At 43.1% G+C, this 52,100-nt stretch overlaps 1 protein-coding gene across 1 annotated transcript; it reads right to left on the bottom strand.

The window, feature by feature from the left end:
- Positions 1-304: 304 nt before the first annotated feature.
- On the bottom strand, positions 305-43,977 carry KLF13 (Kruppel like factor 13). Its single transcript, XM_024193119.2, has 2 exons — positions 42,969-43,977; positions 305-1,147 (listed from the first exon to the last, which is right to left on the bottom strand). Exons 1-2 carry the CDS (start codon positions 43,510-43,512, stop codon positions 855-857), a joined length of 837 nt encoding a protein of 278 aa, XP_024048887.1. The 5' UTR covers positions 43,513-43,977; the 3' UTR covers positions 305-854.
- Positions 43,978-52,100: the final 8,123 nt, after the last annotated feature.

Consider the following 52,100-nt stretch of genomic DNA (forward strand, 5'->3'; position numbering starts at 1 on the left):
TGTCAATGTGTTTCCTTGTGTTTAGATTCTTTGATTAAGGCATCTCATTTAGAAATCTTTCTTGGAAGTTAATCTAGCTTTAAAAAGAAAAGTTTATCCAACTCGGACAGGAAGATTTTTGCAACAGGAAGTTGGTTTTTGGAGCATCTGCGGTGAGAAATGAAAGGATTGCTTGCTCTCAAAAGCAAAGGGCAGCTGCATGAAAAAGTGGGCCCCCCAAAGGTAGGATGTAACTGAAATCAAACAATAAAAGAGCCTGGCACTAACTTCCAGTACTAGTTTGTTTGTTTTTTTCACACACGTGGAGAAAAAACAAACAAAATGTTTCTGAGTGCAAATATATTTACCGAGTAAGGTTGTGGCAAAGGTATGTCTTCATTGTACTTATTGTGTAATATAAATAGCCATCCCTGAGAAAGGAGAAGGGGGTGGGGGGAGAAAGCCCAACACAACTGAATTGTAACTGTATATATGCTTGTGTTGTGCAATCCCATCTCTCAAAACTGCTCGGACACCTGAGGTGAATTATAGATGGGTTTTTTAAGGTTTTATGGGGTTTTTTTTATTTATAAACAACAATCAAGAGCATCTGTTTATGGCTGTAAAACGTATGAAATATTGAGGCAGCAGGAGCCACTAAGTGGAACATTAAGATCCGTCTGTCCGTGAGGTTAGACCAGCCACCTGTTTGGCGAGGTGAAGAGTTGTTGTTTTGAAGTTGCAGTGAGAGGCAGCTACTTACTGATTTGAAAAAACAAAACAAAATAAGCGACGGTTTTAAAACTGTGTGCAACACAAATTCAACTCCACAATAAGTGTCAGAGGCAAAGTGCTGACATCCAGTGCAGGTAGGTTTATGGGGAGCTGGCGGGGCTGATGGTGGGGCTTGATGCATCCGAACGGCTATAGTCACTGACAGACCCCGTTCTGGAGCTGCTGCCGCTCCGCCTCTTGAGCATGCTGGGGTGGAAGTTGGCATGGCGACGGGCATGCTTCGTCAGGTGGTCGCTGCGCATGAAACGTTTCTCGCAGAGAGGGCAGCCGAACTTCTTCTCTCCAGTGTGAGTGCGGTAGTGCCGGGCCAGTTCGTCGGAGCGAGCAAATTTCTTGTTGCATTCTTGCCAGCTGCATTCAAAAGGCCTCTCTCCTGCGAAAAGAATGACATGGTCTTTGTAATTACAAGGGCCAGCAATGCAAGCACAGTGTTTCTCGCGTTTTCTGCAGGAAAGAGGAAAATTGTGGGAGGTGGGGATGGAGTGGATGTCATTCCTCCCAGAGGGAGGCAGATAAAAGGTCTGTTTGTTGTAGAGGAGGCTGTTGTTGTATTCCAAGCTATTGGGAGTTCCATATAACGAGTAACACTAGTGAATGGTTTGATCTTCAGAGGTACGGAGCACCTGCCACTCTCAGTGAAGGCAAGGACAGCCGTGGGAGCTCAGTGCCCTGAAAATCTGGCCCACCCTATGTAACTATGGACTTTATTGATCCTATCTGCACTGCCTGTGCATCTATGGAGCACTCTCTGAACCCCCAAAGTGATATATCAGCATCCACTTGGCTCACTGTAAAACCTGAGAAGATTTCACAAGGTCAGTTTCTGTGGCGGTTCACAAAGGTGATGATGAAGTATCTGGACTTGATACCACCAGGACCATACATAGATTATACAAAGAAGCAGTGTTGTCCAGTAGATAGGGCACTGGGCTGGGAATCAGAAGACCTGAGATACAGTCCCAGACCTACCTCTGGCCTGCTGCATGGCCTTGGGCAAGTTACATTGTCTCTCTGGGCCTCAATTTCCCCATTTGTAAAATGGGGATAATGGTACATACCCTCCTCTGTAAAGTCCTTTGATATCTATGCATAAAAGTCCTATCTGTTACATGTAACACACTTCTATAACCCCCACTTCTGTAGTAGCTGAGTGGCTCATAAAATTCATTAAAATATAACAAGTATATTTTATTAATCTGTATCTTCTAATTTTCTTGTGATAACCAACTTTTTAAAAACTTCCTAGTTATACTAATTTATGCTTCCTAAAATTGTGGATAAGTGTATAGTGTTATCTGTAATGCTTAGAGGACTGCAACTATTCTGTGCCAACAACAGAAGTAAAAATATTGCATAGAATAAACCAAATAGAAAAAATTGCTTTTTCTGAATATGGGCCTCCCAACTAGACCCTGTAGGTATCTTTGATTCAGCCAAATTTCTGGGCCTAATATACAAGCTGTTGGCTGGCTGAGGCTCCTTTACTCGGGATGCCTAGTGTGAGTATGTCTAACACGAGCTGGTAATTATACCCCTAGTTCCCAGTGTAGACATACCCTTAAAAAGACATGCAGTTTTGATGTACTGCATCTTTGATATTGCTGGGGCAAGCAGCACTGATAACAGGCCTGATAAAAGTACTGATAAATGCCCCCTCATGGGATTTTAAGAGGCATCTCTGATTAGCGAGAATAGGATTATGTCTCCCATGTACAGGAAGCGACGATTGTATTCTTGCTAATCAGGATGCATGCTTCATCTTCTGCAGACGGAGCTGAGAATTTGTTCCTGTAATGGGTGAGGGCAAAGGTGAGCTGAAATCATGGGGGTGCCTCCATGCAGCAGGAGATACCAAATGCTTCAGCATTTAAATAATAAACAAAGCACATACTCCATAAACAACAAGGAGTCTGGTGGCACCTTAAAGACTAACAGATTTATTTGGGCATAAGCTTTCGTGGGTAAAAACCTCACTTCTTCTGATGCATCTGAAGAAGTGAGGTTTTTACCCACGAAAGCTTATGCCCAAATAAATCTGTTAGTCTTTAAGGTGCCACCAGACTCCTTGTTGTTTTTGTAGATACAGACTAACACGGCTACCCCCTGATACTTGATACACATACTCCATGTTTCATGACCACCAGGTCTATGTTGTCTGGTAAGCATATAAGTTTTTCACCTTCTCAATTACATCAAGCTCACGTTTGTTCCTGTGACAGTATCTCTGGATTTTTAATCAACTCAGACTACAAAAGAAGGAGGTACATTCTAAGGGCCCCCCAATTTTTTTTTCACATAGTACTGAGCTGGGGAGATTTAGTATCGCCAGCAACCCCTGTGGGATCATGCCCACTGCAGCTCCGGATCCCAGCACCTCGCCTGCTGAGTCCGCGACATGCTCAGCCCCCACTGGGTTGCAGAGCTGAGGCCAGCTCCTTTCTTCAGGCATTGTGACCTGGCGCACAGGATCACAGTGCCACTGAGGTTTGGCTCATCCGCCCCTCCGTTGATGGAGACAGAGGAGCAGATTGGCAGTGAGTGAGTGGTGTTGCGACCTAGCACACAGGGATCACAGTACCACTCATGTTTGGCTGGCCCCCCTCTGGACAGGCCGAACCTGAGTGGCGCTGTGATGCCCAGGTGCCGGGTCCCAATACTATTCTGGGGACCCTCTCCAACAAGGGACTTGGGGGGAACTGCCCCTTTTTCCACCAACACTGTCACCCTCTGGCAACCCTGCTAGCAACGATACACACCATGTATAATGTGCATAAGGCTGTAGGCGCCACTGGTGCAGACACTGTGAAATGCTAATAAAACAAGATGTACAAGAACAGAAAAGTGTGAAACTCCGCCCTTTACATAAGTGGTTATGTTTAAAGGAGCACCCAGCCAGCACATTCATGTAGCTATGATGGCTAACAAAGCTTAGAAGATATTCAATCCCCAAACACACAGACTCTTTCTAATCCTCCTCTCCATATATCACAAGACTAGCCAGCTCTGCTGTATGACCCAGTTTCAGCAAATCCACAGGCAACATTATGACATCTGAGCATCACTTTATTTTCCATTTTGGGAGTGGGGAAGGAATCTTCTAGGGACCTCTCATTTTTCTCTTCATTCCACAACTCAAGGGCCCTGTGTGAGATTGACCAATGTTAGCTGATGAGTGCTAGATGCAAAGGCCATAAAACCCCCACTTCTTGGATCGGGCAAAAGTAGTACATTTCAGTGATGCAAGGTATGTATTATACCTTCCCTCCCTCTCCCCACCACCGTGCTCCTAGAAGCATGTTTTCCCAGCCACTGCCACATTGGGGAGCAAGGGACACATTCATTTTCTGTTTAATTCTTGCATGACCCTGTGAAATATTCTAAGTTGTCTCCTGTCTAATTTTTCTTTTTGCTTTCCCTCTGAGTACACTGCACATGTTTTACTATGATAGATACGCTTTAACGTTTCCATTAGCTCTGCCTTTCATGTGTGTGTAAGGGGAAGGGCGTGTTTTCTGTTTCAGTATTGCTCTTGCTGGGCCTGGAGGAAGCTTCTGATCTCTTTATCGCCCAGACTAGTTTTCTTAGTGTGTGTTTTCATAGCAACCAGAATCAGCAAATGCTGTTGGCAGGGAAGACTTTCTCCATTCAATGGCTGCTTTTAGATAGAGAAGGGAAATGTTAATTTGGAATACTTCTCTTCTTTTGTTAGCCTGACCATGAAGAAAAAACAAAATGGTATCTCACCTATTGGTCAACTAGCTCATGATCAGCTGCTATTTTCTATGTCCAGTGGTTAGTACCGTGCAGCAGGCACAATGCCTCTAGCAGCCCTGGGATGCTAGCATAGCTGCTCCTTCACATTTGGAAAGGATGCTGTGTTCACTCTTTGTTCCCTTCCTCCCCACCTCCCTTCAGCCAGCTGTGTTGACCAGCACGGAGTCCCTTAGGGTAGAAGAGACCCCAGGTCCTGGAGCTCAGAATTGGAATAGTACCTGGCCCATTGTGCACTCATAGAGAGCCAGTCATTATGGGCCAGAATGTGACATATGTCCACATGGCCATTCTGAGCTAATAGAGGGGTATGGCAATAATTATAGTGAGGATGATGGGCATTAGAGCAATAAAAACGGTGAAGCTTGAAAATTCCCAAGAGTATAGGAGGAGAGGATCTTCCTCCACCAACCGCTGTACTCTTCCTTTCCATGCTCTCTTTTTCCCCCTCCTTCCAGTTCAACCTTCCTCGCCCTCATTTCAGTCCTCCCTAGTCATGTCAAAGTTTGACTAATTTTCTTTCTGTAGTTGCCCCAAAGTTTCTTGGCCTGGTGGAGTCACCTTTCCCAACCATGACTGGCAGACAGGGTTGCTTCTAGGGGTTGTTAGTTTTCTAAAATGCTTCCCAACTCTGGGGTAAGTCCTCCTTAAAGAATAACTCCACAGTGAAGGAGCCCTGGATGCCTAATGTAAAGAAACCAAACTCATTACTCTTTATAAACATCAGCATGAGGGCAGGAGCAAAGCTGCCTTTGGGTATTAATTAAGGTGAGTCCTAGCTGCAGTATTTCCTCCAAAACCACATATGGAAATTCTCAGGCTGCCATCAGTCTCCTCCTCTCTCACACAAAAGAGAAGTGGTTTTCTGTGCAGGTAGGTTATATAAGTGGCCTTTTACTGGCAGTAAAGCAATCAACAGAACTGGAGATTATATGACTTGATTGCTTAATTGTATCAGGGAACATGCAGCCACAGTACATTTTTCTTGCATAAGCATTACCCCATGGACACGGTGTTCTCTCCAAACAGCTTTCAGTATTAAAGTAGCTCTCTCCTTTGTGTTCTGTGAAGCAAATCCTGCAGCCCTAGCTCACGCAACGCTGAAACTAATGAGAGTTTTGCCTTAGTAACAAACTGCAGGATTTGGCCCTAAAGGTTAGTGTAGAAATATTCCATGGTGACTGAAAACTAGTGTAACAAGTGAAGAATGTGTATATATTCTTCAAACTGTACCATGGCTACCTGAGAATCCCTTTGCTAAGAGGGAACATTATGGACATTGGTAGCAGATCTTGCCACACACGAAAAAGAAGTCAATCCCGAAAGATGAACTGCAAGGGCTTAAAAAAAAAAAAAAAAAAACTCGTATGCAGGCTTCTCAGAGAGGAAATAGGTGCCTGGCTATCTTACAAGGTATGGAATATTCAACAACAATTTAAATAAGTTGGATCCCAGAGATCCTAATAAATCTGAACTGCAACCTCTCTTGTTCCTCTGACAGAGCACATAACATCATCCAGCTTGTGTCTGGAGTTACAGCATTAAAGTATAGGACAGATGGAAAAATAACACATTGGAGAGCTAAATTCAACTGATCTTAATTCAAAATTACACAAGCAGGAACATTCTGACTTCTTCCTGAACTCCAAACAGGCCAAAGGGAAAAACTGTGCTAAGCCCTTGTGTGCCCTGTTGTGTTCTGGAAATCTGAAACACTCACTGTGTAAATGTGAGGTGCGGTGCTGGGTGTTATCTTGCTATAGATAGTGTGAGAAACTTGTCTCTGCTTCTGAAAAGGATTTAGAAGCAAGTAGGGTCAGTTTTAACAGGGGTTCATGTAAATTGTGTCTGAAACCACCCTTGTATGATGATTTCATTTGATAAATCTGTTATCTGTAATTACGCACGCTACACATCATCATGGGAGATGAGAAATACAGAAGTGGGCCAGATGTTGGCCTCTATTAAGTCTGATTTGTGCCACTCTGTAGTACATAGCTGACTTTAAACCTGGTCTATGTCCAGCTGAGGATTCTCCCTTGTGTGCCACTATCCTTTGTAGTCCTTAGTGCAGGGAGTATGAACAGATTCAGGCTGTGCTCCTAAATTGCTGGACTAGCGCTTAGGAGGTCATTGCAGTCAGTGTAACTCAGAGCGACTTGGAGGCTGTTCTAAGTTGTGCCAGGACCCGGCTGGCCCCCGGTTCAGGGGACAGGGGGGTACAAAACCACACCTGCCCCACTTCTCAAGTCCTTCATGGAGCGCTGCTCAGGCAGTCCCAAGTATCTAGTCCTAGTGTGCAAGTGTTTAAGGTTTGGCTAAAAGCCACTGTTCATACACTAAGGGTTACGGCTTTGAGTGTGCAGCTGACACGTTTACTCTTTCCTGAGAAGGCCAAGAGGAAATGGCAAAGCTATTTTGCTCTCAGTAACTTTCATCTGTTTAATTTTTGTTGCTAAAATAGTCAAAAATCCTTTAAAAAGAGATGATTAATGAAGAAAGACGGTGGTGTGAATAATGCATCCTTTGATCAACTTTCTAATGCCCCTGATGTTCACTGCCACATCCCTCTCTCTCAGTATCTAACAGCCTCGCTCTTTCTGCCTTATCCCTGCTCCTCAGAAAGACTCTTGATTTGTTCCCCTGTGACCTGCCACAAGCTGAGGAGTTGAGAAGGGCCAACTTGCATCATGTCATTAGCCATCTGCAGATGGTGACAGCACAACTGAGCTGCTTGCAGCCTGATTCCATGTGGATTGTTAGCTATATGCAGTGGAGTGATATCTTATTTGGCAATGTGCCACATGATAGGCATGGTGGAGGATGGTCTCTAAGGTGCATGTGTGCTCAGAGAAGCTGCTTTAAGTTTCACCAACTTAGCTGGACAGTTGCTTCTTCAAGTGCCCAGAATCTGCACAGAGGCTAGAAAAGAGACCAGTGAGTTTGTGCAAGCTTAAAAAAGAAAAAAAATCTACAACTAACTGAGCTGCCAGGACAGACTCTGAAATGTGGGACATTTTCAGTTTTATAGGACACATGGTCAAAGATTTGGCAATCAGAACTGCCCCATTAAAAATGGAACAGCTGTCCACCCTAAGGCTTAGAGCATTATTAAATCTAAACCTAATTACATGGAGGTTCACATGCTTATAACTTAATATCTTGACTTAGCTTATGACAGCTTCTACTGGTCATGTTTGCTGCTCAGAACACACAGAGCAAGTATGTGTTCTCCAAAGAAGTTCTATTTATCCTTGATTCCCTGAGACATCTCAGATGGAGGCTTGGTGACCACAAAGCCAGAAATTTTGGTTCCAAAATGAACTGTAATCTGGTCATTTAGTTCATGGAAGGGAATTGCATGTTGTCATCAAAACAGAGCTAGAAACCTGAACATGCCAACTAGCACCATCCTTGTATTAAAAATGTAGAAATTCATAATTTAGTGTTTGGGTTTTTTTGTTTTGTTTTGCAACAGGCTGAGTGGCTGCTGAGGACAGGAGGCAGAGGATCAGTAGAGAAGCAGCCGAAGTGTCCCTCCTCCAAAAGAGGAAATGCTATTCTAGGAAAGAACATTAGACCAATGCAGTCTAGTTTATTGGGATTGCACTCTGAGCGAACAAACTAATAGACTATTTTTAAAAATAGTCTTCAAATAACACTGGCATGCACTTGAGAATATTTCCATTGCCACTTCATGCCTGTTTGCATAAAGGCACTTCAAGCTGGTTGAGAAATGAAACCCGTAACCTCCTCAAGGCTACAGAGGTTTTAAAATGTAGCTTTGATGCTATATAATGGTGCTTTCTTTGCAGAGAATCTAAAGGGAAAAAAATAAACTCCCAAATTTCCATATTCCTGTAAGTGGAAACTCATGAATTTCTAAGTTGCAAAATTTATTTTTTCCCTTAGCATTTTCACTTTCTTTGGTTTTCACAATAATTTTGTCAAAACCCAAGATGTATGGGTTGGAGATTCTAAGCACACACCAACCCAACTGAGATATACCCACCAAATACCAGGCCTACCAAGATGTTGACAGGGTTACTTTGATCTTCAGCTTTCCCTATGCAAGAGCAACTACTCGAACTGGAACTGAGCAAGAACTGCAACCAGGACCGGCTCCAGGCACCAGCTGAGCAAGCTCGTGCTTGGGGCGGCAGATTGTACGAGGCGGCATTTGACCCAATCCTAGGGCGGCACGGCTGCTTTTTTGTTTGTTTGTTTTGTTCCGCTCCGGGCTGTAGGGGGCGGTGGCGCGGAGGAGGGGAGCGCCCTGGCTCCGGCTTTGCCGTTTTTTGCCGCCCCCTTTTTTTTGTTTTTTTTTATTGCTTGGGGCGGCAAAAAAGCCAGAGCCGGCCCTGACTGCAACAACCACCAAAAATCTTCAATTAGTTTCTTGACCTTTTAAATAACTGTGCTTTTGCTGCACTTATAACCATTCTGTGTTTGCTGTGCATGAATGTTCATGCCATCAATTTAGACTGGGATGAATGTTTCTCTAAAAGAGATTTTTCAAAGTTGCAAAACTTCAGCTTTATTATACTGTGTGTGAGGGTCAGTGCTGAAAGTGTTTCTGTACTTATTCAATGTGGGAGCAGAAATTATACGAGCAACTACCACCGCTCAAATAGTGAATCATGAATACACACTCAGTTACTATGATGATGATAGCCATAAAAAGCAACGAAACATAATTAGTGCAAAATTCCCACTCTATCCCTAAAATTGCAGTCAGTTCCCCCCAAGCGCAAAACTAAGTAATGACCTTTCCATTTGGTACAGTCCAATGTTGCTTTAAAATGTTAAGACATGACTTGACCAGAGTGGAAGCCCATTCCACCCAAACACTAAATTATGAATTTCTACATTTTTAATACAGTACATCCTCTTAGTGAAATACCTCCTCACATTTCCACATATATTCTCTCTTCATTGAAATCCAGCCCTTCTAATACAAGTCTGTCCAATGATCTCATGCGGATCCTGAATCTTATCTCTGTAATAGTGTGATGGGGTGACCAGCCCTTTGAGGACCCCTGCTGGAGTCCTCACAGTCTTACCACACCCTGTCCCAGAAAAAGAGCAGTGAAGGTGGGTCCTCCAGGCCATCCTAGAGAGGCTGCAGGGAAGCAGCCAATCAGAGCGCATCTGGCTCACATAAAAGGCGCTGAACAGGTCAGTTTCTGGTGGGGACCAGAGGAACAAGGAAGGGGGTGCCTTGCTGGAGTTCTAGGGCAAATCAGAAGATGGGTTCTGGTGACACTGACATTCTGTGAGGAAGAATTTCAGCCCTGAGGTAAGGGTAAAGAGGAAGGGGTTCTGTGGGAAGTGGCCCAGGGAATAGCAGCAGCAGCAACAACAACAACTATTACAGGAAACAGCAGGTGGTTGCTATTTATAGGGTTCCTGGGTTGGACCCAGAGTAGTGGGTGGTCCTGGGTCCCCCCTGCTGGCAGGGTGGCCTAAGCCTTGAGAAGGGGATAAGGGTTGTTTAGAGGCCCAAGTGAAGGGCAGGACTTAGTCTCCAGGCAGGAAGCCCTGGGGGCACTGCTCTATACCAGGGCAGATGTGGATTTAAAGCTAGCCCAGAAAGGGCTGAGAACTGAGCCCAAAGACAGGGCTAAAGATACCAAGAAGGGCACAGTGATAGGCCCTGTTGGACTTTTGTTACCCTGGAAGAGGTTCATAGAATAGAATCATAGAATATCAGGGTTGGAAGGGACCTCAGGAGGTCATCTAGTCCAACCCCTTGCTCAAAGCAGGACCAAACCCCAACTAAATCATCCCAGCCAGGGCTTTGTCAAGCCTGACCTTAAAAACCTCTAAGGAAGGAGATTCCACCACCTCCCTAGGTAACCCATTCCAGTGCTTTACCACCCTCCTAGTGAAATTTTTTTTCCTAATATCCAACCTAAACCTCCCCCACTGCAACTTGAGACCATTACTCCTTGTTCTATCATCTGGTACCACTGAAAACAGTCCATCCTCTTTGGACCCCCCCTTTCAGGTGGTTGAAAGCAGCTATCAAATCCCCCCTCATTCTTCTCTTCTGCAGACTAAACAATCCCAGTTTCCCTCAGCCTCCCCTCATAAGTCATGTGCTCCAGCCCCCTAATCATTTTTGTTGCCCTCCGCTGGACTCTTTCCAATTTTTCCATATCCTCCTTGTAGTGTGGGGCCCAAATCTGGACACAGTACTCCAGATGAGGCCTCACCAACGCCAAATAGAGGGGAATGATCACATCCCTCGATCTGCTGGCAATGCTCCTACTTATACAGCCCAAAATGCTGTTAGCCTTCTTGGCAACAAGGGCACACTGTTGACTCATATCCAGCTTCTCGTCCACTGTAGATGTGAGTAGCCCCTGTCACAAATAGCCCTTAGCTACTTTAGAATAGTGTACTTTAATCAAGCCACCTCTTTGTTATTTTAAGGCTAAATAATCCCATCTTCATTAAGCATTCCCTTCAGAGGTACTCTCCATTATACTGGTCATCTTTGTTGCCTGCACTATACACTAAGTTGGAGAGTGTATCATTCTTTAAGTGAGGAGGCCAAAACTGGACACACTATTCAAAATATGTATAACAAGAGCCCTATAAAGTGGTGGGTTAATTTCTTTGGATTTAAAAATATACCACTTTTAATACAAGCCAGCATTTTATTACCCTGCATACTAACCTAAGAATCTGAATGTTGGATTTATCACCACACCCAAATCCTTTTCCTTCCAGCATATTAACAACCATTTGAGCTCTGCTTAGCCTAGGTATTATTTCTGCCTAAGTGCATCTCTTTGCACTTAAATACATCACATTTCATGTTCCACCTTCAAATTCAGTAATCTAATTCCAAGCCATTTCATACTAGGAAACAGTAAGTGGCTGAAAGGTAAGGTAGAGTAACTGAAAAAACTATCCCAAGACAAAGCTGCCTGGAAAATTTAAGGGTTGAAGGATGAGATTTCTTAGTTAAAATTTCAATTTTTCTCCTCTTCTCCCCCCCCCTATGATTTCAGATAAGAGTGAAATAAAAACCCAGTTAAGTTGCCAGTACTGTCATTTCAAACAGTGACTGCAGAATGTTCTATTTTCACAGACCATGCTGCAGGCTGAGTATTTGTTTTCTGGGCATTTCTTAATTGTGGTAACTTATTAACATTCTTTATTTATTTCTTGGCAGCTTTTCCTGAGTAAAGCTGGAAGCTTGACATCTGAGGTTTGTTAAATTGGCAATTATCGTTCTAGATGTCAAATGTCTAACAAAAGCACAACTTCACCTGTGATTTCAACAAATGCTTCGCCTCTGTTCCTAATGCTCACCTGAATGGCTGGTTCAATTTGCTGTTTTTCATCAAATTGTGACAATACTATAGAAAGTTTGAAGAATTATTACTGTTTTTACTTCCTTTTAGACTTTTTAGTTTATAACAATGAAGGATTCCAGAAAACAACTACCAGGGGCAGGGTTAACAAAAGGTCTGCAAACTCCCTTTAGCAGCCTTCATAAGAGCTGGTACTGTATATAGAAATCAAATGTGCTTTATTAGGCACATGATGAGAAAGGGACTGAGGGGCTGCCCTCCATCGTTGCAGTAGGCCTTAAAGAGTCTTACATGATTTCCTTTCAATGTTCAGCTACGAGAAGTAAATTGTCTAGTGTGATGCAAAGCTACTTGTGTTCCTATGTAGGTTCAGTCTTCCTGAGCCATTCTGAGAAATAGTGATAGAGTGATGCAGCAGTTTACAACAGTTCTGCTTTCAAAAGAATGAAGTTAATTAGAAATCAAACAGGACCACATTGTTCAAATCTGCTAGTCATCTGCTCAAAATGATATTCAAACTGAATAAACTAGCAGCTGAATGAGAATCCTACACCTAACAGTGATTTTTCTCTTGCCCCTTTGAAATGGGGACTTGCTGCAAACTTAGTCTATTCAGACACTAACTTTCTTGTATGTACTCTTGTGGAATTTTTGCCTACACTGTACCATTGCAGGTGCAAAGCTGAGTATTTGTGCCTTTAATTATTTGATTGCAGGTACAAACCACATAGGTTTGCAAGTACTCAGATTTGCACCCACAGTTTACTTCAGCAGGTGCAAAAGTGCAAGTGTAAGTTGTGTGGGTGCAAACTGGATGTGCAAAACCATCTTTGAGCTGCACAATTCCATCAATGCTCATGTAGCTGAGGATATGAGTCTAATACTGCATGTCCTGTCCTCGCCTCGACAATAGTAAGTAACTTTGCACATCTACAGAGATTGTTTTTACCCCTAGGATTTGTGTACTTTACAAAGGTCAATAAACCTTCACAAAGCATTCCTGTGAAGTTCTTTACAATCCCAGAGCCTTTAAATTCCATCCTGCTCTACAAAGTGAATTCCATTGGGAAAAACACCAGGCTCCTGTAAATAAAACTCTCTTCCTGAAGAATAGGTGAAATGTTAAGGCTCCAGGCCTGTATTCCTTTCTTCAGCATAGTTGTTAGGGGCCACCTTTTCAGAGGTGTCAAGTACCCTCACCTCCCATTATCTGTAGCATCTCTAAAATCAGGCCTTAGTCTATGGGAAAGTCACATAAGTCAGTCGCATAGTTAGAAATTAGACCCAACAGACTTGACTCCCAGTCACTGCCTTACCTGCTAGACACACTTTCTCCCCTTCCAACAGCAACATATGCCTGCTTTATTAGTGTTTCTCTCTCTCGCTCCCATACACACTGATTCTTTGTCATGTGAGGGAAGTCTGTGTCAGGTTATGTGTTTACTGAATATGACCTTATTACCTGCCATGATTTGTGTCTAGACTCCTATCAGCAGGGCAGGTGGCAGGATGATGAGTGGTACAGAGAAGGCTTACATCAACCACATGCTACTTTCAGCTGTTCCTGCACAAAACGCTAACAGTTCAGAAGCAGAGAGGCTGCAGGGGACAAAAATATCAAGACACAAGAGCTTCTGAGAAAGCTAAACTTCTGGACAGTCCTGCCTGCAGAAAAAGCTATGTGGGGGGACAGGGGCAGAAGAGTAAATGGGGGCAAAATAGGGTGACCGGACTGCAAGAGTGAAAAATTGGGACAGGGGGTGGGGGATAATAGGAGCCTATTAAGAAAAAGACCCAAAAATCGGGACTGTCCCTATAAAATCGGGCCATCTGGTCACCCTAGGGCAAAATAAAACAGAACTTCATTTTCTGAGGGCTGTTAGGAAATTGTCAGTTAGGCTTCCAAACATTACCCAAGTGCATTCGCTACTTCCAGCTGCATTTTTGTCCTTTGAAGAGAAATTCTTCAGGCCATTAGTCCTTAGCACTGTATAAACTAGTGCTTTTCCCACTGACATTTTGGACAAGTAAAATTAAAGCTGAGTATTTTTGTTAAATGTATAATGTTGTCCAGCACACAGTTTTCTTTAAAATAAAACTTGCATAAATCCCTGTTGGCATGCAAATAAATGATAATACATTCTAAGGGCCTGATTCTGCAAAGGACTTATAAAACTTTAAACTTCAGGGCATCAGCCACTTAGGACAGAGGTCAGGAAAGAAACTTCCTGACACACCCAGCACTTCACACTAGTCATGTGCATCACTCAGAGTTTCCCCTTCCTCCAGAACAGGCATAGACCTCTTCCAGAGGAAAAACACCAAATATGCTGTCCCACTGATCTGATCTGGTACAGCAAAGCCTATGTGGCAATCACAGTAATCCAACTGCTATGCCAACAGCATTAAGTAAAATCTCCAAACCAAACATATTCTAAATATCTTCACCTGACTCATATGGATTAATATGATTCAAACACTATTTCACACACAATTACAGAGCAGTAATTGTCTCTTCTCTCTAGCCACATGTACTTTACAATCTCTCCATTGATCTTCACTAGAGGTCATCCAAACATTGATGTATCCTGGTTGGTGGTTTTGAAACTTGACTCTTTTCAGTAAGTTGAAAATTAATAAAAAGACGATCTAGAGTCTTTATGGGGATTAATTTGTTTCAGATGCTTACCAGAGCTAGATATTGAAAGGCTGGTGCTGCTATAGCTACACGTTTCTGTTTGTTTGGTTTTTGTTGTTGTGAACTTGTACCATGAAGCATCATGCCTGCCGTCTCAAAACTTTAATCAGGTAAGGAGAGTGTGTACACACATGGTGTTTTTGTCTTATCGTTTTCCTATCACCTGCGGATGAACACTTTTCACAAAGCGATTACTCTGTTTCTGGCCTATCAGTCCTCATCCTCAAAGGAAACCTGCACAACTCTTTCAAAAGATGAGACTGGGAACTTAAATTCATAACTCTGCTAGACACTATAAATCATGGACTGAACAGAGACACTAGATTTATGGCTTATTACAACAATCTGTAAGCCACTAACCCCCTCTTTTTGTCCTATGACTGCAGAGGTGTTAACAGGCTACTCTATCTTGAATGGTCCCTTAGAATATGTGGTAACTCCTTAAGCTAAACAATCTTGAATTTAGATGTGATGCTTGAAGTATCTTTCCCAGACCAGAAGAAGAGCTCTGTCTCTTGTATCAACAGCAGTTGGTCCAATAAAAGATATTACCACACCCGCCTTGTATCGCAAAACTAAAGCTTTTACCATCAATGCTAGTCAACTCCTGGCTTCTAAAAATCATTCTAAAGAAGAGTTTGCTTTGTCTTCCTTCCTCACACCCCACCCTCTGTCATGCCTCTTCCTTCCTCTTTTGAACCCGTCACTACAAAAAGCAAGTTCATCAGGGCGAGGCAGGATACTCTAAAGCAGTGACAAGAGCAACATATAGGTAGTGCCTGTATTTATTTAGTGAGCCTTTGTGTCTGTGATGTGTGTGTATATCCAGATTTGTGTGGAAAATGCAATCGGATCCAAAATTTGCAGGGTGAATATGCACAAGGCTTTAGTCTCTGGGAAAAGTAATCTTCTGAGGCCTAGGGCAAGAAGGAAACGAGGAATGATATGGGTGTGTTTGTGGCGAGAAGTAAGGTCTGAAGCAGCGTAATAAATATTTGGGCAACAAAATAAGTCTTTGATAAGCACTAGCCCTACTAAAAAGGGAAGAGAGGCAGCTGAATGCTCCTTAGCTAGGATACCCTGAATACAGTATGGTTAAAGGATTGAACCAAAGCTGCTCTTGTAGTAATTATTCAGAAAAATCACCCCCCTGCCATATGTCCACCATTTAGGTAAGGAGGGAGTGTACATCTGGCAGCTCAATTTGATGCACTAGTAAAACCTATTGGAGTAGAAAAACCAGCAGAATGACCATGCTGAAAGAAAGGAGGGGAGGAACTGAGAGGAGGAGAAAGAAGAGAAATGTCTTGAATGTGCCAAACAATCCATTGCAAAGTGTTTCGCTTTATTGTTTTGAGAATCTTTCATATCCTTCTAAGTAAGAGCCATGGGCCTATCTTTAGCAGAATTCTCATTAATGCCAATGAGAGTTGTGGATTGAGAGTATTACATGCCCAACATCCTCCCCAGCTCAGAAGTCCCTATTACATGGCTGCCCTTGGTGACAGTGAGAAGGTGATTAACTACCTCTAAGAATATTTTTTTCCCCTCCTGAAGTGTTGAGATTATATAATGTACCCAATTAAGTGCTGAGATTCTATGGAAACCAGGGTTTCTGATATGCACACAATGGCTGGTATTCTATTCTTTCTCTTCTAGCTTCCTTGTTCTTCTACATAATCCATTGCAAATTGAAAGGTATTGCCATCACATCCTGATAGGTACATGAACCAGCTGTCAAACAACATCTTACATGTCAGCAATCCATATACTACTTTTTTTTGTCTCATCTAACACCCATGCACATATAACACAACACTCTGTATGAAAGGATTTAACAGTCATTTTCACTCCTGCTGGACATTCTCATTCACTAGCAAAACTGGAGTTTTCTAGGTAGAACAAATGCTATCAAAGAGCCCCATCTCATGCAAATAGAGGTGTGGCTGTTTTGGAACCTAAGTGAATGCAAGTATGAATGACGGTAGTGAGAGCATACCCTGCACCTTCTCTAACGATCAGGACCAGTGCAAGGATATTTTGCACCCTAGGCAAAACTTCCACCTTGTGCCCCGCCTCCCCCACCCCTCCCCACAGAGCATCACTTATTATAAACTTTCAAAAATGAATACTGCATAATGTGGCATTGTTCATTAGAATTAATACAAGGGGGTCAGAGGAGATGATCACAATGGTCCCTTCTGGCCCGGGGGAACCTATGAGCAAGGAGGAGGCTGAGAATGCTCCCAGCTCACAGGGTCTCTAAACGTTCCGAGGTTCTGAGAACTTCGCCCTCCAGGGGGGACCCAGGGGCAAGAAGGACAGAGCTGGGCTCTCCCAGGGAGCAGGTGAGGATCTCCCCAGGGATCAGGGCCAGCTCCCCGCATTGGCACAGTGCCACCGCGGGGGGGTCGGTGTTTGGAAGCGGCACCTCTGCCAGCCCTTTCCCCTCCGTCGCGCTGCGGGGTTTAGTTTCACTTTCCCTCGCCCAAGGCACGGCACATTGGAGGGCGAAGCTCACCTGAGCTCAGAACCACGTCCTGCCTCCCCCAAGGGCTCCGTCCCTTGGCCGCGCTGGTTGCCGCGCCCGGACGGCTGTCTCCTTGCTCCGCCACAGGCTCCCACTGACCGTCCTGCGCTGTGCCCCTCGCTGCGGCAGCCTCACTCCACTTATGGAGGCCTCACTCCCCGCCCTGCCCCGCTCAGCTGACTCTTATGATGCCGGACACCGCTTTTTGGCACCCCCAAATCTTGGCACCCTAGGCAGCCGCCTAGTTTGCCTAGTGGTTACACCGGCCCTGCTAATGATGTATACGGGATCTGTTCTGGTCTGCACTTCTGTATAGGCCATGAATATATTGTGCTCCCTTCTTAAGCCAATGAGCCTTTGACCCCAGGAATATATCTTTATTATAATAGCAGTCTTTAGCCCCTTTGCTTCTGGAATTGGTCCGTGAATTATGCTGCTCAGCACTTTACAAGACATAGAAGAAGACATGGTCCCGGTCCCAAGGAGCTTATATTCTAAAACAATACAATCTAACAGAAAACCCTGTATCGTGCTATTTGATGGGTTTCATCTCAGCATTATGTTCCCATGATTACCAAGCATGTAATTTCTACTTAGTAATTATGGGAATTCCCACCAGTTCTTGATCTATTTGGAGCACCAATTCCCTTCCCTATTCCATGGGCTGCAAAGCCCCTCTCACAGGAGAAAATAGAGCAGTGGAAACTCCATGGCCTTAAAACAACAGAATTTTCCACTTGACTTTTTCTCTTATAGCTTATTCCAAGGAGAGGAATCAATATCTAACACTTTGACTTTTGCATTTATAGTCAAGATAATTAAATTGCTTTGTGCTAAGCTGGGGAAGTGCTAAATCCAGACTGTGTGTTTGGAGGAGAGGGGTGTCATCCAGCTTTCCATCATCTTCCAAAGCACTTTGAAATATCAGACTCTGGGGTTTTGGAGAGGTCCCCATCAATTATTTTATTTCAATTAACGGCAATATTAAGGTGAAAGAAGGACAGATTTTTTTTTTAAAAAAACAACCAGTGTGACTGGCAAAGAGGGAAGAATCCTGTAAAAAAAAAAAAAAATAGCCTGTGAATATAAGCTGGGGTTTCCTGAATGACAAAGCAAAAGGATTTTTCCCCCTACCCAAAATCCTACACTAAGAGAATGTTAAGGTTGGAAAGTCAAGAGTTAGGAAATTGTAATAGTCAAATCTGACTTCTTGCATAACCCTGCCATATAATTTGACCCAGTAATTCCTGCATCAAGCCAATAGTTTATTGAACTAGAACATTCTCCCCCATGCCTGTTATACAAAGCACCTTGCCTTTAGCACAGTGGGTTTCAAACTTTTTTGTATGGGTAACCCCTTTCAGATAGTAAGCCTCTGTGTGTAACCCCCCCCCTTATACATTAAAAATTAGGGGGTGTAATTTAATGGGGGCTCAGGGCTTTCAGCTCCACAGAACTGACAGTTTGTGACCCCTCCCACGTAACCACCTTACAACCCCCCCGAGGGTCCACAAACCCCAGTTGGAGAACACAAGTCTGAGAAGCCTGGAGTACGGCTAGGGTGACCAGATGTCCCATTTTTGGGGACTTTTTCTTATATAGGCGCCTATTGCCCCCCACCCCCGTCCCGTTTTTTCACAGTTGCTATCGGGTAGTATGGCAGTATCCCTGCACTAGCCCTGAAGGAGTTAAATTGGGCCAGGTGGACCCAATCAGCCAATTAAGCTGCAAATGGGGGAGATTTAGGCTGTGGGGAGGCAGTTAATTAGAAGGAAGCTCACCTGTGAGGGAACAGGCAGGGTTTCTATAAAGCCAGGAGGCTGGAAACAGTGTGTAGTAAGAAAGAAACTGGTAGGCTCTTCCAGTGGTAAGGAAGCGGTGATAGGGAAACCCTTCCTCCCAGATTCTTAAGAAAATGGAGTCTGGTTAGGAAGGCTGGAGAGTAAAAATCTTGGAGAGGCATAAGGAGAATTAATCCAGGGGTGAGAGAGAGCAGTAAGGGTGATGTAGCTGCAGACTGTAACTGCTTGCTACAGGGCCCTGGGCTGGAACCCAGAGTCAAGAGCAGGCCTTGGTTCCCCTACCATCCACTGCAGAGTGGTATTGCTTGGGGCAGTGAGTGGGAAGACTGCCTCAGTCTCTATGGGTGTGACATAGGGCAGCGGGTGTGAGGACTGCCTGATGCTGCTTGTTCAGAAAGACACCCACACACACAGGGCCGGCTCTAGGTTTTTGGCCGCCCCAAGCAAAAAAATTTTTGGCTGCCCCCCACCCCAGCCCTGGGTTCTCTCTTCCCCCCCTGCCACCCCAGCCCTGGGCTCTCTCTTCCCCCCCCCCCACCCGCACCCCCTGCCATCCCAGCCCTGGGCTCCCCCCCACCAGTGATGACTCTGCCCGCTCCCCCCTCACCTCCAGCCGGTCCGGCGCTGGCAGGGTCGGGGTAAGCAGCGGGGCTCCCGGGCCGCGCCTCAGCCCAGGGTCCCTCCATCCAGGGCTCCCGCCTCCAGGACCGGCCGGGACCTGGGAGGGCAGAGCCGGGGGACCACCCCGGCAGAGGGCTGAGGAGCCGGGGCAGGGTAGCCCCAGAGGCAGCGGAGCCCCGGAGAGCGGGACGCAGGCCCCGCACGACAGCGCCCCACCCTCTATGGCCCCACTGCTGCTTCTGGCCGCCCTGCCACAGTCCCTGGGCAGCTTGGGCCACTTCGCCCAGCCCCGGCTGCAGCGCTGGGGGCAGCCGCCCTGCGGCACCTGCAGGCGGCTCCGTGTGCCCCGTGGGGTGTCCCCCAGCCTGAGTGTCCCCCGCTCGAAGCCTGCCCGGCCCAGCCACAAGGTGTGGGTGCTGCTCCCCCACGGCGTGAACCGCAGCGCCTACAGGGCGCCCCCTGCTGCTGCCAGGGCCGGCTCTAGGCGTTTGATGCCGGAAGCACAAAAAAAAAATGGCCAGAATGCTGCCCTTGAAAATGTGCTGCCCCAAGCACGTGCTTGGTTTGCTGGTGCCTAGAGCCGGCCCTGCACACACACACCCTGGAAGGGGGGGATCACGGTGACCTGGCTGAAGGGCTGAATCACAAAGCTGTCGGACTGTGATTCAGTGAGCAGGAAGAAGGTGTAATGGGAGAAGCGAAGGGGCACTAAACTGGGTGGAGCTAATCCCCAGAACTGCCTGAAGGGGTACCACCCTGTGGGGAGTAGAGCACTGTGAAACAGTGGCTAGCATTAAGGAGGATGTATTGGATTTTTTCTCTCTTGTTGAGCGATATTAATGATTCAATTCAAGCCTTGTAAAATGACAAGGGGGCCACGGTGAGGGGTGTCTTACAAATGCTGCTCATTTTTCCTAGTTATCCCACAAACTGAGCTCATTTAAACATTCAAAATGGAAAATAATATAGATCCTGATCCTGCAGTTGGTTCTACTCAGGCAGACCCCTGAGTCCACTGAAGTCAAAGGGGAGCCTTGTGGATGCAGGGGTAAATTGTAGGATTGGGGCCTTACTTTGTAACTTGTCGCTTCATGTTACTCTTACCACAAGCACCTAGCTAATGTCAGCATGCGAGTCAGCCATGGGATGATGATGAGGCTCACCAGTAGCAGAGTAAATATGGTGATTAATGACAACCTTCTGTAGACAGAAACTGAAGCCAAGAAAGGCAACTCCCCCTACTCACGGTAGCCTTGCTGCTTCATGCACCAGGAGGAGAAAATCCTCCCTGCAGCTGCCACAACTGAATAAAATGAGTCTAGAGGGAAACCTGTGGTAGAAGCACAAGGTTTCCATTACGAACTGTTGTCCAGATCATTCCTCCACCACCTCGGAGTTAGTCATAGGAGCCAGCCTGCTCTGTGAACTCAAAACAGTCCCAGCAGAGAGTACATTAGGCAATTATCAGTAGCTCCACCTGGGCTCGGAAGATTTATCCCTCTAGGCCTCCCTTTTTTCTTTTTTTCCTCTCAGTCCATTGTTGCTGTAGGGTGTGATTGCTAAATATTTGTAGTGTCACCCTGGCTGACTTTGTTTAATTCATGTAAATTGGTGAGTAGTGGTGGCTTAATTCTTCTTTGGAAATATCCTATAGAAAGTGTCTCCAAAGAGTTCTTTGCAAAGTATAAATTTTGCATGTTTCTAGTCCAGTGTGGAATACATCATAACTTGTCTGTTGAAATACAGGGGATTGGAGAGGTGTGATGGGGTAATAAAAAGTTATGAATCACAAGACACATGATACTAGAGAAGCCCTCAGAGGGCTGGTAAGACCCCCTAGCTGAAGTCCTCAGAACTACAGCCACCACTGGTACCCACCTCTCCATCCACAGGCTCTATGGGAGAGGGACATCACTGCAGAAGTTCCCATTCCCAAGAGAAGGGTGGTAGTAGGGCAGAACCTACACTCAGTGAACCCAACCATTGCATGAGGAGGTGATCCCCAATCATCATTTTGTAGTATCTTCCATATCAGGACCTCACTGCAGTTTACTAAAACGAAGTTGTGGATTTTGTCGAGTTGTTTCTTCTGCACTTGGGCCCATAACTGCAGCCTGGTGCCTAGCCAAAACAACTTGGTCAGGGCACTAACCCATACCAAAAGGTTGGAGGAACATTCCCACAAGCTGTGTTACAGCCCCTTATGATCCAGATCCTGATTTCAATGGGAGTTATGCACCTACATACCTTTGAAGACCTGGACTCAGTCCTAGAACAGCTCTTCAGTGAGCATCTGTGTAGCAGTGAGTCTTCTGTCCCTGCCTTTCTAATATCTCACCCTTGCATGATGGCACTCATGACCTGCTGTGGAGAAGAGCGCTGCACCATCTCAGGAGTGCATACCCTCAGGTTCCTCCCTCCCCTTACGTAATAAAACCACATCATACGGCTACTTGGGGGCTCCCAGTGTCATTGGAGTTGTTTCTTCATCATTCCCTGCTTTAGTGTCTGAAGAGTGGTATAATACAAATAGGAATGATGCAGGATCTGAAGTAATTTCCTTTCTGGGACACGGCCCTTGGTTATTGATCAGTCTTGTGGCCTGTCATCTGCTAACTCTCAGCAGGATAGTAACAAGAAAAAAACCTAAACCAATTTCTTCCAAATAGAAATCTGAAGTCATTCTCCTCCTATTATATCTACCACCTATAACCAAAATCTAGTTACATTGGTAGGTCTTGAAGTTATTGTATATAAATTCCAATCATTTTGGGGGGAAATGGCTAGAAGCTTAGAGTTGGATCCAAACTAAAACCTGAGACCTGAATAACTCTGAACTTTGGGGACATTGGAACCAAATCTAAACATCATGTACTGTCCTCAGTCTGTATGGTGGATATAAAAATGACCTCTCTATTTAAACTACATCACTGATGGAACTTTCCAACCCAAATACTTGTGATTAATTTAGACCCTTGTTTTGGTCAGTGAGTCAAAACGGACCTGACTTTCTTTGAATGTACTTGTTCTAAATTAATTTCAGATTAGAGGTTGCTCACTGTTTGCTATTTTTGTGATGTCTGATTGGCTGCTTAAATATAACCGATACCATCTGGTTATGTCATAGAACCCACAAATCACGTAGAAGTGTTTCTGCTCCCAGATTGGATGACAAACATTTTAAACAGAATACTCATTTGCATTTTGTTAATATGCATCTGGTATATACTGTGGGTGAATGCCAGAATGTATGCATCCTTAAGGATCCCTGAACACTGTCAGTGATATCTGGCAACTGCCTGAATTATTGCAAAGAATAAATCATCTGACCTCCATAAATCAGTCTCTTCACTATGGGCATATTCATCAATCCATTTTTATGATTCGTCCTGTTATATTAAAAATTAACATGCTCATTGAGAACAAAACTTAATGGAAGGCTTTAAAGAGATGACTGCTGCATTATAGAGTCTGACAGAGTAACAGGTTCTTCACCTAGGACTTGGACCTGTGATTTTTAGGCTTTGGTGCCCAACCCTGCAAGATCCCGAGCACCCTTTGCCTCCACTGAAATTCATGTCATATGGCTTCAGTGGGTGTTGAGGATATACGTTGCATTACAGGAGCACCTCACAAGATTGGCTGAGGGGGTCTGTTTACAATGAGCCAAGCCAATAAAACTGTCCCTGGCGGCAACTGCAAATTTCTCTGTGTGAACTTTAGGGTTTAATCAGTAAGCCCACAGTGGCACAGCATAGCCAAGGCCTGTGACTTTAGGATCACAGAAGATGTGTTATAACAGAGTGACATAAACTGATACTATGAGTTTGTTAACCCTTATATGAGGGTGAGAGAGGTGGGGATTTATTTTTATTCTGATCATGGATGGATATTTGTGCATGAGCCATCGGGGGTACTTAAGCAGTTTATGAGCAACCTAAGCCAATGAAAACTACTCCAGCTACTGTGAATGGTAAGCTCTGAGAAGTAGTTTTATGGGCTGATAACCAAACAGTAGATCTGTGTTCTCACTGCCTGACAGAGTGCAGTTGCCTTTTAGTGTGTATATAAACCTGTCATATTCACTTTATAAAAGCTTTTGCCCAGATTTTCAAACCTCACTCGCCATTATAATCCAGGATATACATTTTTCTAGTAAGGAGTCTGTGAAATATTTTGAGTTTTAATCCATGATCCTCCATTTTAAAATGAGTAAACTTTTAGAAAAGCAACATTTGCAGTTCAGCATTGAACTCCTACCAGTCACCATCATAAACCTACATGCAGTCACTTAATTAGGGCAAGCTTTTTCCACATTAATGGGACAACTGTCTAACAGAAGTCAGTTTCATGTGTGCAAGACTTCCCACCTTTTCGCTACAGGCGAATAAAGAGAGTAAAGAAGCCATGCACTACTGTTTACTCTTCTCCATTATTTTTCAGTCTTTCATAGGCATGGCCTCCTTGAAATTGTACATCTTCACATACAGACAGAGAAATTTATGACAGGTTTCAGAGTAGCAGCCGTGTTAGTCTGTATCCGCAAAAAGAACAGGAGTACTTGTGGCACCTTAGGCCTGGTCTACACTACGGGATTAATTCGGATTTAGCAGCGTTAATCCGAATTAACCCTTCACCCGTCCACACTACAGAGCCAGTTAATTCGAATTAAAGGGCCCTTTAAATCGATTTCTGTACTCCACCTCGACGAACGGAGTAGAGCCTAAATCGATTTTGTTAATTCGAATTAGGGTTAGTGTGGCCGCACACCACCGAATTACTGTGTTTAAATTAATGGGGTAGTGTGGCCGCACACCACCGAATTAATGTGGTTAAAAACCGAATTAAGGTGCTTAGTGTGGCCGCGCACAATCGAATTTATACAACCTGTTTCCCAAATTCGAATTATCTAAATTCGGATTAATCCTGTAGTGTAGACATACCCTTAGAGACTAACAAATTTATTAGAGCATAAGCTTTCGTGGGCTACAGCATCCGAAGAAGTGGGCTGTAGCCCACGAAAGCTTATGCTCTAATAAATTTATTAGTCTCTAAGGTGCCACAAGTACTCCTGTTCTTTTTTAGAGAAATTTATGTTACTTTTAATTCTGGGTGCCTCAATTTTTTGCCCCGTGTGACACCTTAAAGTGGGCCTGATTTTCATTTTCTGAAAATCTGGACCCCTTACAATGTCTCAAGATAGGCTAATGATTTTGGGTGTCTCCCCCTCCTTCCCCCCCCCCCCCCTCTTTTTTTTTTTTTTATCATATTCTAAAGCCAGAGGGGACCATTGAGATCATCTGTCTGTTATCCTGTATAACACAGGTCATAGAACTTCCCCAAAATAATTCCTAGAGCATGTCATTTCGTAAAACATACTCTTGATTTAAAAATTGTCAGTGATGGAGAAACTACCATGACCCTTGGAAAACTTTTTAGTCCAATGGTTAATTACATTCACTGTTATAAAACACGTATATGAAACACTTTTGCTATGAAATTCCTTTAGATCTTGGATACAAGACAGCCATATTAGAGATACCTAAATCTGATTTCAGTAAATCAGAAAACAGCCCAATTTACTTGTGAATGGACTGACCACATTCTTCAGTTGAGTTGTGCTGCTTTTTTCAACTATTAAAACTGTTTTATTAGTATTTAATATTGGCTTATTTTAGTTTTATTATCAAAAACCCAAATCTGTGCCATCTTGATGCTCTAACAAAGTAATGTACAAAGATAGCAATGGGTAACTTCCTTATCAATCCCTGCTCTCCCTTGCATTCCCTGTTACAACTTCTTACAGTTTTTTATTTTAAGAAAAGTCTATTTTAAAAAATAGTTAGAAATGTGTGTTTTTTTAAAAAAAGAAAAAAAAAACCACACATCAGAAACAAAATATCAAGCTGGTGTGGTGGCAAAATGTGGCTAATAAATGAAAGGGAAATCAAACTAAAAAGCTGCAGTGAACCTTTCTCTGAAAACCCTATAAAAGCTGCTAGTGTTTGTAAATGTTGATAGATGGATGATTCCTTAACAGAGGCTCTGTGTTCTATAGGCAGCGTGTATGGCATGTGATGCTATAGCTGCCATGAGTGCTGCTGTAACAGGTAGGCAAGCAACAGTAGGAAGGTCCCTATTAATTGCCAAAGCTTAAATTACGAGGGCCTGGGACAAAGTTGCCTTGTGCACTAGTATAGTATCTCAACTTAAGAAATGAACAAACCTAGCCTGTGTTAAGCCTGCCCTTTTAAGTGGGGGAGAGGAGAATTGTGATTCCTTTCTCTCCTATTGATATTGTGCACCTGCTGTCTGGCTACATTGAAATAGATTTACCACAATTTGCATGTACAGAGGGAAAGGGTTTTGGTGAAATACTCTGCAAAATGTATGCTTTTATTGCAGAAAAACTTCATGTCTTCCAGGAAATCTTCTCTTATGGAAAAGTCCTGTAAAATGTAATGCATGCTTTTCTATACACTTTTTTAATATCCTATTTTTATATACTATTTTTCAATAGACAATTACATCCCTGTTATGGAATTCTATAGGATAGCTTAAATGACCTGCAGAAAGGATATAATTCATCCTCTGGCATAGGTTAGAGCAGCCCCAGAAAATGAGCGGCAAGTAGGTAAATGCATAAATCACAACCAACGCCTCATGAGGCGAATCCCATAGGATTTCAGATTTATTAGCTTGCAGATGAGAACATGAATTCCACTGAGACTGTTGCAGCAGCTCTACAACTAAGAAGACAAGAAATGCTGTGTTGCCCAGCTTTCATTACAAGTGCCAACAGAACACAACTCGCATCCAAAAAATGTCAATTGTTTGTCAAAAGAAATAGTATCAAACATGTCATATCAGCTCCTTACCATGCTGCCACAAATGGATTAGTTGAAATGCTTAGCCAGACATCCAAGCAAGCAATTCGTACTATGATTCCAAATAAAGATAGCTCACAACACACTATTAGGAATTTTCTTTGGCCTATAGGTACGCAGAATATTCGACTACAAATGAGATGTAACCTAAAGTCTTGCCTAGACTTGTTAAACCCAATCTACAAACCAGCCATTAAGTGATCAAATGGCCACATATAATTGTGCAGTTTTCACATGGGAGAAGACTTAGTAAGAGATGGCCCCATATCCTTGACTTGTGTTCAGGGAGTAAAAAGGAAAATTGTTGGAGGTGAGGTGGGCAGGATTTGGTCCTCCACCTAAACTTTTTGTCAAAGCTTACGAGTCTGAGAGTTGGGGAAATCAGTTATTCCTTTACCCATCAACAAAGTAGTATTTATTTATTTGAAATGATAAGCTGGACTTATCAGTTATCTTACCAAACCTTTGACCTTAATTAACAATAGCCATTTAGGGTAAACAATCTTGTTTTAAACGGGGGGGGGGCGGGGGGGGGGGGGGGGGAAGAGATGGAAGGAAATACTGACAGACCAGAGACAAGTTTAAAATAGTACATTGTTAGATGATTGTCCTTTGATAAGGTCAGTGAAGTTGTTTTCCCTGGAAGCAGTGCAGCTTTAAAAATTCCATGTGCCGAAGGCTTGCTAGCAGAGATAATGGGCCAGATTCTTATATGGCTTTTAACTGACAAACAGTTATGTTAAAGTCCAAATTTGATTTGCCCTTCCCTGACTAGACCTTGTTGTATGAATCAGGTGAGAGCTTACACTCAACCTGAAACTACACATTTGTTAGGTCTAGTCACTGTAATAAAGGGTTTGGTCAACCTCATACTCTAAACTAACTTTAAGCAACAAAACAGCAGCCCAGATCCTCAGAGGGAATTGGGGGCCTACATTTATTTTGAGGATCTGGGCCAATGTGGGTTTGTCCTGCTTTTGAAAGCTTGACATTTTCCTGCGAAGGTGCTGCTTCCAAACATCTGTATTTTGATAAGCAATGTTTAAAACCCATTTCTCAATAGGGCTGTATCTGTAGGCTCTGTAATGGGAGCTGTGCAAATTACTACAATGAGACAATATGGTGTCTGGCAATCTCACTCACAAATGTTCTTCATCTGTATATTGTCCAAATGCATGAGGCAGTTTCCAAGGCTGACAAGAGGTTCATGCCAAACCATTTGTGGCAATTTCATGTGTAAGCTTGCCTATTAATGGTGCATGTGGCAGAGATGATAGTGTAGCCTGTTTGACCATCTTTTTCTTGAAAGCCTCTGATGATGCCTATCAATTAAAATTGGTGCCTGAACATTAGATTTCTTCTCCTGAATTCCAATCGCCGGCAGCTGCCGAGTTAAATCTAAGATGGTCCCTGGGGCACAGGCATGCCTTTTAAAGCTGTTAATATTACCTCAAAGATCAGCAAAAGGAGTTTTAAAACAAAGAAAACCCCCTGGCCTACACCTGAAGTGTGTTCGCCTGATCCAAAGGCTGGTGAACACTGTGGCAGTCCCTACATGCAATGTAGCGCAAGTAGTCCCCATGTATCATTCTTGGGTTCCAAGAATGCCATGGCCACCTCCTACGCGTGCGCACGCACACTAGAACTGGTCATGCAATGACCAGAAATGCTGCCCCTGTTACAGATGGGGAAATAAGAGTAAAAACAACAACACCGAGATACTGATTGTAAATTCTACACTTATGTGGGCATAAATCCAAAATAATTCCCCTGAAGCTAAAAGAATTACTCTGGATTTACATTGGTATAATTGGGAGCCGAACTGGCCCCATATTCCATATTTCAGCATGCAACAGTCACTACTATTTTACAAAATTCATTCAAAGTAGGAAGAAAAGGAAAAAAATAGAGCAGGTTGGTAAGAGGAAAAAAGGTTAATTATTGCACTAAATAATTAGAAACTGCTTCACTTCTGATCTACTGTGCTCTCTGAAAGCTTGTGTAAAGGAGATATTAGCAAATGTGTGAAATATAATCCTTATTAGAGTTAATGAATGTTGAGTTCCTATACTGTCCAGCTACAGATCCTGTTAGGGGAAATCTGTATTTCTATAGGCCTTCCATGGCTGGCTGTAAGAGGAAGTATAAGAAACTGTTCTGGTGCTTGCTTGCCTGGCATTTTCTAGTAATAAAATATTGTTTCAAACCTGATTTGTTTAGATTTAAACATCCAAACTCTGATAGCTTCTGTCTCTGCATTTGAGAGTTACAGAACTCTGATCAGAATGAAAAAGAAGTGTTTGAACATCTATAAAGTTTGGAGAAGTTAGGAATGGAACTTTAGAGCTAGAAACAGAGGACAGATTGTAGCTATAAGACATGTACTTGGAGGTAGAAGCTGAGGTTATAGTAGTTACAACACCTTATCTGATCCAGAATTTAGAGGATTAGGAGTTACCACAGAAAGCTGTTACATTCTGCATGACTCTTCAGGGATCAATTAAACCAGTTTCCCAAGTTTTTGGAATCTGAGCTTCCCCCAAGGAAAGTGAGACCATTTGTACACACACACACACACACTCTCTCTCTCTCTCTCTCTCTCTCTCCCTGACATGTAGTTAAAGCTTTTCCCACCTTAATATATACATCTTCAGGCACTTCTTCCCAAACACCTCACTGGGCATACAGTTCTTCTTTGCTTGCTTACTTTGATGAGCAGTGAAATAGAATAGTTAGCAATTTTTATATTTAAAGTATCACCACTGGCCTCTGAGAGCACCCACTGTAATGACTGGATTAGGATCACACCTTAAAGTTACTGTTTCAGGTTCTTCACACATTCAGGTAGATGCTGCATCGGTTCCACTGTGTTCACATTCTGAAGTTTATCATTGCAACCATAACATCTGTTCTGGGGAACTACTAAGAACTTTATCCATGCCACTTCCGGCTACTCCTCAGTGCCCTCTCCCCACGTGGGGCATGTCCCATACTTTGAGAAACATTGACTTAAACTATCAAGCACCAACAAGCTCAACCCACCCACAACACCCCCTGTTCAGCATAAAACGGGGGCGGGGGAGAGAGTGAGAGCACTATAAATGTTTAACTAAACAAGTTGCACAAAAGGGTGTGGGGTTTTTTGGTAGATGTTATTGATGCCATGCTTGTTAAACATGCAGGTGGTGAGGAGGGGAAGTGGTTTCTCTCCAAATGAAACACACAATTCTGTGTTTTTAAAAATAAAGCTGCATGTTTCCTTATCAGACATAGTAAGGGACAGAACGTCATTGAAGGCAGGGGCGTGGTTAGCAAGAGATAGTCATACCTTGGTGTGTAAAAGTGAAACTGAGTCCATTATTTTAACCAACTCACTGCACTTTCTAAATAGAGAGTTAGTTATGTATTCCTTGGCTTTTATAAATACTCTAGACATCTCATTTAGAGACCACTATAGTTATGATTGCCAACCAATCCTATTTTCAGTTGCTTAAAACTTTGTTTGAATTTTACCTTTTGGGCTGAAATTTGCAATGTTGGTTGTCAGACTGAGAATGAGCAGAAGCTTTTGTGGTGTTGCTGTGAATGATGAAAGTATAGGGTCTGGGGGCAGTTTTTTCTGCTGGGGAAAAAGGGTCTTCATATTTTTTTACTGAAAACTTCAAGAGTAGATAGGAACATGAACCTGGGCAGGGATAGCAATTCTGGTTAGCAGATGTGCCTTCAAGTGATCTAGTGAAAATAATTTTTTGTTTTGGCTGGTTTATAAGAGTTTAAAAACCACACTTTGCTAATTTTATTGTATAACAAAATCCAGGGTGTATCTGCAAAGTGCCTACTTTGGCACTGTTCATGCAAATGTATATCGACTGAGTGGAAATTTCCATTGACTAGACTGTCTCTCGGTTCTCCATTAGAAGTGTGTTCAGAAGAGAGCTGTGTGCAATTCCTTGCAATAGGTAATAATGTTGGTGGCCTGGCAAAGTGTATCTATGACCAGAACAAAACAAAAAAGCCAAGGAAAACCTGTTCAAATACTACCCACCCTGTCTTGTCTTACCTGCACACTGGTAGCTTATCTGCTAGTGTTAAAGTTACATATGTATGCATTTTTTAAAAAATCCCAGGATATGTACTGAATGAATACATTCATGGAAATTTAGTAGTATCTATACAGTATCTTCATATTTATTTATTATAGCAATGCCTTGCATCCATGCAAAACACAGTACATAGGTGTTTGTATTGCATTATTTTTACAAGTGTAAACTGGTAGTTTCACACCCTAATTTATAGAGTGGCTCTGCACATGCACAAAAAATACCAAATACACTTTTGTGCACTCAAATTAATAAAGAGCTTGATACTCAAATGAACTATTGCAAGAAACATTTGAATGGGGACTAATAGCTTGCAGGCCAAGTTCCAATCATAGTCAATTGACTCTATTCTAAATCCCTCTAATGCAAACACTGACAAATGTTTAGCTAGAGAGGCTCAATTCACCCCAATCAGCTGTTGCACATCATCTAGATCAGGGGTAGGCAACCTATGGCACGTGTGCCAAAGGCGGCACGTGAGCTGATTTTCAGTGGCACTCACACTGCCCGGGTCCTGACCACCGGTCCAGGGGGCTCTGCATTTTAATTTAATTTTAAATGAAGCTTCTTAAACATTTTAAAAACATTATTTACTTTACATACAACAATAGTTTAGTTATATATTATAGACTTATAGAAAGACACCTTCTAAAAATGTTTAAAATGTATTACTGGCACGCGAAAACTTAAATCAGATTGAATAAATGAAGACTCGGCACACCACTTCTGAAAGGTTGCCGACCCCTGATCTAGATTCAACCCTGGAATAGGGCAACTAGTGTTTGCACCACTACCTTTCCTCAGTAGAGAGCATCTTCAAAGTTGGAGCTGGTGTAGGCTGTCCAGCTATGTACCTAATCAGTACATCCCTACCTGCTCTGATCACACCCCTCCCACCTCAGACTCTGGCTGCATACAGGCCCATGGCAGCCTGTGAGGTTGCAGCAATGCATGTCTCCTCTGTGCAGATCTTCCATTTCAAGGGACCCACTTGCAGAAGCTGGAATAATTCATGACTAATGTTGCCTTGCAAGTTTTGTGGTGCAATTTGGTACAAGTATTGCCTATGATAAAGCTAAGGCAGCTTATTGATCTATCTGTTACAACTCCGAATAGTAATCACGGTAAAAAAAATTATAGTTTCTGAGAGTGTCACAGAAACATTAACTGATGACAGAAAATCATTGCATTGCACAAGAGGTCATTTAAGGATCTGCTCACTTCAATGCTATTTGACTTAGCCAAAGTTCCTGGTTAACAAGTGTTTTTATATTAGGGTTGAGGGGAAAAAACACACACCCAAACTCATGAGGTCATTTTTCCAGTGGTAGCTGCAAGATGGGAAGCTGAACTTTTTTAAACTTTACTGTTATCCCAAGTATAGGCTCTATGAAAACAGCTGAGTCTGCACAACCTGAAAAATACAGGATGTGTGTGTCTGACTTCAGTGCCTGCACTTAAATAACCCATATTGTCTAACAATATATAGTAAGATACTTATCTCACAGCCTATGTGAATCTAGCTAACAAAAGCCAACTAACTGGGTAAGGGGGAAAAAAATCTAGAAAGTGAAATACTATAAAAAGTACCTTTTAAGGGTTGTTCTTAATTTGGACTGTGGCCTAGTTTTCAGCTCCGTCAGCAATATCTGACTTCCAAACAGCTGATCCAAGATTATTTGGACGGTGGGAGTTGGAACATGCTTAAGCTATAAAACAGAACTAGAAACCACATGTCCTATATAAACAAGTTCCAGGTTTCTGCTCTTGGACGTGCCATAATCATGTTCAGCCAGACAATAACACAGTGCAACTCTTGTGCTTTAAAGGTTTAGAAATGCCTTGGGAAAAAAAAAGAACTCTGTGCACTTGTTTCATAATGAACTCTGATTTGGCAAAGCTTTTGTTCATCCAGGAACCATGTCACACACAAATATTTCCTGGAGTCCTACAGAGAGAGAGAGAGAGAGATGCTTACATCATGGCAGCAAAATCCTCTGCAGGTCATTCAAAACACTTTTCCATAGAAAAGTGACTGATTCCTATTGTAACCACAAGAAATGTTGCTCTCTCTGGTTTATCCTGGGGTCTGTGGCAGGAAGTAGGTTTTGCCTTTAATCTGTGGGAAGGAGGAATACAAATACAGGTGTGTGGAGGGTGATCTGTACGTGGCACTGCCAAACCTTTGCTTGTAAGAGCCTGCAGTTGCTTAGCACTATCATGAGCCATCATGAGAAATCCCCTAGCTATCACCTGAGCTGGAACAAGGGCTGTACCAGGGGAAAGGACTGTGCCCAGATTAGGAAGGCGTCCAGTCTGTGAAAGAAATTTATTGAAACATCTCTGAGGGTGAGATTTTATGTGTATTCAGTTTTATTATTGTATTAGGCTTAGATTTGCGTGTTTTATTTTATTTTACTTGGTAATTCACTTTGTTCTGTCTGTTACTACTTGGAACCACTTAAATCCTACTTTCTGTATTTAATAAAACTTTTTACTTACTAATTAACCCAGAGTATGTATTAATACCTGGGGGAGAGGGGGAATAGCTGTGCATGTCTCTCTACCAGTATTATAGAGGGCAAACAATTTATGAGTTTACCCTGTATAAGCTTTATACAGGGTAAAACGGATTTATTTGGGATTTAGACCCCATTGGGAGTTGGGCATCTGAGTGTTAAAGACAGGAATACTTCTGTAAGTTGCTTTCAGTTAAGACTGCAGCTTTGGGGCACATGGTTCAGACCCTGGGTCTGTGTTGGAGCAGACGGGCGTGTCTGGCTCAACAAGACAGGGTGCTGGAGTCCTGAGCTGGCAGGGAAAGCAGGGGCAGAAGTAGTCTTGGCACATCAGTTGGCAGTTCCCAAGGGGAGTTCTGTGATCCAATCCATCACAGAGCCATTAGGAAGCAGATGGGCTTATTATTCCAAGGCGGTGGGCAGAGGTGAATTGGCACCCAGTTCTCTCTGTTAACTTAGTATTGCAAAATATTAGACTTGCATTAAAATGACTAATTACCTTGGACCAGAGCATCCCCTCATACGTTAAATGCCGAAAGAGGGAATTTTGGAGAATGAAATCTGAGATTCCTACATGTTGTCATCCCATCAGGTGGGCAGTGTTTACCCCCTGCAGAAAAGGTTCTCCCCAAACCAGCAGATCCTGAAGAATCTGCAGGAAGCCAGAGCTACTTCCCCAGTACTGCCTTCCTGACCACAACTCCCTGAGAGTGCTACTCCATTGGATCAACCCAACCAGAGACTGACTGGTCAGGGTGGTCCTCAGGACTCCTGGCAGGGGACCTCACAGAAAAGTTAATACAGCATGGGGCTGCATTTTTTCCAAGGATTCTCCATGGGGGGCGGGGGGAGAGAGATGCACATTCTCTCATGACCCACCTGCTCTTTACTCCCCTCTCACACCTTGAATCCCAGACCAGCAGCAAGGCCCCTGCTGGGTACAGGTGGGGAGGACTGTACCACAGTGAAGGTGCCTGGAGCCGGCCCTGCAAGTGGCTGTGGGCTCCACCATAAGGCAGAAGCATGCAGGGGATTGTGCAACCCAAAATTCACCCTCTTCTCTCCCAAAGGAAGGTCACTGATCATGCTGTCGGGGACCTTCTGCAGTGCAGGGGTGATACCTGGACAGAGCTTTTCCCTAATGGGCATGGAAAGGCTCCCTGACCGTCACTCCTGAAACAGCGAGAAGGGAAATCTTTGCCAGATAGGACTCTAGCTAATACAACAAACAGAATTTGACTGAAATTTTTGTGGAGGGGGAAGTTTCTGCTCTGGGCCAAATGCTGAAGCCCTTACTCAGGGTTTTACTGTGCCCTTCCTGATGCAAAACTATTATTTACTATGAAATATATTTTTAAGCATTTTTTTTAAATGGCTTTTGTCCTTAAATAGCAGTCTTAACCAGTATCCAGCACATGTTGCCTCAGATTTAATTTAATTCCCAGAGGTTTTTGAGTTAGGAGGGAGGAAGCCTCTGTTCAACCATTTGTTTGATCCTGCAGCAAAGTGGCAATATCACAGTAACTTCTATGATATTGCTCCAAGCTCAAGCAGAAGGCAAAGCTGGGCTGAGAATGACAAAACTCTCTTCAAAACTAAGGCTTCAGTAGGAGCAGAGGGGGACTAGCTGTGGGGAAGTGACTAGCCAAGGGCATTTCCAGTTCTAGAAATGTTTTGATCACATCTTAGTCTCACATTGTAAGGCAGAAAAATGCAGATAGGTGTATTTGGTTTTGTATTTTTAAGAAAAAACACAAAACCAAATGCATCTGCTTCATTGATAGTAGCTTGCGTGTGACCAATGAGTGCAAATTCATGCATTAGCTTTTGCTAGAATGTCCAAAAAACACAACCCCTATAGACAAGGAGCCAAATTGTAGGCCAGAGTTTTTATTCAGGCAAAACTAAGTAAAAAGAAAACCCTGGGCTGAAAGGCAATGTGAAGATCAGGAAACGTAGCCCTCTTTAGAGGTTAGTAATACTGTAATGTAGAGCATTATTAGCCAATCAGATCTCATATGCAATTGATTTAATCCCAATCAACTGTACAGAATTAAATTAATACTGTTATTTACCCCTGAGCCATTGAGACAGGCCCAGAGGTGAGTAGCTTTGTTCTTTCTGGATATCTGACTTCATCTCCCTTTTAGCATCTGAGTCTTAAAAGCCTATTATTCTTTGACATTCATGGGGACAATTACTCAGACATTTCTGATTAAAATATTCAGAATACATGTAACAATACATATATGTTTACTTCATGTTTCTACCTATGGAGGTAAATATTGACAGAGTCTTTGGATAATGACATGTTGATGTCATTGGCCCAGATTTTAAATTCAACCCCCTTTATATTGTTCTAGCAGCATAAAAGGGGCTGGAATTCCACTGGGTTGTGGGTTGTTGTTTTTTGTTTTGTTTGTTTGCTTTGTGGGCAACCTGACTGGCTCTTCACCATGTGGAGAACCCTTTGCAAATGTAAAGGCTCTACATCTTCCTCCCTTGTATAGAGGGAATGTGATAAATGAGAGGGGGGATAGCTCCCTTTTGTGAACACCCAGCCAGCCAGTTAGCTATGGAATCCCTCTTGGTGGTGGTTCTCTACTTGCTTTACCTGTAAAGGGTTAACAAGCCCACAGGTAAAAGGAAAGGAGTGGGCACCTGACCAAAAGAGCCAATGGGAGGGCTAGAACTTTTTAAAATTGGGGAAAACTTCCCTTTGTCTGTGTGTTGTGGTTCTCCACGGAAGAGGGGAACAGGGCAGCAGTTATGCTGTGAGAAGCTTAAGCCAGATATGAAAAACCATCAGATCATACCTAGAGATTGTTTATCTGAAACCCAGATATGTAAGTAAATGTCTAGGAAGACACGATTAGGTTTATTTCTTATTGGCTTGTGGACTCCTCTGTGCTAACCCCAAATGCTTTTTGTTTTGCTTGTAACCTTTAAGCTGGACCTCAATAAGGTTATTTTTGGTGTTTAAATTTTGTAAGTGGGTTTTTTAAATCTAGCAAAAGCCTAAGTTCCAGATGTATTTTCTTTCTTTATGTTTTTAATAAAATTTACCTTTTTTAAGACCAGGATTTGATTTTTGGTGTCCTAAGACGTTTGTGCATGTTGTTTAATTAGCTGGTGGCAACAGCTGATTTCCTTTGTTTTCTTTCTCAGCTCTTCCCTGGGCGGGGCCTAAAAGGGCTTGAGGGTACTCCCCCACCTTCTGCACTCGAAGTGCCAGAGTGGGGAATCAGCCTTGACAGGTATTTGAGGGTGGTAGTGGTGGGGTGTTTAGAATAGTTAGATCAGGATGCTCTGATAGACTGCTGGATGACTCCATAGGGAGATGTAGCAGCCCTGAGAGTGCTCTAGCTTACACCAGGGACAGCTCTGATCCCTGTCTGCCTCCAGAGTCCAGGAGGCACAAAGGTGGTGCACAGCTATCTTACCACTTGGCTGCAGCCCAGAGTCAGGGCTGATATATCCCTATTAGTTACCTAAGAATGAAGGGTAGCAAACTAATGTGAGGGCCTTGGCCATATGTACATGATGTTACTCTACATTTACAAGGAGTTCTATTTTTAAACCAGCCATTGAAACTTACTTGAAGGAAATGAGGATGTTCCCACTGAGCAGTACAGATTGTTATGACACACACATGTAACCACAGTCATTGCAACTCGTTTGTGTGGTGTGTTCTTAAAAGTAGGATTTCTAAAGGGAATGCTAGGAATTCAATAGCAGCGATTCTAGCAGGGTGCACTGTAAAAATGATAAACAAAAGAAATAGTATATTTCAATTCATCTCATACAAGTACCGTAATACAGTCTCTTTATCATGAAAGTTGAACTTACAAATGTAGAATTATGTTCAAAAATAAAACAGTGTAAAACTTCAGAGTCTACAAGTCCACGCAGTACTACTACTTGTTCAGCTAAGACAAACAAGTTTGTTTACATTTATGGGAGATAATGCTGCCGGCTTCTTGTTTCCAATGTCACCTGAAAGTGAGAACAGGTGTTTTCATGGCACTTTTGTAGCCAGCATTGCAAGGTATTTACGTGCCAGATATGCTAAACATTCATATGCCCCTTCACGCTTCGGCCACCATTCCAGGGGACATGTTTCCATGCTGATGAGGGTTTCTGCTTGATAACGATCCAAAGCAGTGCAGACAGACACATGTTCATTTTCATCATTTGAGTCAGATGCCACTTGCGGAGGGTTGATTTTCTTTTTTGGTGGTTCGGGCTCTGTAGTTTCCACATCAGAGTTTTGCTCTTTTAAGACTTCTGAAAGCATGCTCCACACCTTGTCCCTCTCAGATTTTGGACAGCACTTCAGATTTTTAAACCTTGGGTCGAGTGCTGTAGCTATCTTTAGAAATCTCACATTGGTACCTTCTTTACATTTTGTCAAATCTGCAGTGAAAGTGTTCCTAAAATGAACAACATGTGCTGGGTCATCATCCAAGACTGAAATATGAAATTAACGTAAAATATATAGCAGAAAGTTGGTAAAACAGAGCAGGAGACATACTATTCTCCCACGAGGAGTTCAGTCACAAATTTAATTAACGCATTTTTTTAATGAGCGTCATCAGCATGAAAACATGTCCCCTGGAATGGTGGCCGAAGCGTGAAGGGGCATATGAATGTTTAGCATATCTGGCACGTAAATACCTTGCAATGCTGGTTACAAAAGTGCCATGCGAACGCCTATTCTCACTTTCAGGTGACATTGTAAATAAGAAGCCAACAGCATTATCTCACGTAAATGTAAACAAACTTGTTTGTCTTAGTGATTGGCTGAACAAGAAGTAGTACTGAGTGGACTTGTAGACTCTGAAGTTTTACACTGTTTTGTTTTTGAGTGCAGTTATGTAACCAAAAAAGAAAAAATCTACATTTGTAAGTTGCAGTTTCACGATAGAGACTGTATTACAGTACTTGTACGAGGTTAATTGAAAAATACTATTTCTTTTGTTTTTTATAGCACAAGTATTTGTAAATCAAAAATGAATATAAAATGAGCACTGTACACTTTGTGTTCTGTGTCGTAATCGAAATCAATATATTTGAAAATGTAGAAAACATCCAAAAATATTTATATAAATGCTATTCTATCATTATTTAACAGTGCGATTTAAAAAAATTAATTGCACTTAATCACAATTAATCCCTTGACAGCCCTACGAAGAAACATTGCAAAACTCTGCTCACCCAGGATGAGCAATGATTTTGTGGACAAGGTTGAGTGAAATAGCATACTTTTTTTTCATTATAGTTAACAATGTGGCAAAGAGCAAGTGAATGGATTTTGCTCACTGCTAAATTTTCATGACATTAGTGAATGTAAATGAAAGTAAAATAATTTTTCTTCCTATGCAAATTCAGCAGATGTTTAGCCTATAAAGAATAAGGGCACCTAATTGAATAGAAAAAGGCCATGTTATAATATGTGAGCTAAAGTCTCTTCTCCAGCCGAGCTGTGCTCAGTGCAGGACTGGGGAAGGGGAGGAAAATCTGGCTTTTAAGCTCCTTTTACACTTCCCTGAGCCCCAAGGCTGCTCTAACTTACACCTTGCTGCCCACAGCCTCAAGGGGCCACTCCAGCAGCCAGAGCTCAACTTGGCTCAGGGACTTTCTGGCCACACCCACTTTCTTGTGGACATGCCCTTCCTCTGATGTGTGGAAAGGGGAGTGGTGTATGATTTGCGAAGGTGACTGTAACCCATCCAAAGATTGTCCTGAGCACAGAGAGTCGTCAAGAGGCAAGTTAAGAAAACTTTAGGATTGCCATGCACTGCCTTGACGCAGTGCAGAGCAGCTGTTGAAGGCCCAAAGATCTGACCCCATGTTTTGTGCTTCCCGGTAACTGGGAAAATGGGCATTTAGCCTACAGTGTCTATTTTTTCATCTGTATTATACTGGTTACTCTTTATGCTTAAATTGCGTGGCTTTCTATTATAAAATGACTGAGGCTGACCACAATCTTTGAGCTTAACTTTATTACATTAATATGGGCAGCCACATCTCCTCTTATATCAACATGTTCAGGCAAATATGTCCAGCTTTTTCTAAATGCTGATCTCCACTTACGCTGCAGAGGGGAGCAAAAGCAATAAGGAATTGGGTAGTGATGCGGAAGGGAGATGCCAGTCCAACTAAATTAACTCCTCTTCTGCACCTTCTCCCCTTCTTGCAGCAACAGAAGGATGCAGGTGCAATGGAAAAATAAAAGCAACACTGCCGGAGAGGGAGTAACGAGGGAGAGTAAGTCCAGACAGCAATGAGGGATCCAGATTGGTTCCCTTTATGCACTCCTGAATCATGATCCAATGGGGAGGCAAACTACAGAGGTTTTTCAAATTGCACTCCCTTTGCCAAAGCACCAGAGCTGGAGTTCGTCCTTCTTCAGAGGAGAATGGGAAGATAACTCTGCCAGGTAAACTCTTCTCTATGTTTTGTTAAAGTTTTTGTTTAGGAATTTCCATAGTTTTAGAGGTAACTGTTGTTTAAAAAAAAACAGGAATGCATGGGACCTTTAGGTCAAAGGGATCAATATAACTTGGGACATAGAGATTTGAGCATCGTATGAGATCTGTGTGGATCATTCATTACACCGCTTATGAGGTCCACAGGAGTCCCTGTAGGATTGAGTTTGGACTTGAAATCTACACTCTTATAGTGCATCTAGCTTGCTGGTACACATTAGGACTTTAAGAACTCCGTGGCCTGTGATTATATTGAACTCCAGACCATCCGCCTAGAGGTGGGGTGGGGGGGGGACATGAAAAGAAGGTGTGTATTTGGGGTAGGGAGGATTGAAAACAGAAAATGTTTCACTAAAATATCTAGCTCTAGAGCTTGCAGGTTTATAAATCATATGGCATTCACAGGCATGGGAGTGGTTAATTGACATGGTGGTAAAAAGTCAGAAGCCCAAGGAGCTTTTGGGCTCACATTGGCAGGCTCACCTGTACAGCTGGACTGGTAGATGCACTAGTGGAGAATTATTTTTGATACAATTCTCTACTGCAATCAAGGTCTAAAGAAAGAAGGCCAAGTTGGTCTCCTTGGTCATTCAATCCTTGTTCCCTCCACCCAGACTACAATTGCTAACTAGTGCCAACGAGGGTTTTTTTGCTTTGAACACCGGTCCACTAGAGACTGGACAGAGCCCACAAAAGGGATCTCCTGTAGGGTTTAAACATCCATTAGATAGTACCAGCTTTCAGGCCCTACCAATCTGGCTTGGATTTGGACCAACAGCATCTGAACTGATCCTCAGCCATCTAGCCCCTTCTTTCCTGGGTGTCTCAAATGTAGTGTAAAAACCTTAATTTAGGAGTACAGTAGCAGACTGCTGAGGACGTTTCTCAAGCAAGTCACAAGCTGTGCTATACACGTATGTCTCATCGCAATCACAGATATCCCACGTCTAGCCTGAAGTGCTGTTCTTAACCTTCAGCTTGCACATGAATACAAGTTATTCCAGTGCTACAGAATGTGAGAGCAGTTCTGTTCCTTAAAAGACCTTTGTACATTCTGTGGTCACAATTCTTCGTAATCATGTTGTGGGGTGACTACTGAGAGAACTGTTTCTAGCACCTTCCATCAGAGGTTCTCAAAATACATTACAAACTTTAATTAACAAAACCTCCCCTGATCCTGCTGAGGTGGGTATGCACTTCCACCCCCATTCTATAGATGGATAAATGGAGGCACACATGGTTTCTTTAAGACCGCGTTAGAGCCAGAAAGGAGAATTCAGACCTCCTGAGGTCCCTGTTCCAACCATTAGATCCCACCACACCGATTGTAAAAAAAGGAATGTTCACCCTTCCCCTAGCCATGGCTACCAGTTTTATGTGCTGAACTCCTGGTCTGGTGTGAGCTAATCTCAGGCTTGTCACAATTTGTATGATATTTGGAGGGGGAGGGGGGTTGGAGAGGGAAGGGGATAAAGATTTTCAGTGTCTCATTGAAACATGTTGTAAAATGCTTCATAACAAGAGCAAGAGACATTTATACCTGTCTGAAACTGAATCCAAACAGAGACAGTCTTGTTGCCAATGAGGGAAACTTGGCAGGACTGTTTTCTTGCGTCGCCAGTGTCTGTCTGTGTGGGAAGCTTTGAACAAAGACGCTCTAGTCCCCTAGGGTCCTGGCACTCCCAGGGCAAAACCAGTCCCTTCCCCTCTTTTTCCTCTAACTCTCTCACATGCATGCACTCCTGCGTTTGCGCGCTCAGTACAACTAGCTACAACAACAACAAATTAAACCCTACAGTGCTGGTAAACTTACAGGAAAGGAAGATTTAAAAAAAAGAGAAAGAGCTGGAGCAAAGCCAGCGTCCCCGAATGACTCCAGCTCACCAGCCCGCCCCTGAATGACGTGCTCCACCCCCTCCTCCCCAGAGGGCAGCCATGGCTAAGCCTTGTTCTCTTCATAAGAGAGAGGAGTTCCCCTTCTCCCTCTCTGGGTTTCTAGTTAGTTTGAGAGCTCAGGAACCTTGCAACTTTATCTTGCATTTAAAAGGAAAGCAAAGATGAAGCATAAGGGGGCAATGTTAATAGACTTTCCCCAAAAATCAAGCAGCAAAACCCTTTGCATCAGTCAGAGGAAACAAAAGCTGGGCAAGACAGTGCAAGGCAAGCTGGCTACGGTACCAAGGATTCAGCATGCCTCTGGCCATGTGGCACAGGGAATATGTCACCACCCACCCACAACTTAACATTCCATATTACTCTCTCCGCTTCCCCAACACCGAACTCAAAGCCTAAAACTAGAAGGGCTCTCATCCCATGTGCCACATTGGGGGGGGGGGCGCTGTGGGATGTCATCTGCATCAAAGCTAAAACTAATTATGGCTGGTAATTTGTTCCAAGTATTTAGTTTTTATTTTTCCTTATGCTATTTATCTGTGGCCATACTTGAATTGTTACAAATGTGTTCGTTGTTTGAAGTTATTCAGAGAACGGCCCATGCAAGCAAGCTCTAGTCTGTGTGTGGTTCTCAAGGTGCTCGCTACGACTATGGCTGCGAGCGAGCATTGGCCACCTAAAGCTTGCGGTGCTCCCTAACGGCTGGCCTAACCCTTCTCTCTCCAGGAGTGGGGCTTGGCTAAGTTTCAAGATGGCCATGTTAACACTTCCAGCACACAACTCTGTGTGGCCGTTTTCATGTGAGTACTCACAAGATTTTTACTTTTTCTGTGTACATTCTTGCTAGCCAAAAGAAGTGCTTGTATGAACGTTCACAGAAAACAACTTAAGAGAGTCTCGAACACTGGTCAAACTCAGCTGGTGGTTTGCATTCAAATGGATGTTTGTACCTGAGGATGTGGCCAGCTGCCACCACAGCCCCTTGGAGATCGTTCTTACAAGTGTATCGGGGAGGGGGAACACAGGAAATACCTCCCTGGGTCTCTCTCTCAACCTCTCCCCATTCTGTTCTGGGCCACTCAAGTGTCTACTGCATAGAAAGAAACACACTGACTCAGGTGTCACTAAAATGTTTAATTTTAAATTCATGGATGTGGGTGTTGGAGCTTGCATAGGAGGTGATGGGCTGCTGATTTCAAGGTAGTGCCAGAAGCAGAGGGTAGGGAGCTGTAGGCAAGAGGGGATGCAGACATAAGAAGCAGTGGGTGGGATAAGAGGAATTACATGAGGGGGGCTAGCAGCTGAGAATTACAGCTCTGTGGAACCGTCTGCTTACACCTCTAACACTTCATACGTACGACTAAAGCAATGAAAATAATAAAGTTAGCTTCACATGGATGACAACTAGAATTATTATTCCCCAAAGTTTTATTGTGGGCTTGAGTTCTGAAAGATGAAATCATAATGTTGGCCAAATGCAAGTTGGGGGAGGGGTCTACTTATTCATTTATGACAAATTGTAATGAATAAATCTTTGGCCAGCTAGTAACTAACCTGTGTGGGTCCTTAGATGAGCTTTGAGATGGGAAGATTTGCCATAAACTTTTTCGCACCCCACGTAGTGGCATTTGTGCTTTTTCTGGGGTGACTCGGGGTCAGCCCGGTTTCTTCCCCGTCTGCTCCTTTGTTTGGGGCTTGGCTCGCTTACTGCAGCCAGGCTAGTAGGTGTGGCTGCTTTTCCTTCTCCACGCTTGCCGGCTGGGGAGACACTTTCCTCCCCAAACTCCTGAGGAGGAAAAGAAGGACTTAGTTTTTCCCTGTTATCGATGCTCTCTGTTTTTTCCATCCGAACGGTGGCAGAATTTGGGACATGCTGGTTAAGATCTGCTAAAATCCTGGCCACCACAAACAGCGACGATCCATTGTCTTTCCCGGTCTCTCTTACTTCCCGCTTATTTTCTCCATTTGATAGAGGAGGAGGTACTGCTGCATCAGGTCGGGGATCTGCGTCCCCTTTGGGACTGTGGATAATAGCACGATTGGACATAAAAACAAGGCACTCGGCTGCAAAATGATCCACGTATGCTGCTGTTGCCATTTTTCATAGGTGTGTTTAAAAAAAAAAAATTGCACGTTTTCCCTTAAAAAAAAAAAAAAACAACACACAAAAACAAGCAGACTTTTCCCCTCCTATGTCTTAGGATCCCTTTGTAGAAGCCAGGGCTGACTGAGCAGCTATCCTAAATGCACTCTGTTTGTGAGATTGCACCCAGCTTGTCACTAAAGAGAAAAGGCATTTAAAGTCCAATGAAAGAAAAAAATCATAACTCTGGCAGCTTGTTGCTTTAAGTGGGAATTAACGTTGATCTTCTAGAGTGCAATGAAATGACAAAAATGCAGTTTCTCTAACCCGTCCATTGCATTGTGACAGTAGAATAAGCTTTCTCCGTTATTGCTCCTCTGAGTGTTTCAGAGCCCCGTGGGGGCGTGGCCTGGAAAAACATCTGGGTGTGATGTCACAGAGAGCCACATCCTGGGTTGATCAGGTTAGCAATGAACATAGACTTCAGCTGCTGCTGCTGCTGCTGCACTGAGAGAGAGAGAGAAAACAGCACCGTACAAACAGAGATGTGGCTGTGAGCTTGAAGTCAGCAAGGGAATAAAAAAGCAGGCAAATGAAACAAAGAGTGCGATTGGTTCAGGGAAGGTGTTGCATAGGCCAATCAAAGTGTCTATGCGGAAACCTCCACATTTGCAAATTTCAAGTAGCCAATTAAATTCTTCTTACTTTATGACTCAGCAGGAGGCAGAAATTCAAGATAATCTTTGGCTCATTTCTGTGAAATCTTCCTTGCAGAAACAAGCTCATTGATTCTGGGTGTGTTTTTCTATGATACAGAAAAGGAATAGGCTGGTGAACTGAACATACGCACTCTCTCTCTCTCTCTCTCTCTCTCACGCTCCATGAACTTTAGTTTTCAGGATTGTGCAATGATTAACCACGTCATTGTTTTCTAATGTTATTCCTTCTGTAGTTCCTTAACAACTTCAGGGCATCGTATATTTAACCTTTTACTAGTTGAGGCACTTTAATAGGCATTGATTTCTAAAAGGCAGGAATTAAACAACTTTCTAAATGTGAATGAGACAACTAGCATAGGAAAATGGAAAGCTTTACAGAGTCTCAAGGTATGGCTAAAAAACTGGAGTTCCTCTTTGGGACTAGATGGTTTTATGCTGTCAAAAACCAGGTTTAACTAAGTACAAAGAAACACTGTTTAAAATACCACCTGCATAGGCCCTATAAACAATAGCACCTTTTCTGGCTATTTAAAAATAAAAATGGCAATAACTTTTTTTTTTTTTTATTCCCAACCTGTAGGAGAAATACCCTATAAACTATTCAGGCTATTTGTTTTTCTTATGTTAGTGTGAGTGAATGAATAAGCGGGTATGATGTGTTTGTGTGAAGAAGTTATTGAGGGAAAACATAAAAGTCAGTTTGAATTTAATTCTTAGTTTTGTGGTCATTCTTATTTCTTGTTAGTGTGTTCATGGGCTAGTAGTCCAGTGCTTGTGAAAGACCCGTCTCTCACACTTATGAGCCTTTTGTCACCCCTTTTCTGGGAGGAAGCAGACTTCAAGGTCTTGCCAATTAACCTTGTCAGAAAAGTTAGGTTGGGGTGGGATATTTCTGTGGAAAATTTTGACTTTTCATCAAAAAAATTTGGCCAAAAAAAAAAAAAAAATCAGTTTCTGTCAGAGAAAATAGAAATAAGATGTTATTTTCAGTTGGTTTAACCTGAACTAAAATATTTCGGCTTGTCAAACCAAAACATTTGTTTGAGTAGTTCAACCTTAAACATAGCCATAGCACATTGTGGGAGCTGCAATTCGGGTGCCTCGTGCTCTACTCTCCCCTAAGGGATGGTCTCTCTGACTGGACTAGATCTCCCATAATCAACCAGGTCTCCCCTCTCACTGCCCCCCAGGGAATCTTGTGGCAGATGTAATCGAGCCAGAGAGCTCGGTCCACAGACCAGAATGCAGAAGCATGAGATAGCTTAGTGGCTTAGCAAGATGTGGTTAAATGTCAAGTTGGGCCAAAACATTTTGATTCAGGAATATCAATGTTTTGTTTTGATCGAACATGTCTAAACAAAGTGTTTCACCATTTCCAAATTGAAAGTTTGGGGTTTCACGTGTACGTTGAAATTTTCTGCAGAAAGCAGACATTTTTCATAAATAATTTTGTTTCTTCAAAAACCTCACTTTTCAAGTGAAAAACAGTTCTGATGGAAAGTTTCTGACCAGTCCTACTCGAAGACCAGTATCCTCTTTGTGGCAGAAATCCAATGAGACAGTCATATTTACACAATGTACACAAGTCCTGTTTCCGGGAATGGGGTGGTAACAAATGGCACACACTCAGCTCCGGTTTGGAGAAGCAGCTGGTAACGCCACACAATGCTATCCCAAGAAGTAGATGCCTTGGCCCTCTCTCTCTCCAAGGCCTCACACAAAACTCAGGGCTTGTCTACACAGGGAAATTTACTGGCATAACTATAATAGTATAATTATATCACTCTGTGTATACCAGTGTAACTTTGGTTTTTTGCTTTTTTCCAATTGAATTTGTCACTCTGGAAGCTAACATATACCAATATTGTTGTGCAAATAAATCTCCCCATGTAGACAAGTCCTCAGACAGATCCAAATGTTTAAGAACATTGTGTCCCCTTTCTCCCCTCTCAGCCCCTGCACTTTATACCTGGAAAGCCCTTGTCCAAGACATTCCAGATTGCATGGTCTTTGTCTCTCTTGGTCAATGTCCTGGCTGTTAATCCTCCTTGTGTGCAGCTGCTTTGTAACACAAATGAAGCACAGACGGGTGTAATGGCCCTGACAGACTCACACAAATAGCCCTTAATGACTCTCTGGGTGTGGTTAATGCATGGCATCTTTAATTCTTTTTCTGGAGAGTTTCACCCTGGGTGCTTATATTTTAATGGCCCCTGATGTACATGACATTAGCACCTTTTATCCTAACACTGTCCTACTGCAGGGAATATCATGGGGCAGCCGAACTCATGGAGAAAGCTTAGGCTGAGATTCATGTTCTGTGGCTGCTTTGAGTTACCAACAAACCCTAGGTAGGGGGTGAGTTTGGGTACTAATTCTCTCAGAGCACACAGTAACATTGTCCAACAACAAATAGAACTTTCATTTGTATAAATGTGCATAAAATTGGAAACAGTCTACTTAATTGTAAACTCCACAACAAGCCCACCCCAGCACAGTTCAATTTGTTCCACTGCCCACTCCAAGCACAGCCAGGATAACAATGCCTTCCAACAAACTGATTCTGCATTTATTAAAAACACCCAACACATTTAATTCTGCCCCACTTCGCACCCAGACTTTGGATTCTGCCCTCCCAGACATACAACCAATACTTGATTCTGCCACCTCCCCAGAGAGATAAAACAAATGCCCCACACACATTTGATTCCCCTACCTTTTTGTTAATTCTGTCTCTGTTGCCTTTGTTCTTTGCCAAGTCACAGCTCTGCCTCTCCTGCTGGCCTCTGCTCCTTGCTCTCCCTCTCCTCCCACAAAAAGACCAGCTGCTGGAGTGGAAAGAGACCCACCACCCAGATTCTTCATCCTCTCACCCTCCAGCCTTGGCAGTGGGGGCCAACAGTGGGAGCAACTTCAGCCTTACTGCACGCTGGGGGTGGGGTCAGCAGTAGGAGCTGCAGAGCTCAGCTGGCATGGAGTTTCTATTTCCCATCCAGCTCAGCTTTAGTGCTGGAGATCCTGTGTTTCCATGGGGGCACAAGCTGCCCGTCAGCATATGGAGCAGCTCTGATTGGCTTCTTTGGCCCAGGAAGTAGGGGGAATAAAGGTAGCCAATCAAACAGGGATTTCCATTTAGGCTGAGGGGTTTGCCTACAAACCCTAGAAGACTTAGACAATTTGTATTGACATGGGGGGGAGAACCTCATAGGCTTAGCAGGTCTTCTGAGTTTAGCATCCATCCTTTCTTCCTTCCTGGTTGGTAACGCAAAAGCAATAACATAACTCTTACTCTCCCTGAGGCTGGCTGCCCCTAGTGTTCCCAAAGAGGAAATGAAGGAGACTTCACTCTCCGAAGGTAGGCCTCCCAGGAGAGGAACATAGAGATGTCCCTGGAAGATGTGAGAAGGGCCATTTAGCAGGCTCTCCGAAGAAGATACCAGCAGGTTCTATGCCATGCTCTGCTATGTGCTTTTATCACATGGCTGAGCCAGGTGTATACTTGCAGGGGTGGGGAGGGGGTGAAGAAGAAAGTTGGCATGACAGTGGTGCTTTACTCTGTCATTACCACCTGACTGTAAAATGAAGACATTGGGGGCTTTGCCAACATCTGCTTAGGAATCCGAGACCTCAAGACATTTTTGTTACACTAGTCTCATGAAAGGAGCACTGTCTTCCCTTTTTTTTTTTTTTTTTTTTTTTTTTTAATGTGTAGAACAGCAGACTATAATACAGCGTGTTTATCATCCAGACATAAACTTCCAACTGTTTAATGGAAGATTCTGTAGCAATCAGTATGAAATAGCAAACCTTAACTATTTACCTCTGTAAGCAATAGCAGTAACAATCAGACTCTCTGCAAAATGTTATCTTAGTGGTGTTGGGCTGTCTTCATACCACTCATCTTTCCCTCATTAAACCAGTCTCAAAACCATCATGAAAATTTACCAGAGTAGACACAAAATCTACTCAACTATTCTTTGTTGTGATGATAGATGATGATTTTTTTTTGTTCTCATCAAAAAATTATTCACCCTGCACAAGTGGGCAAGTAGAATTTTTGCAGGGCTGCACTAGATCCAAAGTTGGCCTGTATTAAGCATATTGCAAGTGTTTACTTGTATTTTCATCAGACAGGCTGAATCATGAAATTGAGATACCAAAAATGTTTTACTGGAATTAATCCTACTTCCCTTTTTTAATTTTCTCATGCTATTGGGCTATGTTTTTGCAATGCTCTTAGTTTAGAGGAATTTAGGCCATATACTGAAGTGAGAGCTCCTTTCTATGTTCTGTTGATGTTTTTCTATCTACTCAAAGAAGTAAATTGGCCTAATTTTTTTAGTTTATTTGTATGTATGGGTTCTTCTATTCATAATACATAGCTTAGGCTTCCCTTTATCTACAATGCATTATGGTGATTTTAAAATAAAGGGCTAGGTCGTGAGCTGCAAGCCAGGGTGTGAATGCACAGTGAACTAGCCTGCTGCACACTGACTGACTGTGTGGACTCTGCAACTGCACACTAAAAGTTCCATAGTGTGCTTTGATGTATGGTGTGCTATGGAACTTTTAATGCACAGCACGCTCGTACGCCGTACATTGCCACCCCACCTTGCTGCATACTAACCAGCCATGTAGACAAGCCCTAAAAAATAGTATGGGATGGGCATTGGCAAGCAGCAGCCCAGATTAGCCACCCCAAGTACATACCCACGGGCTTTAGGTGGGTTTGTACTTGGGGCGGCTAGCCCATGCTGCTGCTGCCCTTGCTACCACAGCTACACTACTGTTTTAGCGTTAGCTTCATGAGAACTCATATGTCTATGCAAGCTGTGAATCGCACCCGGAGCTCCAAAGGTAGATATAGCCAAAGACTCAGTAGGCCAGATCCTCAACTGGTGTCAATCACATAGCTCCATGGACTTCAGTGGAGTTATGCAGATTTACACCAGCAGAGGTGTTTGTCGTGGGTGTACGTTGGAGCAAATATTTCTGTTTTGATTTTCGGAGGGCTGTGTCTGGGTTCTAGGGGTACTATTTGCATTTGTTTTTATGTGCTTTTCTCGAGTGCCTCAGGAAGATCTTCATGGGCTTGAAAGAAAATGGCTGATGTGGTCTCTTCTTGTTTCAGTGCCTGGAGGTGGCTATCACATAAAAAGAGCAGATCTCATTTTATTTTGGCCCCCTAAATGGTTTCCTGACAAATAAATGAAAAAGGTAAATACAAACGTGTGTGTGTGTGTGTGATACCTGCATTCACAGGCCTCTATTTCTATGCAATACTTGTGTTCTCCAGTGCTTGCCTCAGGCTATTTCTGACCTGCAAAGCATAGCTCCATGCCCTGCAAGGGGCCTCTGAGTGCCATGGGCTCTCCATGGTCCACACCACCCGCTGCAGCACCACACCAGTGCTGCTGTTTTCAGTCACTGGACACCCATGGAAAAGGGAGTGTGAGCGTAGGGCCCAATCCTGTAGCTCTTTCTCAGGGAAGCAGTCCTGTTGCTGCTAACAGAGCTACTCACGTGAGTAAGGTTTGCAACAATAGGCCATTTCTGCAGTGATGACTTCTCCTTTGTCTTCTGATCACACAAAATAAGTCAATTATTTTACTTTGTTGCTGTTTTTGCTACACAAGAATCCAGCTACAACTCCATGTCCATACCACTCAAACATCCTATTTTGCTGTGAAGCTCCACTACTGACATCACACATGGCAGATGAAACAAAGACAATACACACACAGACAATCATTCTTTCATCATTGTCTTTTGCTGATATCATGTTCCTCATAATACAGTGAGGGACAAAGGATTACTTCATAGACACAGTCACACTCTCCATGAAATGTTTCTTTGATGTTCTAGCTACCTCTGACTCTCCTGATGACATGATGAAGAGCTAGTTTCAGAAACTCCGCTATTCGTTTTAGTATCCTAGCTCCCAGCACTCTTGGGACAAGTCAGCTGGAGATGTCAGATACTTGCCTAGATTCATGTCAACACAACAAACAATGTAACACCAATCCTTGAAGAGTTTAAAGGAATGTGTTGTGAAACCCTCTAAGAAAGGCTTAAATTGGACTAGTGTCCCTTCCCTTGGTTCCTTTTTCACAGGGCGGAGGCAAAAACTCTAACAAGGAAAAATCAGGAAAGCATCCTTCTTTGTATAGCTAGTCTCTTATTGCTCCCCGCAGCATCCAGCTCTGGTCTGCCTAGGCTTTTGAGACGCTGGCTTTCATACATGGTAAATTAATGGCTGGTTGGTGGAGGTGGTTTTCTTCTTAAAGCATAGGGATAGCATCTAAACCCCAGCCCTGTGCTGGAGTGTATATATATCTGATGACATAATCTAAAACCGGTCCTACAATTCTTCAGTCATACAAGGACACTAAGCTAGAGCAGGTTTTTTTTTGGTTGGTTGGTTGGTTGGTTTTTTTTTTTGTTTTGTTTTTAAGTGTTAGGAAACATTTGTAGCAGCTCATGTAAGTAAAGCAACATATGGGTGGCAAGAGAGGTAACCAGGCTCAAAGCTCCTTCAGAGAGAAAGTTGAGTGCACATACGACCTGTAATGTGTAAATCAGGATTTTTGTGCAAGAAACTAGTAGCTGTGTGCACCTGTATCGGGAACGTGCAAAAGTGTATCTGCACAATTTGCAAACTTTTGTAAATCAGAACTTAAGTGACTAGTTCAAAAGAGTTCCGAGACCATCTCTCTTAAAAAGCGGATGTTCAGCAGAGGTCTAGACTGAATTCCTCTTTTCATTAAACAAATAGAGCAAAGGTCAGGCAGCCCTTTGCTGAATGGCACAATATTAACTTTTAAGAAAAGAATAATTCCCAGTCCATTAGAGAAGCCAAAGCTGTATGTACTGCTTCAGTGTCACTTTCCACTTTAGAGAAGGGGTCTGTGGTCTGCATTTTTCTGATATTTGGTCTGCTGGCTGACTTGTGAACGGGGATTGGTGTTTGATTTGGGATTGGTTAACAGGTTCTGATAAAGTAACAAGCGTGCCCCTTCATTGATCCCTTCAGCTGAATCCAAGTAAGTACAGTAATTAAAAAAAATGCTGTGTATATCCACGCTTCCTAGTATTGGCCGGGACAGAACATAAAAATGCCAAAATAGTTCACACTAGGCTATTTCTGCAGCATTTCTAGCCCAGCTAAATCCAAGCAGCACTAGAAATTTCATGATCCTCTGTTTTGGGAGGATTTCCCACCTGATTTTCAGTCAAGTTTGGATGCATTTGTGAACCGTTTCCAAACTTTTTGAGTTTTGCCTTTCAGCTGTGCTCATGGGAGAGAGGTGGTCTTCTAACTTTAGACTGGAGACAAGATAGCTTGAGTGGTTATTGGCAGGAACAAAAGAATGAATGCAAATATTAATTCTAGAACATTTAGATTTTGAAAATGGACACACCTCATTCTCTGTTGCTCTGCATCTTGTGCTGTCACTTACACCAGTGAAAGGTGAAGTGAGAGTGCAAAGTCGGAGTAAAATATGGCCTATCAGAATAGTAGTGTTCTACCCCCACATTGCACTGCATATAGTGCAGGGCAGTGGAGAATCAGGCCCCGAATCTGCATCCCCATTGATATGCATGGTAAAAACATTACTATGTATGATTGGTTTTTGGTTTTGGTGGGGGTTTTTTCTGGAAAATAAGAAATCTGGAAAAGCAGAGGCAAGCAGCTTTGTTTCTCAGTATTCATTTCTTTCCTGTATAAGAGCATGAAATAATGGCCCAGATTTTTAGATCTATGTGTCCTTAATATTCACAAATGGTTGGTTCTGTGTCTAATTGATCATTTGTGCGTGCTGTTACCGAGGCTGCCTGTCATAACTATGAAGGGAAGGGTAACAGCTCTCTGTGTACAGAGAC

Source organism: Terrapene carolina, unplaced genomic scaffold (genome assembly GCF_002925995.2).
Source record: "Terrapene carolina triunguis isolate 2854851 unplaced genomic scaffold, T_m_triunguis-2.0 Scaffold67, whole genome shotgun sequence".
In the NCBI taxonomy this organism is placed as follows: domain Eukaryota; kingdom Metazoa; phylum Chordata; order Testudines; family Emydidae; genus Terrapene; species Terrapene triunguis.

Coding starts and splice junctions, on each gene's coding strand:
- KLF13 (XM_024193119.2), bottom strand. CDS start 43,512: ATGGCAACAGCAGCATACGTGGATCATTTTGCAGCCGAGTGCCTTGTT. Junction 1,148..42,968: donor TCATCTAAGGACCCACACAG/GTTAGTTACTAG, acceptor TTCTTTTCGCAG/GAGAGAGGCCTTTTGAATGC.